This window comes from Tachypleus tridentatus, chromosome 4 (assembly GCF_004210375.1).
Source record: "Tachypleus tridentatus isolate NWPU-2018 chromosome 4, ASM421037v1, whole genome shotgun sequence".
Classification (NCBI taxonomy): domain Eukaryota; kingdom Metazoa; phylum Arthropoda; class Merostomata; order Xiphosura; family Limulidae; genus Tachypleus; species Tachypleus tridentatus.
This window is the reverse complement of record NC_134828.1, coordinates 57,805,280-57,877,368: the sequence shown is the minus strand read 5'-3', so window position 1 is coordinate 57,877,368 and position 72,089 is coordinate 57,805,280. Positions and strand designations below refer to the sequence as shown.

Sequence of the window (72,089 nt, the reverse complement as noted above, 5' to 3'; positions counted from 1 at the left end):
TTCCTGTATTACATTACCGTACGTCGAAGACCAAGACCAACAAACCCTCACATGATCTCATACCATGACATGAAGTATAGGTTCAAATCCTGTATCGAACTCTTTCCAAAAACATAAATTTATGTTACTATCGTAACTGAAGCAAGTTTTGAATAGATTGATCTCTGAAAACTAAAGAACTAAGGAAGAACATAATCCGTTTAGTTATACAATATCATTGTGACCTCTTTACTGACGTTTTTAATTGGCTAACAACACCACACATAACAACATATTCATCATCCACTAAAGATAAAAATAAAGATTCTGGTAATAAGGTGTGTTGGTTCTGTCGGACGTAAGCCTATTTTCCTTTAAAAATAAAAAGAACACGTAAAATTTCTAATAAAAACAGTGATAAATCCTAACACCTTCTTTTTAGTTAATGAATATACTGGTAATCCCAATTAAGAAATTAATTGTCTCAACCTATATAAGAACATGTTACTGTATGTACGGCGGAGGTGTAGAGGAGGTTCATGAGACTCTGTGTATAATCTCTAGACTGGGGAAGAACTGAAGTTCCTGAGAATCAACGAGGCACAGCATCTCTAATACCAAGGTCCTGTCAGAGTCACAGAGCAGAGACCCAAAGTCTAGGTTCGATCGAATAAGAGCACTATGTATCTTTAGCATAGAACATCTATCTGCTCCCCAAATGGTGGAAGGAGGATGCAGAGAATATTCAGTGCTCTTGTACATCTTACTCGTAGCTTCTTGATGTGTAGTATAAAAGTCAGCTTACGGTCAAAGAGGAGCCCCAAAAATTTTGTCTTAGAAACCACGGGAAGCACAACTTCACCAAGACTCTATCGATAGGTCTTGTGTATGTCTCTAGCATCTTGAAAATTCTCAGTATACGTTATAAATATAAATGCTGAGAATTAAATTGAACAGAGAAAGATGAGCATTGTGTAATACCTGTACTCTTCATTTCTGTGATAAAAACATTTACCTGCAAATCAAATTTTACTTTGCATGTAAGACTCTTGAGTAACAAAAGAAACTAACAATGATAAAAGTGCAAAAATATATTAAAGCTATAAATTTAGAAGCGTGTGTCTGGGACATCTGTGAACATCGATCAAGCTCCTTTCAACCATGAAATGTCAACCTTTGTCTAGAAAGCATAAACAACGCATTCCCGATGCCTAATCGCACAGTTAAGTGCCCCCAGTCAAAATTACATTTTGCCTCGGGGGCATTTCAGGATCAAAGTTCGGCATTTCTATTTGATATAGGTTAGGTAAAATTGGGGAGAAGACCCTCTCGTGATTTATGACGCTTCCATACATGGTACTGCACAAAACAGTTTTCCCTTGTTAATAGAGATAAATATTCATGTTTTATTTTCTCAATCATTAAATAACTTTTCGTGACTCTTTCTGTATTCAATTAATTCAACCACAAGGTCTTAAAAGAAGGTTAATAAAAGATTGACGTAAAACTACTTACAATGAAGACATCGAAAGGAATGTATCAATAGGTCTTGTGTATGTATCTGGCATTTTGAAAATTCTCAATATACGTTATAAGTATTAAAGCTGACAGTTAAATTGAACAAAGGAAGATGAGCATTGTGTAGTACCTGTTGTCTTCATTTCTGTGATAAAAAATGTACCTGGAAAGCAACTTTTAGTTTGCAATTTAACACTCTTGAGTAACAAAAAAACCTAACCATGAAAAGAGCAGAAATATATTAAAGCTATAGTTTTGGAAGCGTGTGTCTAGGACATTTGAAAACATCGATCAAGCTCCTTTCAACTATCAAATGTCAACCCTTGTCTACAAAGCATAAACAATGCATTCCCGATGCCTAATCGCACAGTTAAGTGCCCCAAGTCAAAATTACATTTTGCCTTTAGGGCATTTCAGGGTGTAAGTTCGGCCTTTCCTTTTGATATAGGTTAGCTAAAATTGGGAAAAAGACCTTCTCGTGGTTTATGACGCTTCCATATATGGTACTGCACAAAACAGTTTTCCCTTTTTTATAAAGTTAAATACTCATGTTTTATTTTCTCAATCATTAACTAACTTTTCGTGACTACTTCTGTATTTGATTAATTCAACCACTAGGTATTAAAAGAAGGTTCATTTAAGATTGACGTAAAATTACTTTCCATGAAGACATCGACAGAACTGTATCGATAGGTCTTGTGTATGTCTCTGGCAATTTGTAAACTCTCAGTATACGTTATAAGTGTTTGTGGTGACAGTTAAATTGAACAAAAAAAGATGAGCATTGTGTAGTACCCGTTGTCTTCATTTCTGTAATAAAAACTAATACCTGCAAAGCAACTTTTAGTTTGCATTTTACACTCTTGAGTAACAAAAGAAACTAACCATGAAAAGAGCAGAAATATATTTAAGTTAAAGTTTTGAAAGCGTGTGTCTAGGGCATATGAAAACATCGATCAAGCTCCTTTCAACTATAAAATGTCCACTGTTGTCTACAAAGCATAAACAATGCATTCCCGATGCCTAATCACATAGTAAAGTGCCCCAAGGCAAAATTACATTTTGCCGTGAGGGCAGTTCAGGGTGTAAGTTCGGCCTTTCCTTTTGATATAGGTCAGCAAAATTGAGAAGACAACCTTCTCGTGGTTTATGACGCTACCATATATGTCACTGCATAAAGATTTTGGCCAGCAGTGTAATGTTGAAGATGTAAATTTTTGGTAAATCCAATATCAAGAATTAATTTGGTGATATTTTCTGATCTTACTATTATTTTAAGGACATGGAGTGCATATCTGTATCTATGTGTCCGAAATAATAAATACATTGTGTCACTACCTATTTATTGGCACAAACAAAAATCTATAAAATATTCCCACTTTGGTGTTCTAAATTCAGACAATTATAAAAATAACTACGATACGTACGACAAACATTTGTTTATCAAAGAACAGAATTTTGAAGTACTGTCCTTGTTGCAAGAACTCGACTTTCACTGGTACTAAATCTGAACGTTTGATTATATCTTTATTGATGTAATTTATAACTATACTTTTGAGGAATGCAGTTAAAAAATCTATTGATGTTTAAATAAACGGTACCATACTTAATAGATCAAAAATAGTATTTGTGTTATCACAATCAGAACAGTTTTCCTCTCCATTAATTACCGTAAAAAAGAATATTTTTCTCTTAGAAAATAGTGCCTTTTCCTATTTTTTTTAGTACGACGCTTTTCAAAACAGTAAAGTGTTAGTTTACAGTAACTGTCTAGCCTCTCACAGGTTGCAGAGTAAAGTGAATATTTCTTACTAGTTGTCTGATTTTTTTGTTCTCATTTCAAGAACTTAATTCATTTTTATAAAATGACCTTATGTGAATATACAATTAAAATACTTAAACAAAACTTTATACCTACAAATTGGACTAGTCGAAATACCCGTGGAATGCAAGGTGAGTAATTATTTGCTGTCACATTTTGTTCTTTCTTCTCAAAGTTCGGCCGCTTAATTTAATGTTTCGTCTCTATAGTTACTATGTACAAATATTCAGTAATATTGTGGTTCCATTTTATTGTTGTCTTTCTTCACATTGGTTGGAAGTGTAACAATACTCTTGACTAAATTGTTGTAATGAAATAAGGCCCGGCATGGCCAAGCGTGTTAAGGCGTGCGACTCGTAATCTAAGGGTCGCGGGTTCGCATCCCCGTCGCGCCAAACATGCTCGCCCTTTCAGCCGTGGGGGCGTTATAATGTCAATCCCACTATTTGTTGGTAAAAGAGTAGCCCAAGAGTTGGTGGTGGGTGGTGATGACTAGCTGCCTTCCCTCTAGTCTTACACTGCTAAATTAGGGACGGCTAGCACAGATAGCCCTGAGTAGCTTTGTGCGAAATTCCAAAACAAACAAACAACGTAATGAAATGACGTAAGCAAACGAAAAGGAAAATAACAGAAAAATGAAACTGATAAGTGAGGGATAACAGCGGGAAAAGTCAGAAGATATTCTTAGTTGAGTTATGAAAACCAAAATTTATACTTTAAATCTAGTTAACAAGTTGTATATAGAATATAAATAAAGGTTTGTTTCTCGCGAGCACAGGAATGATGACTTGTTGGTGTAGATCTCAGAGCAACAAGTTTTTTGATGTGACAACGTTTATTTGTCGTCTGTAGATTTATTCTATACATACAACTTTAACCTTTTACATATAGACTGTCTTTGTTTTTGAGTTTCGCACAAAGCTACTCGAGGGCTATCTGTGCTAGCCGTCCCTAATTTAGCAGTGTAAGACTAGAGGGAAGGCAGCTAGTCATCACCACCCACCGCCAACTCTTGGGCTACTCTTTTACCAACGAATAGTGGGATTGACCGTCACATTATACACCCCCACGGCTGGGAGGGCGAGCATGTTTAGCACGACGCGGGCGCGAACTCGCGACCCTCGGATTGCGAGTCGCACGCCTTACGCGCTAGGCCATGCCGGGCCAACATATAGACTGTATGTATGTGTTATATTAAATATAAAAATAGAGAGAATTACAAATGCTTTATGATTCGATCAAAGTACACAAATACATGCTACTAAGAAACAAACATTTAAAGTTGAAAGGGATACACAGCTAACAGTGATAAAAACACATTATAAGATTGTGATGCTCCCCCATGCCCTTGGGATCCACCATAATCATCTGGGGATGCGCGAGGAAATTTTAGAATGTTGTTATTTTTCCATAAAACTATGACATTTTATCAGGTTACGCTGTACAAAAATTAAAATATATCTTAAATATAACAAGCGTATTGGGCCTTTTAGTATTTTATTCTGCCTAACGCCAGACGATTTTATTTAGCTCAGGGGGAAGTTCTTGCGGTGAAAGTGTTAATACAATCTCAATTAACATCAACAGTGGTGTCACTGGTTGCTTGTAGATATAACACCTTCTCAAGATCGTATAGATAGCCTAGTAATTTTCGTATGAACCATTGGTCAACCCTGGGTAGTGATGACAAGTGTCTTTTAAAAGCCAGATCTGGATAAGCGGCTAAATCTCGAAAAAAATGAAACAAAATGAAGCATGACGTCATAGCTGAAACTGTTCCAAATTTGAAACTTTGTGATGCAATTATATGCAGTATCACTTGTTTCAATTTCAATGTATGTTTATATGAAGTATAATTATATTCGTAACAATTGGTAATTGTTAGGTTAGGTTAGATTTGTTGTAGTTTAATAAGATAAGCTTGGTACCAATGAGCTATGTGACATCATACAAGTGTATGACGTCATGTTTTATTTCGTTCAAGAGTTAGACGCAAATATTATAATTGTGTTAACCGTAATGGGGGATACATTTTAAGTAGTTTAAATATTAATGAGGCAGTCTTTAAAATAAGTTGTTGTATTTGTAACTGTATACGTTATTTTTTATTTTTTTAGTCATCAGCTGTACGTCACTGGTTAGAATGTGCTTCCTTGAAGGCGTGGAAGTAGAAGATGGCACAGAAAATGTTTGGTATGCTTTTCAATAGGCAGTCAGAGCTGTAGGTCTCTATGTTACCCAAGGTGATATCATCTGGGAAGTGTACAAGGGAGTTTGATGATACCTTTCTTGGTACTCTACAAGTAAGTGTATACATTTTGTACACAAAAGATCTAGTATTATAAAGAGTTTATTACATCCATTATTGCTTGCTTAAATGCTATAAAGCTGTCCAGGATGGTAAGAAAAACAATATCACATTGGGTTAACATTGCTATAACTTCTTGCCAGTTGAGAGGTGTAATAATTAATTATGAATTCTACACACAATTTTGCAGAATATGTTGACTTCTGACAGTGTTAATTTCTGAGTTGTAAATATGTTCTTATAAACAGTTTTATGTTTGTATAATTACAGTTGTATCATTCTTTAGTTTCTTTCATATTTGAAATTATTCATTCTAATTTTTATTTTTAGGTAAGCTTTATAGTTATGCAATGAACCCACATGTGTGTATAGTCTTTATTTACATTAGAAAATGAAAAGTAATTTATTATGTAACATTAACAATTATTTAAACAAGTATTCAAACATCCCAATATCTCTATACCATAGTTGTATCTGTAGGGCTGTCAAATGATAACTTTTTGTGAACAGTATTGTCAGTGGATATTTATACTAACTATTAATTGTGATGTGATATGAATAATGAGTAAAATTTTTGTGAAAACTGTAATCAGGGGTTTTTAAATGATTAGGTTTTATTCCATTGTTACTATATAGATATGAAAGTAAGACAGTTTTATGTGCCTGTTAATCAAACACAGTGTAAAATACACTGAATACATCATAAAAATATATCAATAAATAACTTTATTAAATTCATTCAGCAATACATTTTAGATTTATCAATTCAACACACTTGTTACTTATTTTCAGCTAACATTGATTACATAGTTTAGTGTACAGGAAAAATTAAAAAAATAGATAGTACAAGTAATTACAGTAAAACTATAACATAATATTATCATAAATCATTCTAACTGTTCTGTGTTTTAAGAAAAGTATCTGAAACTTAAAGATTTATTTGTAAATAGTAATAATATATATACATGTGTAATGTATTAGAATTGAATGTGATTGTATTATACACAAAATACTGGTCCTCTAGAACACAAGAAAAATAGTTGCACTTATTAAAGGTCAGTTATATACTATTTTATATCAGCTGTAGTTGTACAATATGCACTGATTTGTGTATTAAAAATTATTGTACTGTAACATAGTCAACACTTTGGATGTTTAACTTGGTTGGAAACTTATAACCAGTTAAACTACTCAACACTTTGTGTTATATTACTTTCATTGTTTAATTTGCCTGTAACTACATTGCTGGTAACTTTAATAACAAAATGAATTAAATCTGCGACAGTATTCTTACGAGTAGATCATATGAGTTATGATCAAGTGATTTCAAAGACTGTCCTTATTACTAGTAAGGTGATTTATATAAAAAATAACAGTTAATGATAAACATTTAAAATTTTGTAATTAAAATTCCCTGTTATATATGTATACATATATATATCTTATCTGTGGTAATGGAGGGTAAAAGGGATCCTGGATAATACAAAACAAAGAAAACTTATATATCTGTGTATTTTTTAGCAAGATGAAAGTACTAGAAATGTAGTTTGACCTGATATTCAGCCTGACAGATTTCACGATATTCATTTAAATTCTCCTTTTGTTTTATTTGAGTTTTTGAATGGAAGAACACAGAATGTAAAAACTAGTTCTGAAGTTTTGTATAACAACTTGTGAGATTCTCAGGATTCTTTTAAAAGATACACTGGGTAATCTGTCCATGGATGACTGAGTTAACTATATCTTCTTGTAAAAAGATAATACTTAACCATATTGAAATCTCTCTTTCTATCTTGTTTGTCTGTAGGACACCCAGTTGAAAATCCCTTCCATTTCTTTACTCATGAACAAGTTATCTGAAACTGTCTGTGGTCTGTCATCTTGTGGATCAACTATATTCAAGCCTTAGAACAATGGAAACAACCTTATCGTAAGGTCAAAGGTCAGTGATATATATATATATAAAAGTTATAAGCTAATAACTTTTACATGAAAAAGTAGAATAAATGTTGTAAAATGCAACAAAAAATTAAAAAATGTGCCTTATATAATTTTCTATGGATAATAACATCATATGTTTTATATGTGTCAGAATACAGTGTATCTAGGAATGTTTTTTAATGTATTACTCCCCCCTGGAAATGCATCACTCATTTTGTCTTCATATTTGATAACTTAATGTTCTGGTAATCTTTACTTTTTTGTGGTTTACCTTTAATTGTATGACAGAGTTAAATGTTGCTTGTATTGATTAAAATAAACTGAGTTAGTTACTATAATGCTTAAAACTCAGTGATGTTGAGAAAACCCACTTGTAGAGAAATATATATGCAAAAACGGCTCGTTTGGGTTGAGAAAATATTATATGTAGAAGAGCGAACAACATTTCGACCTTCTACGCAAGATATTTTCGCCACCCAAACAAGCCGTTTTTTGCATATATGCCTGAAACTGTACACTTTATTTAAGAAAGACTCATGTATGCTAACAAATGATGTATCATATACAGTTTATAACACAAAATATACTAGAAAGTAATTGACCCTTTCAAGCTGGTTTCATCTAATAAGAAGAGTTCAGATAGCTGTGTCTCACTCTGGATTATTTATGGAGAAGGTTAGACCAGAATAATAGTAAGTGTACAAGGAATAAAAAGTTTTTATATACTGTACTTCCAATTATACTTTCCAGTTTGTTTGAGGTGATGTGATATCCTTTGGTATAAATATTGTTAGTTTTGTGAGATATACAGAAACTTTTTTGAACAAATAAATGACTGTAACATTGTCTGCTAGAATGAACAAGCACTAGAACATTGTTCAAAATGTATATAAACAAACATAATGTTACAAATTAATTTGAGAGTCTACTCTCACTTAATAATTTAAAAAAGCAATTAGTTAGTATACATATCACTTTTATATTATTTATAAAAAAAGCTGATTGCTACTTTTTATTGTTCATTCTTAGTTTGGCCTTGTTTTACTTAGACTGTATATCCTTGCAAATAATTAGGTAGTGAGGTTTGTCACATTGACATGTAATTTGTTTTGTAAACGTCAATGATTTATGTTATTTAAATATTGTTTGATAAAACAGTAGTTAAAATAGGAAGTTTAAAACAATAAAGTGTTGGAATAACATCTTTAGATCCCACATGTCTACTGACTGATATAGGTATCATGATAGTCATGTCAGTTGTTATAACTCAACAATAAAAATTTACTTATCACACAGTTTGTTATTAAGGCTCTTTTTAACTGCATTTGTATCAGGTCATCTCATAAGTACTGCCCGAAAATTTAATGCAGAAAGTGCATCATCATTTCTGTCTCTGTAGAATGCTTTAATGACTAAGATATGTAGTAGGACATGTATAAAAATCTTCAGACAAATAAAAGAAATTAATACAACTCTACTTTTTCAGAGCATTAATCAAATAAACCTTCAATGAAGATGGATGTGTCTGAGGAGCACATTAGGCACATTTATGAGTTTAAAAAATCAATGGTGCAGCAGAAACTACATGGAAACATTCAAGGTGTTTATGGTGTGGAGTCTCTCAATGAAAGAAAATGTCGAAGGTGGTTTCAGAAGTTCATATCAGGTGACTTAAGTGATGGTCCACATTCAAGTCATCCTGTTGAGTTTAATGGTGACTTGCTGCTGGCAGCAACTGATGCAGATTGTGCTGTAACAGTTGAAGAACAAGAATAGAAGCTTAATTCAAACCATTTGACAATTCACCGTCATCCGTAACAGCTTGGAACGGTGTCAAAACTTGGAAAATGGGTTCCCCATGATTTGACAGTAGCCAACCTTGGAGCAAGAGTGGACATTTGCACTTCTCTCCATGAACATACCTTGCTTTTTTTTTTGGACAGGTTAGTAACTGGAGATGAAAAATGGATATATTATAAAAATGTTAAGTGTCTCGGACAATGGTTCAGTGCAGGTAAACTGGCTAAAGCACAGCCCATAATGGACCTCGACCTTAGGAAAGCCTTGTCAAGCATTTGGTAGGATATCATTGGTGTGATCCACTTTGAGTTGCTGCCACTCAATGTAAAGATTACATCAATAGAAGTCTGATGTAATCTTTAGAAACGCTCAACAGTTAGAGCGTTTGAATGTTGCACTGAAAAGAAAGAGGCCTGCTTTGGTCAATCGTATATGTATTGTGTTACACCAGGATAATGCATGGCCCCATACAGCAAGGATCACATTTGTAAAGATTGAAGAGATAGACTGGGAGAAACTTCCACATCCTACTTATTTTCCAGTCCTTGCACCATCTGATTATCATCTGTTCTGGATTAGTATGAGCTGATAATTTGTCTCTAGTATATAAAATGGAACTTGTTGGTTTAAATAATAAGGAAGTTTCCATTGTTACTTAACACTGTGATGTGTGTGTTATTTTTGCTTATTTTAATCTTATATGGAAATACTGTTTGCCAGCAATCAGAACATAGAAACAAAACTGACAAGGAATAGTAGAGCCTTAGCAATATATGTAAACATCTGTAATGAATGTTTTGAACTACACATATTTCATCTTCAACAAAAATCAATAAAATTAATTCATTAAACAATCTTTAGTATAAATAGTAATATAATAATACAATAAACAGTGTTATAAATATTAATATAAACATACAGTGTTTAGGAAGTTATAAAACTTTCAATTTACAAAGAAACAAATGTATGTGGGAGTGGGTTTGAATATCTACTGAGTATTCAACTTTCATTTATAATATATATACTTTCTTTTATTATCAGTCTGTTATCATTACATCCATAAGTTATTACTAAAAATTTTTTTTTAAAGAAATGGGATATGATGATGACGTTTCATTGTAGAATATGTAGGAAAGTTAAATGTAGTTAGAATATTAACTACAGTTCTGTTAGAAACTTTCATGTGTTTCAAGGTATGTATTAATAAGTGATGGGAAGTTTTGACTAAGTAGGGAATCTTACAGTTACCATTTTAGCTGTTTATGATAAATAGGATTTCAGTGAATCAGGCAATAAAGTACATTGTTTGTATAACCTTATTGTTACTGACTAATACAAATCACAGGCAGTTGAGAACCGCGAGTGGTTTAGTAATTAATTTAATGTTACTGCAGAATATTTCAACTTGTATCATCTTTATGGGAACAGATACCCTGAAGTTCAAAACACGACAAAATAAACGTTTAGTGGAATTAAAATATTTATAAAAATATAAGGTTTTATATAGAAAGTTTAATAGCTTATACATTATGTTTTAAAAATGGCAGACATTTATAATAGTTTTGTAAAATGTTAACTTTTGTGAAACTAAAATAGTGTTTTCTGGGAACTGATATACAAATGTATAATAAACACGTACACACAAACACTTGCTAGCACGCTGTTTGGCAACCTTTATCTCTAGACATCAATGTTTATATAGTAGTGGACATAGTAACAATAGAACAAACTTTTATATGAAAAATAAAAATAGCAAGTTAAAAAATGAATTTTAAATTCTGGAAAACTTATTTCAGTTTAACAAAACTGGGAAGTCAGTTCATAGAATTTTTTATATCCTGAGACTGCTATTTCTAGATAGTATATTGACATTTAGATACTTTTCATGTTATGGTAATTATAGGAACGGATAATTGAAAGCAAAGGATAATATGTTATATGTTAGTCACATTACATATGTCATCTCAGGCGTTTAAGAGGCCTCTCGTCAAACATTAGCAATATAGTTAATACGTCAAAAGATTTCTGATGTACAAGGTCTGTTCAAAAATACGCGGACTGACGTCATAAAACAAAATGTACTTTATTTAGAAGTTACAGGTCTGGGACCCCTTCAAAGTACTCTCCTCCCCAACGCACACACTTATCCCAACGGTGTTTCCACTTGTTTAAACAGTCCTGGTACGCTTCTTTTGTAATGTCCTCCAGCTCCTTCGTCGCATTTGCCTTAATCTCGGGAATCGTCTCAAATTTTCTTCCTTTCAAGGGTCTTTTGAGTTTGGGGAACAAGAAAACATCGCAAGGAGCAAGGTCAGGTGAGTAGGGGGGGGAAGAACAGTGATCGAGTGTTTGGCCAAAAACTCACGAGTTCTGAGGCACACATTTCGCAGCAACGCGGTGCATCTTCAATTTTTCGGTCAAAACCTCGTAACAAGATCCAACTGGTATCCCACACTCTTCAGTAAGCTCACTGACAGTCAGACGTCGATTTGCCCGCACCAGGGTGTTGATTTTGTCGACGTGTGGGTCGTCAGTTGACGTGGAAGAACGTCCAGGACGCTCATCATCTTCAATGGACTGTCGACTATCCTTAAAACGTTCATGCCACTTGAAACATGCCGTACGCTTCATAGCAACATCACTGTAAGCCGTGTTAAACATAGCAAAAGTTTCAGTCGCAGATTTTTCAAGTTTAACACAAAATTTCACAGCAAGTCGTTGGTCCTTCAGGTCATTCATTCTGAAATCCGCCAAACGAAAACAAGAAAACTGGGACACCTTATGTTCGGATCTAAAACAAAAACAAGAAAACTGGGACACCTTTTGTTCCGATCTAAATCACAAAACTGATCCTAAACAATTCTGGACACACTTGAAAAGATTTACAAATACAGGAACAACAAACACAGTATATCCACCACTGGAACTGGATAGAGAAACAGCATACACTAACACAGAAAAAGCCGAGATATTTAAAAAACACCTAGAAAACACGTTCAAGACACATCATGAACCAGACATGAACAGATACTTTTATAATACAGTCACAAACTTTATTGATCAAAACAGAAGCATTTTTACACCTAAATTTCCAGTCAACACTATTACACACCAAGAAGAAACAAAAGACTGGAGCACTCATCAACTGATAAAACATATCACTGTAACAGAAGTCGTAACTGCTATTAACAACACAAAAAACAATGCCCCTGGAGAAGATGGTATTCAAGCTATCCTCCTAAAACAAGGCACTCAGAGATTATATGAACACCTAACAGCGTTATTTAATCTCTCACTATCAGCTGAATATATCCCCGTTTCTTGGAAGGAAGCAATAATATTAATGTTCCAGAAAGAAGGAAAGCCAGCGAATAAACCAAACAACTACCGCCCGATTAGCTTAACCAGTTGTATTGGCAAAGTATTAGAGAGGATAATTAGTAATCGTCTGTCAGTTTACTTAGAAGAAAATTCAAAATTACCAGAAATTCAAAACGGATTTCGAAAAAACCGCCAAACTACAGACCACCTGATTCGACTTACAGAATCAATTACCGACAGCTTCAACAAAAAAGAATGCACTGTAGCTTGCTTTCTCGACATTGAGAAAGCATTTGACACAGTGTGGCATAATGGCTTACGTCACAGATTACTTGAAATGGCATTACCCCAGGAAACTATTCGCTGGCTGTCCAACTTCCTGGATAACAGAATGTGTAAAGTAAATGTAAATGGGGCCCACTCAGGGTCCTTTTCACCCGAAGCAGGAGTCCCGCAGGGAGGGGTTGTCAGCCCTATATTATTTATCATGTACGTGAGTAATATGCCTCTGTCGGACCTAAATTTAGGTTATGCATCATAGGTCGCTGACGATGTAGCAGTCTGGAAAAGTGCCCCCACTCCGTCAATAGCAGCAACGAACCTACAACCAGTCCTAAATAACATCGAAGAATACTGCCAGAAATACAGAATCAAAATCAATATTTCAAAAACCCAAGTCATATTATTCAGCAGACTGAATAAGCTGAAAAAAGATCCACCAAAACTCTATATGAATGGATCACTTTTACTGACTGCTACATCTGCTAAATTTCTAGGTCTAACCTATGACTCAAAATTAACGTGGTTACCACATATTAAAAATGTACTGATACGAATCTGGAAAAGAGCAAACTATGCAAGAAGTCTTTCAGGTAAAATCCAAGGAACATCACCAGACAACATACTTAAAATCTACAAAACGTACATTAGACCAACAATAGAATATGCATCACCTGCTTGGATTAACATAGCACCCACACATGTACTGAAACTTCAACGTATACAAAATTCAGTACTAACTTCAGCATATAAAGCACCACGTAGGACCTCAACCACATTCATGCACAAGTATGCAAACATAGATACAATATCTGAAAGACTCTTGCATAATTCTCTAAAATATTTCAATAAGAATTGGCATAAAAATGACTTAATGTGTGATCTCGACAGATATCACGTACATGATGTAAATGGTCCTAAATACCTCTCCCCTTTTAACATATATTTAAGAAATGTAACACAAGCTGGCTACTATGCACTAGACACTTAGTCCTTGTTTCCTTTTATTATTATAATTATTATTTTCTTTTTTAATCATTAGTATTTTTATTTTTTTTTCTTTCTCTTTTTGAATTATTATTCAAGTATTGAATAATAATAATTATTATTACTTTCTTTTTGTGTGTGTGTGTGTTACTACAAGTAGTAGTAGCATTCTCTCAATCGAGAAAAAGGAGAAAAATACAAAAAAAAAATATATATATATATATATGAAAATACAAAAAAATATATAAAAAAATTAAATGAAGAAAAAAAAACAAAAAAAAACTTCTTGTTCGTCCATGCATGGACTGAGCCCTGAAATGGGCCTGAGTATGATGTTATACTTTTACTCAGGCCCAAAGCTTTAAAAAAAACAAAACCCTAAAGACAGACGCTATAATCGTTCGGGAGGGAGGAAGAGGTCAAATGTACCTGACCCTCCTGGGTATTTAACAACATCAATACCCAAATACCGACACAGTGAACAGCCCTCGTATTAACCAGTCAGTGAGACCCCAGCAGTACAGCGGTATGTCTACGGATTCACACCACTAAACGCAAACTATAACATCATACTTTAGACGAAACTTTGTATAAATCCAATCAAATATAAAAGAGAAACAAAAACGGGAGAGATAAATAAAACCAAATCACAAACTGCAGACGATATCCTGAGGAATTCCGATGTTTGTTTCATCGAGTTCTCTATATGTATTAACAACTTCCTCAGTTAGCGAATAAACAATTAAACTGTTTCGATATATTTCACTGTAATTGTTTGTTTTGAATTTCGTGCAGTTACATGTGGGCTATCTGCACTAGCCGCCCCTAATTTAGCAGTGTAATTTGATAATGTAGGTCCGTATACTTTTAGTTAAACCACCGAGGAACAAAGAGTGTAGTGTTTACTTATAGGAATAAAATAATCAGCCTTATCTTTCTTCACTTATGTGCTATACCTTTTATTTAGACAGTGTAATATTATTTTATATGTATCTGCAAAACTAGTTTAAAATTAACGAACTTTCATCTACAAGTACTAAATAAACTTTTATTTTACAATTGAAGAAAACATCATTTTTGGGGAAGTACAAGACCTCTAGCAATAGAAAAGATAGATTGGCCTAAAACAACGAATTAAATACCTACTAATGCATTTTATTTTAAACTGAAGTCCATGTTTAAGAGAGTTGTCGTTATTTCAAACTTTTAAATCTAATTTTTACAATTTTGCGAAAGGTAAAACTCATCAATATATTTTAATTTCATATGTTACGTGTAAATAAATCCTTTTTGCAAAACCTTAAAAAGCCATTTATTTTGCTTTAAATAACATTCAAATTCAATGAATAGCAAATAAATTATTTTAACTAAACTTCTGTCCTCACCTTTAAATGAAATATTGTAAAATGAAACATCTCTTCCAGTTTCCTCCACAAATCATTGTGACCTCTTTATTTTTATTTTTTTTTGTTTGTTCTTGACAGAAGGAAGTTTCTTTGTCCTATGTGGCATATGATTAGGTTTTACACAATATTTGTTAGATGGTTTTACAGAAATTTTTCGTATACAATTTGAAAGAATGCTAACTATGTTTTATTAAGATATTAAAACATTGTCAACGTTAACCAATTAGAATTTGGTTCTAAACAACCATAAATTGGAATATCGTCTATTACAGAAGAATGTTTCAGCTGTAACAGCACTTCCACATGAATGATAACAAGTTCCTAACAGAACACGATTCAGTTTTTATTACTTAACCAAACATAAGATTTTTTCTTTGAAACCACAATAAATTAGAATATGTCGCTCAGTGTTTCACATGTGTTTCTATAATTCAAATCTATATAAACCAATAATCTACAACAATATTGTACATTGAAAATATGTAAATTTCCCTCATGCAATCATGGGCTCGATTCCTTTCGGTGGGCTCAGCTGATAGCTCGATGTGGCTTTGCTATAAGAAAACACACACATACGCTCTCATGCAAAGAGCCTGAAGTTATTCTGTAGTTCCCAGTAGTGTGTGAAGCCAGTAAGGGAAAGTGAAATAAATTTTTTTCTGAAATAAAAATTATGTCAATTAGTTGTTGTTTTCGTTTAACGCTTTAAATGTTAAAACATTGTTGAAGTTGTTCTTTCGTTTCTTCATATCTGAATATGGAAAAATACAGTTGCAGGCATAGTGCGTGTTACAGTTAAATTGACGTGGTTTGGTTTGAATTTCGCGCAAAGCTACATGAGGGTTATCTGCGCTAGCTGTCCCTAATTTAGCAGTGTAAAACTAGAGGGAAGGCAGGTGGTCATCACCACCCACCGCCAACTATTGGGCTACTCTTTTACCAACAAATGGTGGGATTGACCATAACATTATAACGCTCCCACGGCTGAAAGGACAACCATATTTAGTTCGATGGAGACTCGAACCCGCAACCCTCAGATTACAAGTCGACCGCCCCAGCCACTTGGCCATGCTGGATATATTCACGTTTCAAAAGAACATTCTTGCATGGCATTTCTCTGATGTTTTGACTTCTTCCCATGGAGGAAACTGCATTTCCGTTGGGTTTTTTTCAGTGATTTGTGAAAGGATAATTGTCTTACGGTTGTTCACTTTCTAATGTCAGTCAAACAACGTCTTCTACTATGCCAGTCACAAGGTCAATATTCAAACTCTTTAATAGCGATTAACTTGAGTCAGTCTAGAAAAAAAACCTTTGTTTTTTCTGTCTTCCTCAAGTACTTACAATGATTATTTCCTCACTCAGAGTTGCTGGTTTTCTTTATAATTCACTTTGTCCATCTCAACCTTGATTTTTATCTATAACGTCAACATTATTATTGGAAATTAATATAATTAATTCTGACTGAAATGACCAAGAACGATGTAGTTCCGGTTTTCTTGGTTACATTTACAAAAAGTGTATATATACATATATTTATCTTTAAAATTAATATTTATCTTACAAAAGCTACTTTTTTAAGTAGAGTTTAATTTATATTTATTTACTGCTTTGCACAAGTCCCTTGTTGTCCCTAAACATTATATTGTGACTTTTCATCTTTATATTCCATGGTAAAGAGTTGTCCAAGAGTTCAAGGAGGATGATATTAACAAGCTGCCTCATTTGTAGTGTATTAACTTCAAAATTACGGACGGCTGAACAACCACAAATAAATAAAAATATACGTAGTGATAGTCATTCTGGACAAATTTTACATTATCAAGGAGACTGAGTAACGTGATATTTACTGTCTGGAACACAATGCTAACAAACTAAATCTGAAGAGTATCTCAATACAGCCAGTCTTACTGGTGATTTTCTCTCAAACATTCACAAGAACTTCAAACAGAACTTTCCAGTAAAAACTACTGTCTTTTGTGGCAAATAAACTATATTTTTTGCTGTACTTGTTAAGGCAAAATAAATATGAAAATGGGAATTTAAAAATATGCAAATATTGATTGTAAACAAAACAAGGAAACCGGATTGGAGATGCTGTAAACATTATTTACTGAAACTAGAAACCCTTATTTTGGTTCCATCTTTTACCTTTAATTATATTTAGTGTTTTCAAAATGAACTTTCTTTCCTAATCCTTTTATGGCGTCTTATTGCAGATTTTTAAATTCTCAGTTTTTACTTATCTTATTTTGTTTACTGGATTATGGGCAAAGGATTACTGGGTAAGGTAGCAAACTTTATACATTGTAATGATAATAAACATAACTAATACCTAGTTGACTTGATACGGTTCGTGATTATTTACTGCACTATTGACTATTTGATCGCATTTGTTTGAAATATAAAATGTTAAACTGCAGATGGAGATTTTTTTGAGAACATAGTGAGCATTAATAGCTGCCATGTAACGACATTATCTTTGTGTATGTAGAGTTAAGGAAAACTATATACAAGACTAAGACACAACCTCCACCATGCGAGTATAACATTTTACAAGTACAATAGCAGTCTTTCAAATAAAACATGCGAGACTAAAATGTCACTATAAATATTTCTTCTTGTCTTTTAAAGTAATTATTCTACGATGTGTGAAATAAAAATTGATTTATTTACTACTTCTCTTCATGTATAATATAGGGGCTGGCTTCTTAAAAACACCAACTACTTGTTTGTAATTAAGCACAAAATTGCATGGGCTCTATGGGTATCGAAACTCGGTTTCTAGCGTTATGAATTAGTAGATGCACTGCTGTGCCACTAGAGGTGACCAAGTGTATAATGTAGAAAGCATTTAATATCTACATGTTACGATCATATAAATATATTTATCTGTTATGAGCTGATAATACTTCTTTCACCTTATATTTAACATTTTTAAATGAGTCGTTTTGTACTGCTTTTCTTTTTTACAAAGTTTTATATAGGCATAGTCTTAGTAATAAACAACAAAGGGTTTAAAGTGTTTAAACTGAATTGAATATTAACTATTTAAGGTGTTTTTCGTAATCATATTCTATACGGTTTTGTTGTGATCCATTTTATGAAACTCTGAAAAAATTTATGAAAATTTGTTTATTATGATTTTGCTGGCTCTCTTTATTCATGCTGGTTTCTATTTCTCACTTAGTCCAATAATATAAAATTAAAAATCTCCCATTATTCACCATATCTTCATTGCCACTCAAATCAGAAATCAGTGCAATATAAAAATACAATATTAGAAACATTGCTTTACGTGTATCATTTCTGTAGCTGACCAACTGTAGTACAATTAGAGGTGATGTATTTCTGTCTTTTCTTTTCCTCCGTAGCTTCCTGGTTTATCAACACATACTTGATTATTCAATAATTCTCTGTGAAGAAGACACTATATGTATTATTTTTACACTGTTCTGTCTGAAGAAGTACAGAATTTTATTCAAGTTTCATTTTTCAAATGAATTTATGATTTTATATGTTTTAGTATGTGTGTTACTAAAATAAAGTTTTGTCCTCTAATTGGAATAAAGCTTCTTGGTGTGGTAATTTCATTTTCATGTGATATTATCTGTCGTACATTATGCAAGTGCTCTACAAACTTCACCCCTACATCACTTACTAGTGAGATTGGTATTGAACCCTGGATATTCCGTACAAAGGCCAAGTGGTTTACCTACTGAGCTAACGTACTGGATATTTGATAACTAAATACAAAATCATTGGACAGTTTCCTACTCAATGTTATGTATCTATGAATCGTATTTTAGTTGTCTTCTACTCGCTATAGTACGTCAATCTATATCCATACAGGATTTTAAAATATTTAGTATTTCCGCTTCTAATTTATCTTTCTTAATTGCTCAGTAGATAAATAGTTTAAAATACTAAAAACAAATATCTAGTCCAATCTATCGGTTAGTTCGTCAACTGTACTTGAGAAATATCAGTTTTGGAAGATTATTCCCCCCATCAGCTACCTTGAAAATACGTCAGCGGTATATCTTTAGAACCTTTGAAATCCCAACTGTACTTATATTCAACATCAATAGTTTCAAGCTCTTGATTAACAATAATTTCTCTTTATTAACCATTTTATGACAACTAATTTTGCTGTTCTATCGACGTGGTTTGGTTTGAATTTCACGCAAAGCTAAAGGTGGGCTATCTGCGTTACCCGTGCCTAATTTAGCAGTGTAAGATTAGAGGAGGGCAGTTAGTCTCGAGTTAGTATCTGTGTGCTCCACTCACCCACTACATCCTCACTTCAAAATAAATAAGTCGTGTAACAACACGTACTATCAGTCGAAGTTCCAACAGCTAAGCTAAACCAACCACTCGGCCTGCCTCCTCACCGTTACGTGATTGGTGAAGTCTTGAAGGATATTTTTGGAGTAAATAACAACAGGTTGGATAAAATAAAGAAAGAAGTTGAAGTAGAGAAATTAATTTAAGGTTCTATAAGTGGGGTAAGTAGAAAATAAAATTAAATAAGTAACTATGGCTACTGCTGGCATAGACACCACTATTATGAGAAGGGCTGATGATAATGTAGAAGCTGTGCCAGATACACCCACTCAAGTAGGTTCATGAGGCACTAGACACTACCACTACCAGAAGGGCTGATGATAATGTGGAAGCTGTGTCAGATCAACTCACTCAAGTAGGTTCGTGAGGCACTAGACACTACCACTACCAGAAGGGCTGATGATAATGTGGAAGCTGTGTCAGATCAACTCACTCAAGTAGGTTCGTGAGGCACTAGACACTACCACTACCAGAAGGGCTGATGATAATGTGGAAGCTGTGTCATATCCACTCACACAAGTAGGTTCGTGAGGCACTAGACACAACCACTACCAGAAGGGCTGATGATAATGTGGAAGCTGTGTCAGATCCACTCACTCAAGTAGGTTCCTGAGGCACTACACACTTAACGGGCACGATACCTTTTTTTCACTGTAAGCTCGACGAGGATGTCGAAAGTTTTATAGATGCATTAAATGAAGCTGTTAGAATATCTGGTTGGACTGACGCACAGAAATCAGACATTTTGAGACTAAGAACAGCAGGAAAAGCAAAACGTTTCATTGAGGCATTGCGTGAAACTGTAGATTTTCAGTTTGTAACACGTATGCTGACAGAGGAATATGGTAAACGAGAAAGGCCAAGCACAATCATGGCACAATTACGAAATATGAATCAAGAAAAAGGCGAGTCTGTTCGAGTGTTTGGACATAAGATACAAGAGCAAGGTAATAGATTACGTAGAACTTAGATTAGATGATGATCCAAGATACACTAAAGTCTGAGTATGAGCGAAGGTCGCTTAGTGATAGAGCTCGGAGTGATGTTAATGAATCTAATACCCCACGAGCAACCTTATTAGATTTAATCGAGGATACACGAGAGCAACAGATATACAGGCACTAGCAGTCTGTAATAAGTATGATAAGTAAGAGTACAAATGAAAAAGTAAACTGGCGAAGCGGACAAAATAAGTGCGAGGACTTGTAGTGTTTTAAATGGGGTGAGGTTGGACACATTGCAAAAAATTGTTTTATAAAACAAAATAAAAATGAGCCTGCAAGTTGTTTTGCGTGTTGTATTTTATGTTTGTGAGGATTTTACAGGAAGGATTAATTCAGAAGTATAAGATCTTAGTTAGAGGATATCTTGTTGAGATAGAAGATTTGTTATTAGGATTAAAGGATATTAAAGATAGCGTTTAGATTTCAGATCTGACTCAACAGAAACGTGGTTTAATACAGGCAGGTGGAAATGTCCTGAAAGTTTTGTTAGGAACTGCAACCACAGATGATTTACGTGAATTAAACAAGAAAGTACGACATCAAAGACAAGTATCCAGAGAAATGATTCATTTAATAGGTGAACAGATGACTATAATGAATTCATTAAACCAGACACTTGAATTACATGAACAGGAAATTAAAAGCGTATCTATATAGAGCATTAGTAAATATTATAGTTTGATACATACTAGAATAAGACAAACTGAGTTTCATAAGGCAGGAATTAAAATGTTAGTTTTCAATTCTAAAATTCATACTAATTTGCAACAATTATCATTTACAGTTGGAAATAGTGGAACTAAGTTAGCTAAGTCAGTACAAGCATTGTATGTAGCTGCAGACAGTAAGTTGAGTAAATACTTTATAGCTCCAAGTTAATTAGAAAAAGTATTAGACGATATTGAAAGTGTGTTACCTCCGTACTTACAATCTGTAATTCCTACACATAAAAAAGAAATTTACATGTATTATAGATAGGCTGATGTAAAAACAGCCGCAGTAAAGGATAGAGATACCTTTGAAAGCAAACGATAGAATGTTTAAATTATATAAAATCATACCCTAATCATTAGCATTAAGCCATTCATTATCTCTAACTATAGAAAATAACAACCAATATCTTGCAGTGTCAAGTGATCAACGTACTTATGTGGAAATAACATAATATATACTAAACTGTTTAGAAGGACCCATTAGAGTATGTGACCCAATTTCAGTAATTTAATCAGTACTCATCATGACTTGAAGTTATGCAATATTAACTAGACTTTCCAAGGGTGAAGGTCCATTTTGGGTTGTGCTTTAGCCAGTTTACCTGACCTGAGTCATTGTGTGCGGCTCTTAACATTTTTATAATATATCTATTTTTCATCTCCAGCCACTAACCTGTCCAAAAAAGGTGAGTTACGTTCACAAGAGTGCAGAGAAGTGCAAATGTTCATTCATGCTCTAAGGTTGACTTTCAAGTTGTTGCAGATGACAGTGAACTGTTGAATTAAGCTTCTGTGCTAGTTCTTCAAATGCAACAGCACAGTCTTCATCAAGTGTAGCCAGCAGCAAGTCATTATTAAACTTAAGTTGTAGCCACCTGATATAAACTTCTGAAACTACGTTCGACGTTTACTTTCATTGAGAGAATTCGCACCATAAACACCTTGAATGTTTTTTGTTGTTTCTGCTGCACTATTACCTTTTTTAAACTCATAAAGCATTATATGCCTAATGTGCTCTTCAGACACATTCATCTTCATAATGGTTTATTTGATAAATGATCTGAAAAAGTGGAGTTGTGATAGTTTATTTTATTTGTCTGAAGATTTTTATACACGTCCTACTACATATTTTAGTCATTAAAGCCTTCTACAAAGACAGAAATGATGATGCACTTTCTGTATTGAAATTTCGAACATCACTTATGGGATGACCTGAAAAATTATGAAAAAAATTATTTAGTTCGTAATAAATAACAAACAATATTTAAATCATGTAGGATTACTTTAAATCAAAAATTTAGCTGACTGCGTACAAGATAAAAAGTTTTTCCGGTAGATAAAAAAAAGAGTCTACTGGGAACAAAATCAAACAAATAAGTATTAAAACGATACAAAACACTGTTGTTTTGTATAGTGAAAAAATCATTAAGAAACTCTTACATTACTTGATGGAGGTTTAACATATATAAATATATGGACAAATAACTTGTTAGTTGATTTGTTATCTCGAGAAACTGATATTTATATGCATTTGGCATTCAGTTGAAACTTCAAAGTGTGATGTAGTGTGCGGTTCAGTTCTTTGTTTATTCAATAAAGTGTATTCCTGAAGTCGATATGTTTATCATTATACATACTTTAATACGAAATTTATGTTGTTGCTACAGATTTATCTATTAATGCACAGTTGGTACAATGTGTACAAGGAGGTTGACATCTCAAAAGAGACGCCCATTCGTCTACAGTTCCTGTCATTAAAACTTTCACAGCGCAGAACTGAAAAACAAAAACTGACCAATATGAGTACACATGTTGTCATAACATACAGATCAAAGTAACTTAATAACATAGTTAGATAGATCTATATAAATTTTATATGTACACTGCTGGCCAAAATCTTAAGGCCAATGAACAAAAAGAGAAAATATGTATTTTGCGTTGTTAGACTCAACCACTTATTTGGGTAGAGCTTCGAAAAATGTAAATAAGAAAATGGAAAATAAAAAAAAACTTTTATGGCATTTAATAGGAAAAATAAGAACACTACGAAATTAGCCTAAATACTAGCTGGTGAAAAGTTTAAGACCATACTAAAACGAAGCGTTAATCGGTAAACACGTAACGAAATTTAGTCATTTGTGTTCAAGCATTAGCATTGTCAACATCTTCAACTCACATCTCCTGTGTCACACATTGGGTAAAAACATGGCAAAGGTGAAAAAGTTGACAGAGTTTGAACGTGGCAGCATTGTCGAGCTGCAAAATTAAGGTATCTCTCAACATGCCATCGCTGGTGAGACTGGGCGCAGTAAAACTGCTGTTGCAAATTTCTTAAAAGATCCTGAGGGATACGGAACGAGAATTTTAAGTGGTCAGCCCAAGAACATTTCGCCGGCGTTGAGCAGGAGGATTAGATGGGTTGTCCGGCAAGACAATAGCCGATCGTCGAACAAGATTAAGGTCCTTACGGACAGAGAATGCAGCTCAAGAACAATAAGACGGCACCTACGAGAGAAAGGTTTTAAAAATCGTAAACGTCTTCAAAGGCTACGCCTCCTTCCACACCACGAAACGCTCGGTTAAACTTTGCTGAGAAGCACCAAACACGGGACTAGAAAAGTGGAAGAATGTTTTGTTTTTCGATGAGAACAAAGTTAACCTGGATGGTTCAGATGGCTTCCAACGTTACTGGCACGATAAGCATATCCCACCAGAGAAATTTTCTTCACGACACAGTGGAGGAGGTTCCATCATGATCTGAGGTGCTTTCTTCTTCCATGGAACAATAGAGCTTCAGGTTATACAGGGGCGTCAAACAGCAGCTGGCTACATTGGCATGTTGGTGAGAGCATTCTTATTGACTGAAGGCCCCCGCTTGCGTGGAAATAACTGGGTCTTTCAGCAGAACAACGCTGCAATCCACAATGCCCGTGATTCTTTGGAACCATCCAGCGTGTTCGCCCGAACTGAACCCAAATTGAAAATGTTTGGAGGTAGATGACAAGGAAAATCTATAGAAATAGACGTCAATTTCAAACAGTGCATGATATTCGTAAAGGCATCTTCACCACTTGGAACAATATACCAGCCAGCTTTCTGCGAAATCTCATATCGACCATGCCAAAGCGAATGTTTGCAGTTATTCGCAATGACGGCCATGCAACTCACTACTGAGACCTCTTGTTGGGCATTTCCTACCCTGTTTAGGACTTCTTTTTGATATGGTCTTAAACTTTTGACCAGCTAGTATTTCGGTTAATTTCATAGTGTTCACATTTTCCCTATTAAATGCTAAAAAGGTTTTTATTTTTATTTTCCCTTTTTTTATTTTCATCTTTTGAAGCTCTACTCAAATAACTGGTTGAGTCTAACAACGCAAAATGCATATTTTCTCCTTATGTTCATTTGCCTTAAGATTTCGGCCAGCAGTGTATATATATTTGGTGGATTAATGTTTTATATAATAAAGTTTCAAACATACGTGCTATTATTTAGTTTGATAACGTAATACTTCATCTTGCGTGAGAGAACGTTTTAAGTTATAAGTTTCTGTGTGTTACACACACACAAGGGAATAATGTATGGGAGTCATGGAGTAAAACAGTTCGTAGATTCTACCGTTAGCTCATGTTGCTACTCAGGTTGTCAGTGCAATTAATGACGATGATATCCTTTCATTTCATCAACTACAAGTTTTACAAATTTCACGTACTAGCCTTACGTTCATTGAGGAATTGGCAGAATTTCTAAATCCCAAAAAAACAGTCGTAACTTGCTAATTGTTTTCCCCATACCTATCGGTTCTCTCGTATATCTCTTGTTATTCGTTGAAATGTGTAATTGGGTAAAATGTAACGGACTTACTAAATAACACCCCCACGTTACTCACGTTTTATACTGCTGAAATTGTTTATTTCACTTCCAAGGAGATTCCATACGTTGAGCCACGCACAAGACGTTAAAACTCCCACCAAGCAAACGATAACAGAAACGTATAAATTTGAAACAAAAACGAAAGACAGTGTTTAGTCTCTGAATATTTCACAATGTTGACGTACATTAACACACATCAACACATTATATGCTCACCTGGCTATCAAATAACACACATCAACATATTATATGCTCACCTGGCTATCAAGTAACACACATCAACATATTATATGCTCACCTGGCTATCAAGTAACACACATCAACGTATTATATGTTCACCTGGCTATCAAATAAAACACATCAACATATTATCTGAATTAACAGAATGAGGAAGAACACAATTGACCATAAAGGGGGAGGTGGCAACTGTAGAACAATTTCTGGATAAACAAGGAAAGATAACCCTGAACCTGAAGAAAATACACCATGTTAGATTATATTTGAACAAAGACCGTGTTTGTACTCTGAAAATAACACAACAGGTCACTGTCTGATAATATTTAGTGTATATTAAGATGTTGACATACTGTAACTTACCCTTTGACGTTTCATTTTAAATGTTTTAGAACCAAGATTCAAGAAAATATTAATAAAGTTTGTTCTCAAATATTCTGTTATACGTTGATTTAGTACATAAACAGAGCTTTTTATGTTTATATAAACAACTAAAGCACAAGAAGACTGAATTATCTTACCGGACTTCACAACGTCAGCAACTTCGGTCCCGTCGCCTTTCAAGTAGACCACGTGACCGAGGACGGAAAATATCACAGTACCAGCAAATATGCTGGTAGCAGGGTGAACAATACATAGAATATATCCGTCTCTAGAAATAAAGATATAGAAACAATAATGAATGTGTGCAAAGTGTACAATAATATATATTGAAAGAATAACGAATACAGAGTACAGAGAATTATTACATTGAACATTTTTGTGCGAATCGTTGTTAAATAATCAAATCAAAAAATAAAAAAAAAATTCTTAAGAGTTTTTCTTGTTGTTGTTGTTACTGGAAGAAGTTGTGGCTAAACTTGTTGTAGCTTCCAAGAGTTACGACGGAACCGAAACCAATACCAAAGGTGAAAAACACTTGTGTTCCTGCTGTCACCCAGACCTAATAACATTACTATAATAAATTATTACTGATTACACAGAGCTCACTTCTGAGAAAATTTAAATTTAACACTAATTTAGTTTTGTTACGTTTTTATTAAAGAATTATTAACTATTATTAAAGCTTGATAGCAAATAAACGAAAAAAAAAAGTCGCTTGACAGTTACTGATTAACAATGACACTATTTTCACTAAAGACGTAAACTATAGCTACATTAGATGGGAAGTTTTATTTGTTGCCCAGCCTGGTTGTTAGTGTTTGTCTTCGGCGTCAGGGGCATTAAAATGTACGGTTAATCCCACTATTCGTTGGTAAAAGAATATGCAATGGGTTCTGTCCAACAACCTTTAACATCTAACATTAATATTTACTAGTGTTTATATCGTATATGAATGTAATAATAATAACATTAGTATATTAATATAATAACAATAACATTTAAATCTGAATATAATGACAATAACATTTATATATCAATGTAATAACAATAACATTTATATATCAATGTAATAATAAATACATTTATATACGAATGTAATAGCAATAACATTTGTATACGAATGTAATAACAATAACATTTATATATGAATATAATAACAATAACATTTATATATGAATCTAATAACAATAACATTAGTATATGAATCTAATAACAATAACATAAACGAACCTTGGGATCCAAAAATTTGTCGAATTTTGGAGTAATGTAAAAAAGTAGTCCGTCTCCAGCGCCCTCTAACATCACTCCACGAATAAGAAGAATGATTCGAATGACGTATGGAGTGACTGCTGACACCTTAATAATCTGTAAACAATGAACAAATAATAAAGTAAAACAGTCCAAAGATATGAAATAATTAATGCTAGAAACATTAAAGATTATTGGATTAAATAAAAGGTGATGTTTTCTTATGATTATTGTAATGGTGTTTTATGTCATCAGGTGATGTTTTCTTATGATTACTGTAATGGTGTTTTATGTCATCAGGTGATGTTTTCTTATGATTACTGTAATGGTGTCTTATGTCATTAGGTGATGTTTCCTTGCGATTACTGTAATGGTGTTTTATGTCATTAGGTGATGTTTCCTTATGATTACTGTAATGGTGTTTTATGTCATTAGGTGATGTTTTCTTATGATTACTGTCATGGTGTTTTATGTCATTGGGTGATCTTTCCTTGTGATTACTGTAACACTGTTTTATGTCATTAGGTGATCTTTCCTTGTGATTACTGTAATGTTTTTTGTCACTGTTCTTATAATTACTGTAATGGTATTTTATGTTATTAAGTGATGTTTCCTTATGATTACTGTAATGATGTTTCATGTCATAAGGTGATGTTTCCTTATGGTTACTGTAATGGTTTTTTTATGTCATTAGGTTATCTTTCCTTGTGTAACACTGTTTTTATGCAATCCTTCCTTTTTCTTTTGTTTCCAAGTTTTATTTTAGTTTAAATCTCACCTTGCCACTACTCTGTAGCCCTTTCAAGATGACCAAATAAACCAGAAACCAGGCAAGTAACAAACACAAACTCAGTTCCATGTTCACACCTCCCAAATCATGTATTCCTGAAGTAATTTGTAATGTTCGACACCTTCAAAAGAGTAATAAATATTGTATTATTGAAATGTACTATTGAACCAACTTCAGTTAGGGTTTCATAATTTTTAATTTTTGAGTATTAAATGATAAAACTGTCTACTATGGTATTATAAGTACCTTTCAAGCCAATAATAGCAACAAAGAAGGTTATTTAAAAACCAATTATACCTAGAAATATATGTCCTAAAATTTATCTTACTAGATTAACAATAACAAGGTTAACTGGGTAAAATTCTCACAAGGTACATGGTGCATCATAAACTGGCACATGAGGTGTCCATTATTATTACAGTCATTGTTAGTTAAGCCTATTCCGGGATGTAGCTACAGTAAGCATCATCTGTTTTGAACAGAATTCTACACACTGACACATATTGTACTGAAATCACTAAGCTCATATTGTGAAAAGGAAGAGAAACAAAGGCAATGGTAGTTTGTGAGAATAGTGACTCAGGTACTACATGCAAAATAATTTTGAAACACTATTTCTAAACTTCCCTAATTAAAACATGTGTACCTCTGGAGGAAGTGTGCTTCCCCTGGAACAATTACCTTTTTACGTATAATGACTTTGAATGATGTGCTCGTATTTTTAACCAACTTCCACAAAATATATGTATAACAAACATTATAACAGAATTAGAATTAAACAGTTATTTTGAATTATCAATCTTATTTCTCAACCATGAATCACAACAAATAACATAAGTGGTCATTACCTTATTTTATCAGATAAAATCCAGACATTGATGTCAGACTAGTCAGCAGGTATGTAAAATCATTTAAGGGTTAGAATTTGAGTGCTTACAATGGTAATATCTCAGCTCCTACTGCCTTTCATAGGGCTGCAGTCAATTGTAAGAAAGCAGTTATGCTTAATATTCAGATACAACCTCCACATGCAAAATAATCGTAGAAAAATAAAATCGTAGAAATAAAAGCATCCTAAAAATTCTAAAAGTTAAAATTTCCAACCTCCACTATTTTATTTAAAAAATGATATTAAACAAAATTTAATCAAATTTAAAATTAAACGTTTAATAGAAAGATGTTTGAATTCAAAATTTAACAATTATTTTACAAATATTTAAATTTTCTATCATTTACATAAAAAAACTTCTATTATTATTAATTTTAGCTGTTAACATATCTGTCAAAAGAAGTATCTTACATTCTCATACAAATTATCAAAAGTAATCAATTTTTTTATATTTTTACCTTTAACTTTGTCATTGTTAGTACCTATTAAGCACAAAGATACACATTGAGATATCTGTTTCTTGCATTATCAGTCTGCGAACATACCGTTATGCCACTAGGAAGCCACCTTTACCTCTTTTCTTTTTTTTTTTTTACTATTACAAGTATTTATTTCAATTGAAATTCTAATACAAATAATTTTATTTAAAGATTTAGCAGTTTTGTTTTGAAAATCATTGTATAATTCATAAGAATAAGGAGTTTTTTCCTTCAAAATATTTTCCTCTTTTTATAAGTAGATTTACATTGTATAATTTTCCAAGATAGTTATTTTGACATTAGTAAATGAATGTTTGTTAATGGGATATCTATTTCAATAGAATTGGGAAGATCTTTATAACTCTGAGATCTTCCTAGATTGAAACTTAAATGTAAAGGATTAGTTATTTGTTCTACACACTTACACCACATATATTATAAGTTAGTAAATAAATTATATTATCATTTTGCATAGTGGTATATCTTAAAATAAAATATATCTTAAAATCCATTGTGGCTGGACAAGTTAAACATCTTGGACTATCGACAATATATATTTCATAAATTAAAGTAGAAAATATAAATTACTGGTAAACAGTTAAGTGGACTAAAAACCAGTGTACAAATGTGGAAAATGAATAAATAATAAAATTATGTTGATAGAAAATAGTTATTTAATTGTACTCCAATTGTAATATATATGTGTGTATATATACATAGAAAACAATATTTTGAGAACACTAGATCCAAATACGACTCATATTTATTGATCGAAAATAATAAATTCATCTGAAAAATAAAAAATTAAACCTACTCCCAGAATTCGGTTACAGGTGATTTTGCTTCGGTGGCTGTAATATTGAGATTCGTAATGTTGGTCCCTCTTTCATACAGTATTTTGTGTTCCACCAATTACCACACGATTCCCAAGGCAGTTGTGGCGTCATTGAGAACACGAGGTAGAATCAAGTCCAAGCTATTATCACCACGTAGTAGATATCATAGAGACAAACGATGACCATTGGAGCAAAGCCAATTCCTAGTGAAAGTATAGATTACATAATGTAAGAACTGTTGACATATTTGAGACACAAGTATGAGTTATATATATCCGGAAAAGGTGAAAAATACTAAGGCACTAGAAGTAAACAACAATAGCTACCTTTAAAGATAGGAATCAAATTCCAGACCCCGATACCACCAACGCTGAAGTACTAACCAATGGCCACTTCCAGGAAGAATAGAGGAACAGCACACAAGACTAAACAGATGAGGTAGGGAAACAAAAATGCCCCTAAATAACAAACAACAACATATAATCTATCAGAACCATCGATTTAACATTTGGTAAGGTAAAGGTTTCATGTATATTATGTTGGATTAAACCACAAGACACTTACCTCCACAATTTTCATAACACAAGTATGGGAATCACCATATGTTGCCAAGACCGACAGCGTAGTTTATAAAACTTAAAACAAAGTCCAGTTTTCCTACCCATTCCCCATGTTCTGGTTCTTTCTCCTTATCTGGATTTGTTACCGACTGGTTCATTTCATCAGGTATTGTGATCATTTCCACTCCATTTTCTACACTGACGATTTCTTATTTTTCATTTTTGGGAGCCATTTCTTGAATAAAGTCACAAATTTTCTACATTTTAATAAAAATTGAAACTGTAAAAAAACAAGAGCATAATAATGTATTTACTAAAAAAATATTACATGAAGATAAACGTAATTATTATAAGAAATAATTAATTAATAGGTTTTATTTGTATTACAGTTATTACTTAAGAATGCTAACATAGTATTGGTGATATTAAATATGTATATATATATATCATCAGAGATATTACGTACAACTATACTGATGGAGGCATTACTTAATATCATAAGAGGTATTTATATTTTATCAGAAATATTACTTGCGTAGAATTATATATTATTATAGATATACGTAACTAATGCCAATAATAATGCAATAATTCACAGCCGTCGGCCAAGATACACCACTGATATACATTGTGTAATATTTATCAAAACATAAAAATATCCAAAAAATCACGAAAAATGTGTAACGTAACTAAAACTAACATTTAGCCAAATAGATAACACTAAATTAACACCCTTTGGAATTTACTACCCTACTTTGCACCGCAATTATAAGCGGTATACTTCCAAGATGTTTAACGTACGTTATTAGGTCGTACTGGCTTTGTCGCACCAATAAGTATTGACACAGTCACTGTGGTCAGCCATAGCTGTATCTTACGTAAATGACATCTTCTGTCACTGCATTTTTAAAATTGCAGTAATTATATATTTGTAATTGATGAGAATCAAACACTTGTAAACTGAATACAACACTATTTTTTATGATTCACTGAAGACTAGTTTATCTCTGGTAAATGCGCTACTGATGTATATACCTCTATATCAGCAGATATAGAGAAGTCGTTTTTTTAAATTGATAATAATCAAATTTTTATTTCCTTTCATAGTGAGGTGTCGAAGCAGAGGCATCGCTAGAAATAGGCACGTTCCCAGATTCTATTTGACCGTGCCCGTAATTCCTAGTTGGCGTCTTGAAAAATAAAAATTGAAAATCATGATCGACAAATTGAAACGTCAAAGATTTCTGAAGATACATATGGGTCCGTTCTAGGAATCTTCTAGACACCTAGTGATACTTGTCCAGTCTATCCATTAGTTAGTCTGATTAGTTAATATAAATGTCACAACCTAATTCATTATTGAGTCTGATCAGTTAATATAATAGTCCCATCCTATCTATTAGGGTCTGATCAGTTAATATAATAGTCCCATCCTATCTATTAGGGCCTGATTGATCAATATAATGACACAAACCTATCCAATAGTGAGTCTGATCAGTTAACATAATAGTCCTGATCTATTACTGAGTAATTAGTTACCATAACGGTCCTGATGTATTGCTAAGTATTTCTAATCAGTTAACATAATAGTTCTAATCTATCCCTAAATCAGCGGGAGCTTCACGCAATTGTACAGATTGCGTAATGTTGTCAAATATGCATATCATTTAGTAGATGGCGCGACCCGTGATACTAATCTTATTAGAATCGATGTGTTTTGTAACATTATGAAAATATGAAAGTTGTATGTTCATATTGTATGTTACGTCAGTTAAATGGCGCAGATAACCTGGTTATTTTTATGATGAAACAGAAGTCTTATAAATGTATGGAAAATAAACAAGTACTTCGTAGGAAAGACCAAACGTTGTGAGGTAAGAAAGAAACCTGCGAAGTACAAACTAACGATATCAAATCAGAGATCTAACTTGGAATGAATTAATAAAATACAAACGACTTCTGATTCGATAAAAACGTTTATACTCTCGTGATATTATACCTCAGTGTCACTGCTTTTGAGACACTGTCATATTCTTGTAATTAGTGGACAATGTTTGTATGTGAAGTGATTGGTAAAACCGCAAACGTATTTCTAATTTGAACAACTTTTTTATGCTGTGTTATGATTATGTTTAGAATTTTAAGAATAACTAGAGAGGTTGATACTTTATTTTAACAATAAATGGGTGGTAGTTAGTGTTTATAAGGGTGAATTCAATTCTTAATGTATTAGTTCAAGCGCCGATATTTGAAAGTGTAAGAGTTTTGTTTGTTTGTTTTGTTTTTGAGTTTCGCACAAAGCTACTCGAGGGCTATCTGTGCTAACCGTCCCTAATTTAGCAGTGTAAGACTAGAGGGAAGGCAGCTAGTCATCACCACCCACCGCTAACTCTTGGGCTACTCTTTTACCAACGCATAGTGGGACTGACCGTCACATTATAACGCCCCCACGGCTGAAAGGGCGAGCATGTTTGGCGCGACGGGGATGCGAACCCGCGACCCTTAGATTACGAGTCGCACGCCTTAACACGCTTGGCCTTGCCGGGCCGTATAAGAACAATGCTGGCTTCTAACATATCACTGGATACATGTGACTTACGTTTGATAACGGTAAAGGTAACTTATAAATGAAGAGCTACATTTAGGGTCGATAAAGATAAATCTGAATTTAAACGTAATGAAGAGGCTAGCGAATTTTTGTAGTTAATCTGATCCTTGATGAAGACTTGGAGAAAACTGATATATTGTGTTGATAGTGGTTAGATTGGTTTGTAACATACTAAGAGGTTGAGTTTGAAGGTTTATAAAGGAGGGAACTCATTTTTAATTTGTATAAGATGTCGCTTAACAATTTTACTAAGAGATAAGATGATTCTTTTGGTGCTGATGGTACAACAAGAAGCTTTAGAAACTGAGACACTTAAAACAAAAACGTACAGAATACTAGTAAAGAATTCAGGTTTCAAAGTGAAGATGTAAGACATCCTTTTTACTATTTTGAGCTACAGCACACGAACGATGTTCACGTCACAAAGGTTCTCATGCCACGTGTGGCATTGAACTTTTCTTTCACGTGGCATCAGTTTCATATGGAAACTGACTCAGCTAGTTTACAATTTACTGTTCACACATGTGAAATCAGATAGACCGACGGATAACGCTGAAGAAGGCCTAAGAAAGCGTTTTAAGCCTAATAGTTAACTTTTATGCTCGAGGTAAACCGTCTGACGGTGGAAACAATAAACAAAAACAAACAAGTACACGAGAAGAGTTCAAGATAGAACTAAACATCGACCAACTGCTCGAAGCAACATAAATAGTTTGAACTCAACAATGATACTGTGAGCGAAACTAACAGCGAATCTTTCAGATAACCGTTAGCGCCTTAAAGTCCGATTTTCTGTAAATATTTATCTTTGCACATTTCGAGAAGTTGCATTTATAATGGTTAGTTTATATAACTGCTTTAAGGTATTCACGTATTTCAACAGAGTACAGTGCGATAATAATTATAAAAACTATGACAGTCCGTCTATATCAATAAAATAATTTTTTTTTTTTACTTTGTTGTAAATTGGTATTTTACAATACAGGAGTGTGTATGTGTTTTCCTATAGCAAAGCTACATCGTGCTCTGTGCTGTGTCCACCGAGTGGAATCGAACCTCTTATTTTAGCGTTGTAAATATAGAGAGTTGCTGCTGTCCCAGAGGGGGGATTATACATACATTATTCAGATACAAATATAAGATAGATACAAAATAAAAATGTTTATTTTATATTAGAAAGAACCATCCTCACACTTAGAGTTGAAAGTCAAGAATGGACATAATTTTTATTAATATTTAACAATTCATTGCGTAAACAGTGTATTGTATGTTAAGTAATTGTGTGCAACATGCTGTAAGCCTTATTAGTATCAAATAATACATGGTGTTAAAAGTGTATTATGCGTCAATTATTCTTGTCAAAGTATAAACCTTATTCATATCTAATAATACACGGTGTTAACAATGTGCTGTGTTAAGTAATCTTGTAAAAAATACTATAAACCTAGTAATATTTAATAATACATCGTGTTAACAGTGTGTTACATGTTCACTATTCTTGTGAAATAGATGCTGCTAAAAATGTGCAATCTAACCTATAAACAGAAATATTAATTAAGTTATAAAAATACACGATTTAAATCTGTGATAGTTTATTAATTTGTAAGCAGTACTGTCAATGGCGAAAGTATAAATTTGACTACAGAAGCTATGAATAAAACCAAACATGGAAGTCGTCAAGGGCAATATAAAGTAGGCGTAAAAAAGTTTAATCCAGTTTATTTTAGTAGAGTCAGACTGTATAGTTATTTCTAGTCAAATGTCAAGGACTGCTGGCCAAGATTTTCTATCGATTTTTTCCCTTTGTACTCAGTGTCTTAAGGCCATTGATTACAGAGTTTAATAGTTTCTTGTCCATGACAAAAACTCGTTTAATTCGCAAGATTTTCATTACTAAGTGATTTTAAAGAGGTTTGAAAAAATGCTTTTTGATTAAAAATTATTAGAGAAAGATAGAAATATTATATCCTAACGATATTAAGTAAGGAATAATGTTATTAATATCATAATTATAGATCGTTATCCTTGACCCTTCTCTTTCTGGGGCGAAGGTATTACAATCGGGTCCGTGTGTGTTTATCTGTATTTCTCGAAAACTAATAGAAAGATAAAACAAGCTGACAAATCAGTTTGGGACAGTCTCTCTTAAATTTGATCACATAAAAATCCAGATCCAGATTCTGGATAACTTCGAAGTTGTTTTTTGTTTTTTTTAATAATTGGAAGATAGGGTATTTTTGCAATTTGGGGTTAATAACTTTGTGAAGTGTGATCAAATTTGTATCAAATTTCATCAGTACATTATGGCTGAGAATCATCATCACACTACAAGAAGTGATGCATGATTATGGATCTTAGAAGGATTTTCTGAGTTTTCAAAATCCCGGAAAGGGGTGAGGGGGTGTAATTTCTTTAATTGCTATTATTTTAATTTAGGCTCTACGCTAGTACAGCGGTATGTCTCCGGATTTACAACGCTAAAATCAGGGGTTCGATTGCCGTCGGTGGGCTCAGCAGATCGCCCGATGTGGTTTTGCTATAAAAAAACACACATTTTAATTTAGTTTACAAAAATACATTCTAATGTACCTTTAAATGTCTATTAATGCATTAGTTCTAACTGTTGTATTTCCCCAAGTGACTCTGCGGTATGTCTGGTAGCTTATAACGTAGAAAACCGAGGTTCGATATCCGCTTGGCCACTGTGTGGTTTTGTATGCTTAATAGCAAATAAACATAATTACTTGTAGATTTAGAATTCAGCTATCTGCAGGTCGTTACATGTATCTCACGTGCGTCATGACACAGTTACCTAATTCCCTGTGATGTCTGTCCACATTTTTATTCTTTATCAAAGAGCTATTGCATCTGCTAAAGTAGACTTACGTCTGGGTATAAACAATCTATCGGGCGAACTTAGTAATATCCCTGTTGGAAACTTTCTCTGTAGAGACGTAATAAAGAGGAGTAAGCTATCTTACAGGGGTTAAATCTTCAGAGCACAAGTACTTGAAAACCGAAAATTGGAATACGTGTGGAGCAACTTCCGAAATAATTTCTAAGAAAACCAATGTGATAAGTGGAATGGAAAAAAACAAATTTATTGTAGAATTAGAAGCACGTGATAATATTATACTTACAGCGATAATGATATTATCTGATATGCACGAGAACCTAGGCATCACACTCTATTGATACTAAAGAACTGTTCATTTGTTTGTTTGTTTTGAATTTTGCGCAAAGCTACTCGAGGGCTATCTGTGCTAGCCGTTTCTAATTTAGCAGTCTAAGGCTAGAGGGGAAGCAAGTAGTCATCACCACCCACCGTCATCTCTTGGGCTACTCTTTTAACAATGAATAGTGGGATTGACCGTCACATTATAACGTACCCGCAGCTGAAAGGGCGAGCATGTTTGGTGTCGACCGGGATTCGAACTCGCGACCCTCAGATTACGAGTCCAGTGCTTTAACCATCTGGCTATGTTGGGCCGACTAACGAATCAGAAGAGGTGTAAAACGTATCAATAAAAAAAAAACACGTATTATCAAACAAATCAAAATAATTATTTTTTATTCGAGGATGGTCGCGTAAAAAACAATATTTAAGAATATTTTCGTATGTTTCGGACTATAAACAATTTAAAATTGTAAGTCACAGTTCGAAATTGCATATACTGTGGCAGTTTCCTTTGGATATCTATTTCTTGCCCATAAGGCAAATAAATAAATATGAAAACAAAACTTGTTCACTGTGAAATAAACAACCATAAAGGGTGCTAATTATTAAATAGTTGTTCAGGATCTAATCTACGCTATAGATACTAGTGCGATCTAAAACATTTAAATAAATCAATAAAAGGTAAGCATTTGAAAGAGCAAGCTGAATAGACAGGGAAAATAAGGTATATCTTGTGGAAAGAATCACAATGTAACTCTAGCTATATTATCTCAGGTATAATACAAACTCCAGATATATGGTCTAACGTACAATTCCAACAGAACAACAAAAAAAACAAGTACATTCTAAACTATAACAAAGTAGCGTTCCAAAACTTCCAAAAATCAAAACTGATACAGAATTTACGTATTGAAATAGATCACAGTTACTATGTTTTACTTTATTTTTATTTCAGATTCAAAATAGTGTTGTGATGAGATATTATTTAAGCGTTTTTATTTTTAAAAAACCAGCCCCCTGGTTAAGTATTTAAAAATTATTACATCAAGAAACATTTTAAAATTAACTATGGTGCATGGATGTTTCAGTTATATTCTAATTTATCGATTTCAAGACACTTAAAATATTCTAAGGTGGAATAATGGTTATTAAACGTCTTGTTTTAAAGAAAAGAAATGTTAAATTATTAAGTACCAACGTTTTAATAATTAGATAAGAGAGAATCGTTTACTTATGATTTAAAATATAAAAACATGTTAAAACAAAATACTTAAAGTCACTCACCTGTTTAATGTTACTCTTCAAAAATAACTAAATTCCGAAGTCGATGATACTGCTAATAATGAAACAAATTGGTATAAACACTTAGTTCTTATACTGCTTATAATGAAACAAAGTGGAAAAAAAACACTTAGTTCTTTACTGCTAATAATGGAACAAACTGGTATAAACACTTCTTAGTTCTTATACAGCTAATAATGAAACAAACTGGTGTAAACACTTTTTAGTTCTTATACAATTAATAATGGAACAAACTGGTATCAACACTTCTTAGTTCTTATACAATTAATAATGGAACAAACTGGTATCAACACTTCTTAGTTCTTATACAATTAATAATGGAACAAACTGGTATCAACACTTCTTACTTCTTTTAAGAATAAACTCAAATATTTTGTTAAAGTGCTGAAAATCGAGTTCAGTATTATGACTTGTACAGGAGCGAAACGACTGATGCCCAGCGATCAATATAAAGCACGTGATAAAATTTTGAAAGACAGTTATATTTACTAAATCAAAGTAACTGTACACATAAAAATTAAAAAAGAAATGAGTGAAGTCTCTCCGATTTTGTCAACTGTTAAATATACAACGAGCAAAACAAAACGTGTCTTCAGAGTGTCTACTCATATAAACTTGGTAAGTCTTTCTCACCAGCGCGTTCTACAACTTCAAGGTTTTCATTTACTTTGTGTTTAACCATAGTTCCTATTTTGCTGTCTGGGATCGCTAGTGGAGTAACGACGGAGTTTCTCATTGGTTGCTACTAATAAGCATGGAAATTTCCATTGAGGATGTGAGTGAAGGTGCGAAAGATGTACATGTTACCACGTGGTAGTACGTGAGTTGTAATGTAAAGTAGCACAATCGTATGATTCAACGTCGAGCACTCGCAGAAATAAAAAAGCAAAACAAAATCAGAACTATATTTCACAAACAGAATGATCACGTTCTATCAGTAGCTTGATTAAATCAACATAACCACTAAATACACTTTTTCACAAACCTTAACTTCCGAGAAAAATAAACAGAATTCTTGGTAAGCTTACTATTCACAGACCTTAACATCAGGAGATGACAGTTTGTTATTACTTATATTAAGACACGACAATTTGTTATTACTAATATTAAGGCACAAAAATTTGGTATTACTAATATTAGAATTTGACTTTGTTATTACTAATATTAGAAGGTGACTTTGTTATTACTTAAATTAAAATGACCGTTTGTTGTTACTCAGGTATGACTCTTTGCTATTCAGTACTAGCTGTTGAGGAACGAAAACTGTTAATCGTATAAAAAGACAATGCAAGGTAACGTGCCTCTTTCATCTTTTGTTATTTAATCTGTAATCACTTCATTAGATGATAATTCAATATTACGCTTTGTAGAAGGTAATAACTGACCCATTTAACTTATTAAACGAAAAATTCATATGAACTTAAAAGTGTGTCCTGTTTCAGGGCTGTTGTATTTGATACAAACCATGTATACTGTCGGGCGAATTGCAGTTAACATACGCTGGGGGATGAATGTTAAAACACACACACATTCATCAGTGGCTAGTATATATATGTATCTGTGTTCTACCCTATACCACTAGAGGGTAATATGAATAAACTTCTGTATACCAGAAACTATTATGTGTGTGTGTTTATATATATATATGTTTATGGCTTAAACATTTATGGTTATAATATATATATATAATTGTTTATACAAAAGGCTGCGTACATATGTTTTTGTCTATACCACAAACTTTTTGGTCTTTAGTTTTTTGGTTTTTTTAGAATTTCGCTACTCGAGGGCTATCTACGATATCCGTCCATAATTTAGCAGTGTAAGGCTAGAGGGAAGGCAGCTAGTCATCACCACCCACCGCCAACTCTTGGGCTACTATTTTATCAACGAACAGTGGGATTGACCTTCACATTATAATGCCCCCACGGCTGAAAGAGCGAGTATATTTGGCGTAACGGTGAGGATACCAGAAGCTCTTTTTCTATTATTTCTATATGTGATATACAGATATTTTCCTATACCAGAGATATATTTTTGTTATGTAGACTCATTTGTCAGGGGCTTGCTTAATAATTTGGCACTGTGGAATTCATGACATTTTAGGAAGCTCTTATAACTTCCTTATTTGTTAGTGGAATATGATGACAAATGCACAACTTTTGTATGATAATATGACAGTTAATATGTACAAATTTCATCTAAATCAAACTATACTTTTTGAAATATTTGTAAAAACAAAACTTTCATAATAATTTTGCATGCTGTATATGTTATTGCTTGTACCAGAAGCTTTTATATATATATATATATTTACTTACATCTTAGGACGGGGATTCCCAAACGTTTAGACCTGCGGAGTTTCACATTAGAAAAAAAAAATATTTCGGAGCATTAATAAAAGAAATACACTAAAAATAGAAACAATCGGTCACTAGCTTTTAGAATATAAATTTATTAAAAATATCACTATTTAAAGAAAATATTTTACTTCTACTTACTTGTTCAAACATTTTTTGCTTGCAAATGTTATGTCAGTAAAAGTACAGTGTACTTATTTATTTATTAGTGGCTCCGACTGGCTCGATTTTGTTTGCAAAGTAGTTCAATATTTGGAGTTATGGTTGTTACCTGTAAGCGCAGATCATATTCAGTATTTAGCCTGTTTCTAAATTTGGTCTTTGTAGCTGTATACAGTGAAAATGTTTGCTCTCAAAGATATGTTGTTGAAAAATGAGTTAAAATTTTCAAAGCTCTGTTACTCATTTCAATGTTTCATATGGCCATTGTGTAATTTCTTTCTGCTGAAATTTTGAGTTTAGGGTGTAATGAGTTGAAATATCGTCTCCCGCTAGTACAGCGGTAAGTCTATGAATTTACAACGCTAAAATCAGGGGTTCGATTCCCCTCGGTGGGCTCAGCAGATAGCCCGATATGGCTTTGCTATAAGAAAAAACATACACACGCAGTTGAGATTTCTAAAATCTGTTTTTTTCTCTTTCAAACACAATCATTGGTATTTGCAGAGTCAACAAAGGGATTTTGAATTCACAATAATTTTTTTAAATTAGAGGGAAAGTACTCCTCAACAGTTGTACACAAATCAGATACTTCCTGCAAGACTGAAACTTTTGTATCTTCACTTAAGGAAATTTCATTCATAATTTAAAAAAAACAACAACTGAGATTTCCAAAGCAATCAAGTTCTTCCATAAGTATACATTCACCCCAAAGTTTACCTTACGTTGAAACACTTCCATTTTACTCTGAACTTTGAAGTACGTTACCCTGGTACCATGCATTGTAACATTCATTTCATTTAGACAGGCAAATACATCCTAAAGGTAAGCCACTTTCTGCACCCAGAATTTGTCTCTTAATGTGTATGCAAGTTCAAAATGGCATTCAGATAAAAAGAAATCTCCTCACGCAATTCGTAAAACAGAGCAAGCACTTTTCTCCGACAAAGCCATCGGACTTCAGTATGAAACAGCAAATTTTTATACAAACTTCTCATATACTTACAGACTAAACTGAAAATCCTCACATTGAGCGGTCTTCATTTTATAAATTTAACTATTTTTAGGACATCTCCAATACCTCTTTCAAGTCTTCTGGCATTCGTTTCGTTGCAAGTACATGACTATGAAGACAGCAGTGGATACTCTGGATGTCAGCGTTTTTCTCTTTTATGTGTACCACTGTGCATGAAAATTTTCCAATCATAGCTGCAGCCCAATTTTTGCAAATACTTGATCAAAGCTGCCATTGGATATCATGTTCTTTCATAAATAAATCGATCAGTTTAAATATTTCTTCGCCTGTTGTTTGAGTAGGCAAAGGTTTGCAAATTAGCATGTCTTTTTCAAAATTAGCTTCATGAATATAGCGAACAAACACAAGCAGCATCGCATAACCTGCGACATCTGTTGATTCATCCATCTCTAGCGAAAAAGTTGGTCTCGCTTTTACTCGCCTTATTAACTCCGTTAAGTAATTTGCTGACATATCTTTGATTTTTCGAGAAAACGAGTTGTCAGAAAGGGGCACAGAGTTAATATTTTTAAGAAATTTCTCATGAATCGTGCACTCTACCAAATCTTTTACACATTGTTTTATCGAATCTTCAGCAATTGTATGAGTTTCATTTGCTTTTTCAATACGGTAATTAACAAGATATGAAGCAATAAGAGAAACTCTGTTGTCCTGATGAACAAACGAACGAAATGTAGCTTTACTTGTATTTAATTGCAAACACTTTCTTTTTAAATACTAGGAAGTTGGATTTTTTAATTGGAAGTGTTTGGTTTCTAGATGCTGTTTTAACTTAGCTGAATGCAAACTACTGTTACTCAATACTGTTCCATATTCAACACACAACCCATTAGGTCCATCTTCATTACCTGTTCATGTGAAACCATATTGAACAAAACTTTCACCATACTTTCATTTCTTTCTTGTTTCAGTACTCCATGCATCATCCTGTATTGAAATGCTTGCACACGACTATAACGCTGATGTATTATTATTAAACTTAAACCTAGAAATATTTTTACTGGTATAAGATTTATTACTGATATTGAGCCACATATCCATTATAAGGGTGACAACTAATCATTAATTATATCGTATATCTTTTGCACTTCAAACAAAAGTATTTTCACAAACACAAAATAGCTTCTTAATGAAAACTCGTTCAAGCACTTATGTTTCATCATCATACAATGACATGCTGACCTTGGATCAGTGCTGCCAAAACGAAGTCAGAAATAAAGATTCGTGGAAAAAAGGCTAGGCCACTAGAATAATATATTTTTTGAAGGAAAAGGATAACCTATTATTTTTACAATTTTTAACAGACGTTTTAACAACAAGTAACAAATTACTAAGCCAGAACGAAATGAAACAAAACAAAACATGACGTCATGAAGCTTATTGGTACCAAGTTTGTCTAATTAAACAACAACGAATCTAACCTAACCTAATAAATACCAATTATAATTGTCATAAATATAATTATAGTTCATACAAATATACTTTGAAATTGCATCTAATTGTATCAAAATGTTTCAAATTTGGACAAGTTTCAGTTATGACGTCATGTTTCACTTTGTGAAATCTACACTTGACTACGAACAGTGTTTGATAACTACTATCAAAAGAAAAGCTGTACTGAGAGTTGAAGAAAGGAGATTAAAGAGGGATTTATCCTTAAACTACAAGATTATCTTCAATGACCAGTGTTTCCTCTTTGATTGTACGTGTTTGTTTATGTGTAATACTGCTTTAACTATTATCCCCCTCATGACAACCGAATAGGTTGTGTATTGTTGTGTTTATATGTGAAATATTCCTTCGACTATTACCCCACATGGTGACTCTACTGAATAGGTTCTGTATTGTTGTGTTTTATATGTGAAATATTCCTTCGACTATTACCCCACATGGTGACTCTACTGAATAGGTTCTGTTTTGTTGTGTTTATATGTGAAATATTCCTTCGACTATTACCCCACATGGTTACTCTACTGAATAGGTTCTGTATTGTTGTGTTTTATATGTGAAATATTCCTTCGACTATTACCCCGCTTGGTAACTATGTGAGATATACTTTCCAATGGTTTTTACCAAATTACCTAAACTGCTTCACAGACAATTAGAAACTGTGTTTTATGCCATCCAGTCTTTTTCTTTGTTAGTTTATTTGTTTCTGTGAGATAAATTCTGATGTATTATATATTTTATCCTTATGTTAAAAGCCATGAAGTCAAAGTCTACTCCATGTAAATATTGCGCGTGAAAAATACGTGAGAAGACGCTCTGAATTAGTACTTGATTGTTATCTGAAACAAAATAGCTACGTTAAGTTATAGTTTTGGTCTTACATTTTTTCTAGCAACAACAACAAAGCAAGGATCGCCAAAGCTACTAGAGTCTCTTAAGAGCAAGTGAGATGTGTATGCGGATATATATGTGGACAGGAGTTTTTGTGACAGATGACTGTGACTTGTTGGTCATAAATGTTTAATAATAAATATACAACGCACGGTCCATTTGTTTTAAAATAATAGTTATTACAATAGAACCTGTGGTTATTACATTTTAAAAGTCACCACTATACACACTTTCTGGCTGAACTCACCATCAATATCTATCTCTGTTTTTTACTAACTTCTTATCACATTTTGTACACATACTTATCAATAGGCCAAATGAGGCCTAGAACCTTTTACACTCAACGAGATAATATATGGTTCATCAATAATCGATTACATTAATGGGAATAATTCAGAATAATATTTGAGTAACCTGATCTTAGTTCACAACAATTGAACTACACGACAAATGACTAATAAACCATTACTTAATCAAACTTGCCATAACTATTGCTTACTTTAACGTTCACACAATGTAAATTAAATAACATTTTCAAATTAAACTTAAAACGACACAGTGGTATATATATAACAAACTGGTACTCTTATAACGTGATCACAACTGAAAATAAGGAGCGTATTGTTTGGTCGAGCTATAAGTGTAATCTTGCACCTACTAATACGCAGCCCAACACATTAACTGCGCGATCTGAAATAACTAGTGCAACAGAAAGACGGAATGTAAATCTTATTTCACTCAAATTATCCATGGATAATATTGCTGAAAAATGATTATAGATACAGACACACGTTATCCAAATGCGATACTGTTTAATTTAATTTGTATGTGTGTGTGGTCGTCAGAATTTAAAGAATGTCACAACTAATGCCCTTTTAACAGGGTCGTTTAGTAGCTATGCTATTGATGTAAATCAAAAGAGGAAAAGACCCACCGCCGAGCTTGTGACATTAACCCAGTTTGACTGAATTAATTTATTACACCTCTGATTTCTACCATCTAACCAGTTTTCTACGTAGTGATACAATATATTTCCTCCAACACACACAGAAATAATTTGTACAAGAAAGACTTTCATGTGGCACCATGTGAAAGGTTTTTTAAAAATCTTAAAATCTAAATTCACCAAATCCACACCCGTTTCCTCTTTCACATAAGCATTAACCTCTTCAAAGAGTGTCGTAAGATTTGTAAAGCAATATTTTTACCTAGTGGAACAATACTAACTATCGAATAACATTTTACACTTCGTAAATCATTTCCCATCAGACTTTCCTAAACGTTTCCCACAACTGACGTTAAGATTAATGAATGGGTTTATAATTACAGTGACAATGTTTATTCTTTCCCTAGAAAAGAGGAGTCCATTAGGTGACTTCCAATCCTCTGGTTCCTGCCCACTATTCAAGGACTTTGAAAAAATAGAAGCCAAGAAGCAATATAAATGCATTTACTTATTAACTTTCGAGTTCGTTTGATGACTTGTATAGTCTTTTCCATCCTTTGAATCTCGATATTTACCCTTACAAATTTTTATCACAGTAAGTAAACTACTAATTGACGTTAAGGTTACTATTTCTAACTATAGTTTTGTATTTACTGTGGGAATTTCTTGAAAATTGAAAGAAAGTAGAGTGAAACAGAAATGCAAACAGAAACAAGCCAATGCTATAACCTCGTGATGGGCAGAGCTCTTTGTGTAACTTTGTGGTTAACTACAAACAACATATTATCAGGCCAATGAGAGATGTAGTAGTAGTCTGGATGCTTTTTTTTTTTTATCATTGCATTTCAAGAACAACGACTGCTATCATGAGAATAAGATTAAGTGAGTAAATTGTAATTATTATCGATTTTATTTACGTCACTACCGAACCTGTGAGTCTGTGACCAATATTTATAGGTTCACTATAACACACATTTAATACGTGAAATACTACTTTACTATTTTTCAGTCTAATGATAATTTCCGCTATCAAACATGGTGTATAAGAAGTGTCCCATCGAACTGATATAGTTCTTTTTTCTATGCTGTCAATTAGTGCCTTTCTTCCATACTGGGGGCTGGAATACTAACCTCAGACAGAACTAGCTTGCTTTAAATACGATTGTAATACAGGTTTGAAAATATAAATCAACTTTGAAGCTCAGAACTTTACAAAAGATTATTATTACATGAACAAAACAATTATCCGAAATATACTGATAAAAACAACTCACTCACCCATTACTCATACAGTAGACTTCACTCAGCAACTCACACATTACTCATACAGTAAACTTCACTCAGAAATCACATATTACTCATACAGTAGACTTCACTCAGAAATCACATATTACTCATACAGTAAACTTCACTCAGCAACTCACATATTACTCATACAGTAAACTTCACTCAGTAACTCACATATTACTCATACAGTAGACTTCACTCAGCAACTCACACATTACTCATACAGTAAACTTCACTCAGCAACTCACACATTACTCATACAGTAAACTTCACTCAGTAACTCACATATTACTCATACAGTAGACTTCACTCAGCAACTCACACATTACTCATACAGTAAACTTCACTCAGAAATCACATATTACTCATACAGTAGACTTCACTCAGAAATCACATATTACTCATACAGTAGATTTCACTCAGCAACTCACATATTACTCATACAGTTAAAAGATTTTTATAATCTAATACAAAGCTACATAATATGTCATTTCTACTTTGCTTAACGCAGGTATCGAAACTTAGGTTTTTACATTATTAGCCCGCAGACTTATCGTCGTGCCTCTTAGGGTGCGTTAAATAAAGAGCAGATACATTCGAAAATACGTTTTTAAGGTTCCAAGGTTAGAAACTAGTATCATCACGTTATAATTTTTATTCTCTTGCCCCTGGTAATAATAAAACACTACTTACTTAACGCTGTATAATTAAGAATAATAAACTGAAATATCTTTCAAATAGTTTTTTACATCTTATAAAATTAGTTTACAGCCCAAATTCTGAAAAACTTTCAATCATACGTTTATCGAAAATCAAGAAACTGTTTTTATGTAAACTCATACTTGGATACAGTTTGTAAGAATTTATTTACATTATAATTTCTTTGTTGGTTGATGTAAGGTGAAGAAATGAAATAAATTAAAACATGTCCTAGTCTCTGTTTGTAAGCTTAGATTTCCTCGTTAGGATGCAAAAATTGGACTGGCCTTTTGATTGTATAATATGATTGTAGTTATGAGTAATGAATATTAAGTTAAACCTCAAAAATATGGCCCCAATAAATGATTAGTAGACGAAAACTGAGTAGTTAACCCTTACAAATATCCAATTTTAGAGGAAGGGTGATTGATTAACCCTCACAGATATGGCCGCGGTATTTAATTTTAGACAAAGGCTGATTGGTTGATTGTCACAGATATGGCCGCGGTATTCAATTTTAGACAAAGGCTGATTGGTTGATCGTCACAGAAATGGACGTGACTTTTGGTTCTGATGAAGTTAATCTTGACAACTTGATCATTTGTTGAAATAGACTGCAAAACATCAGTTTTATCACGGAGACAGAGTGGAGTGCGTTTCATTATACAGTGAAAACAATAAAAATGTAAATTTCGTAAACAAAATATTCCGTTTTATTCTTTAAAAAGAAACTATTATGTTAAGGTTTCTGTAAGGTGTGTAAAATTAGGGGGAAGAACTGGAAAAGAAATCATCCAATTTAAAGAAATAAGCTATACGAAGCTTTTAACAGTGTAAAATAATGTGTAACAGTGAAAAAACAAAACAAGTTGTAACAGTGTAAAATAATTTTGGGCATCTCGGATATGTGCAGTCATGTGAAAAGTTAGAACATCCTACCCCCTAATAACTAGTGTTACCCCCTTTGGCTGAAATAACTGCAGTGAGACGCTTCTTGTAGCCATCTACCAGTCTTTGACATCGGTCTGAAGAAAGTTTGCCTCACTTCTCAATGCAGAATTTTTTCAGCTATGAGATGTTTGAGGGGTTTCTTGCATGTACAGCCCGTTTCAAGTCACCCCACAGCATCTCAATGGGATTAAGATCTGGAGTTTGACTCGGCTATTCCAGGACTCTCCATTTCTTAGTTTTCAGCCAGTCCTTGGTGGACTTACTGGTATGTTTTGGGTCATTGTCGTGTTGCAGGGTCCAGTTCCGCTTCAGCTTTAATTTTCGTACAGATGGTCTCATAATAACAAAGCAGCCCCAAAACATGACACTTCCACCTCCATGCTATACAGTTGGTATGAGGTACTTTTCCTGGAATGCTGTATTTAGTTTACGCCAAACATGTCCTCTGTTCTGATGTCCAAATAATTCAATTTTGAACTCATCTGTCCAAAGAACATTATTCCAGAAGTCCTGGTCTTTGTCTACATCCTCCCTGGCAAACTTCAGTCCGGCCTTGATGTTTCTCTTAGAGAGCAAAGGTTTCCTCCTTGCACACCTCCCATGCAAGTTAAACTTGTGCAGTCTCTTTCTGATTGTAGAGGCATGCACTTTCACATCAACAGTAGCCAGAGCCTGCTGTAGAGCCCGTGATGACATGCTAGGGTGTTTGGGGACCTCTTTTAGCATTTTGCGGTCTGCTCTCGGGGTGAACTTGCTTGGACGACCAGACCTGGGCATGTTGGCAGTTATTTTGAAAGCCTTCCACTTGTTGACTATTTTCCGGACAGTGGAATGGCTGATTTCAAAATCTGTTGGGATTTTTTAAAATTTATTACCAGACTCATAAGCTTCTACAATTTTCTTTCCGATGGCCTCAGACAGCTCTTTTGCTCTCAGCAATGTGCTCACTCTCACTTCAACAGTCAGGAGCACACCAAACTAAATGAGGCAAGCCTCATTCAAAATGATGAGTAACGATCTTCTAATCATGTGCACCTGGTGTAATACACCTGTATGTGAGTTGAGCCATTTTAAGTGGAAATAAATGTGGGGGTGTCCTAACTTTTTCCTCAGTTAGAATATGCATTTTTGTAGAATTACATGTACAGAAGATCTTGAAAAGTCTTTTCTTCAGTTTTAATTATTTAGTTATATTCCTATAAATTCTTAGTGTTGTTAAAATTGAGATTAAATATCTATATATTGAAAAATGTTGCAAAAATACACAGGCTTTCATAGGGTGTCCTAACTTTTTCACATGACTGTATATACATACTGGTACTTTTTTGTTTTAAATTTCGCCCAAAGCTAGGCGAGAGCCACCTGCGCTAGCTTTCCCTAATTTAGCAAAGTAAATCTAGAGGAAAGGCAGTTTAGTCATCACCATCTACCGCCAACTGTTGGGTCACTCTTTTACCAATGAATAGTGGGATTGATCGTCACATTATAACGCCCCCGCGGCTGAATGGGGCAAGCATGTTTGATGTGACGAGGATTCGAGCCCACGACCCACAGATTGCAAGTCGAGTGCCTTAACTACCTGGATATGCCGGGCCTCATGAGTAGAAAGTAGATAACTTTAAACATATTGGATATATATATGTGTATATATACATGCAGGAGTAGAGTACATGACTGAACATCTTGGATGTGTATTTTTCTACAGTTTTTATAAACTTTTATTTACTTTTCTCTATCAGTTTATGTTTTATTAGTAATTACAGGAAAATATTTGGATACAACCTTCGTAAAAATTCTTTCCAATAAACTCTGATCAAGCAAGATTCATAATTGTGTCAAAACTACAAGACATAATTAACGTAAGGATATCCACGAAAGAGGTTTGTTTGTCATTCGTCCCAAGTATAATTAAAACAACTAACAACATAAAGGGATTTTTACGTAATTAGTGGAGTATATCCAACTAGGTAGTTTTTGTGTTGTTTTCGTTTTATATATAATTTTTCACAAACGCTAGAAATGTCAAGTTGAAGAGGACACACTTAGGAAAACTTGGTAGTTTTTTAAGTTAGCTATTTGAACGTTCAATATTTACACATCTTTATACAATGCGGCATTGTTTGTGTAATTAATATTTACGAAGCCATGAATTGTACACGGTTTTACATGTTTTAAACCTGCTGGTCCTTTTTGTTGGCTATTTTTTACATGTAATCTGTTTTGGTCGGATCACGGCAATATATTTGAAAGTTTAATTTTTCACAACACGAAGCTTGATTTTAGCTATAATTATTATTTCAAATATCTAATATTTACTTGAACAATTTATATATTTATCAGATGAATGATTTAGAATCTTTTGTTAAATTTAGCTTCGTAAGATTTAAGTTAAAATAATTTTTAATTTGTATATTTTAATTCTATCGAAGAAATTTGAAAAACTGTTACCAAAAAGTATTACTTATTCATATGTGCTGTCATCTGTTGGAAACTTTGCAACTAATTTTAACCTATTTACAAGATGTAGAAGATAAAACAAATTTTAATAATAACAATAATAATAATAATAACGACAATATATATTTATAAAATTATTTCTTAATATGTAGGGTTGAATGCTATAAGTTGAAACAATTTGAATATCCAAATTAGCAAGAACTGTGATAGCCACAGGCGATACAAAGTCGTGGTGGAATGGGTTGTATTAGAACTACATTTTGACATTTTTAGTGTATCGTAGGCAGTGAAATATCGCAGAAAACGGACCGCTTTTAGAAGGTGTATGTAATAGCTTTACCGACATAAATATCACACATTTAGATTGTAAAGATGTATTCAGTTCGTGGATTTAGAATTTCCAAGACGGAGATATCCTTTGTACTTAATTACATTGGATAACAAACGAATATGGATCAAAATTAACCCCAGGACCATCCATAAAGAGACCTGTAACAAGTCGTATCACAACCATAATGAGCAAAGTGCAGCATTTTGTTAGAGGTGAGTGTTCACAAATTCAAAAACTTTAGTAGTAAAAGCCATCCACGTGCCTCAGGCGACTACAAGAAATGTGATAAAGAAATATCTTTATCTGGAAGTTAGGCCATTTGGGTAAACGTTCACCAATATAAGGCTTACAGTCATATTTAACATTTAACCATCTCATACCTCTTGTGAGTGGAGAATGAAACGGGTATCGCTCTATTGCGTATGTAAACATACTGAACAAGTTGCACATACTGATTTCTGTTCCTAGAAACTGGCGTTACAAAATCGTTGTCCTCGTAAACCAGATGGAATATGTAAACCTTATAGTGAGAATAAGTGTGGTTTGGACACGACAGTATTACGACTGAGCCTTCCGCAATGGAAACTACATTACATAACTTTTAATATTGTCGAGATTCCCGGTCGTCATGGATCTGACAACATGGATTGTAACGACATGATATGCCTCCAAAATCGTTTTATAAGGCACTAAACATTCAATAGTATACTTTCCTTTATCTGCTATAAGTTTTGTTTTCTGAACAAAAACAATATTTTCACCTCTGTTTGAATGGTTATTTCTCTTGATTTATAACAGATATTAAATTGTTATTTTTCTGTACGTGACGTTGGAGTAATTAATGTAGCTTTAAGTATCTAGAACAGCAGTGTCAGAACCTGCGGTTTGATCAAACGTTAAATTCTGTGTGCATAATTACGATAGTGTTTCTAACTTGGATGTAGTTACTTTATATATATATATATATATATTATTGTTATTATTTTTAATCAGTGTTTTTTAAATGATTGTTATGCATTAATTACGTTATTTGCTCAGATCCTTGTGAGATGGATTTCCTGCTGTTGTTTTAGCGCAAATTTACTCAATGAGCTACCTTCTCTCTGTCCACAGCGAAGAATCGAACCGCGGATTTTAGGATTGAAGACCGTAAAATTATCGCTATTCAGTTGGGGAAATATATATTGATTTGTTTACAGCACAAAACTACACGATTAGTTATCTGCACATTTTTTTCTACTGCGGGAACTAAACCCGGAATTTAACGTTGTAACACAGTAAATTTCAATGTCCCTAACTTTCAAGTTTCAGTTAAGAAAAACAAACAAATTCAAGAAAACATAACAGGGAAATTATAGTATACCAGTAATACTAATAAGAGATTCTTAAAACTCAATACCAGGAGAAAAACTGTCTGGGAGAAATTCAGGGAAGTGTAGGTTTGAGTTTTATGGTTTTTAACTAGGTCCTCAAGTCACACGTAAGTTCTTTCTTTAGAACTGACATTCTTCCTCTATAATCTCAGTTTAAGCCTCGATGATTATCTGAGTCTATTAGAATAACAAGAAGAACTATTAATATTGTGACAAGGCTCGACTTTTACATGGAAATTTCGTTGTCAAAAGACACGTGTTGGTGACTTTAATTTGCTAGTGGATTCAATAACGCATTACGATGTAAAGATTTCAGTATTAAGTAAGTCCTGGTGATTGCTCGACGCGAGGAGAAAGCTCTTCTTGTGAAAATCTTTTTAAATAATGAATAATGAGATCTTTATATAACGTTCAGGAGTCTCGTAAGCTGAAAGGATCCTCATTAACTCTCCGTTTTACATCACGCGTAGAAAACCTGACGATGACCGAAGAAGGTCGAAACGTTGTTCGCTCTTCTATGTAAAATATTTTCTCAACCCAAACGAGCCGTTTTTGCATATATATTTCTCGACATCACGTAGAATACAAGAAGAATGTTAAATAATCTTCGAACCAGCTCTCCCAGACTCATCTAATCCTTCTCATTCGGAAGAGAGGTCACAATAAGGCTATCATGACAGCTGTTTTCATGACAAAAAAGGGTCAGAAACAAAATGAATGACAAGAGTACGTTCAAATACTAATAATAAATCATAATATTAAATAACTTAAAATTGTGTTCGATGTTATAAATATAATTTTTATTACTTAACAATAGTATAAACAATACTCTAAATACCAAGAAAAGTTCACAAGCCGTCCACTAGTTACTAGATGGAAGGAAGCTAGTCATCACCGCCTACCGCCAATTCTTGGGTTACTCTTTTATCAACAAATGGCGGGATTGAACGTAACATTGTACCACCTCCACAGTTGAAAGGGTGAGCATGTTTGATGTGAGAGGGATTCTAACCCACGACTCTCAGATTGCGAGTTGATTGTCGTAATCACCTGACCATGCCGGGATAACCTAAAAAAAGGCAGAGACTCTCTCCTAGAACAAGCGTCTATAGCGTATAGTCATTAGTTTCGTATAAACAAGTAACACGTTTTGTTTAGACTTGGAATGTCAATTCGGTAATAAACTGTATGTACTCTCAATTAGAAACAGCCACGTTTAAGGCTGAATTGAGAAATAAACAAGTTATTAATTAACGACAAAAAATAGCCAATTTTTATTTCCATGCTGTTGGTTATACCTAACTGTTTGTAAAACACATTTAAATCTAAAGTCCTAAACACTGTTAGCATTACTGTGCATGAACATTTTCACTGAAATTTCGAGAATGTTTCTTCGAACGTTTGAATCTGGAACTATCCGGTACAGAGAAGTATCTGGAGCCACATGAAACGAAGGAGAACCTAGAACGGACCGTTAAGTATAGAAGAGCTTCTGGAACGTTTTTGTACAGGTTTGGATAGCGTGGAACAGAGCAGTATCAAGAACAATGAAGTAAAGAAGGAAAGCTCTGGCCGCACAGGTAAGAGGGGGAATGGAGTGTGTGTTTTCCTTATAGCAAAGCCACATCGGGCTATCTGCTCAGCCCACCGAGGGGAATCGAACCCCTGATTTTAGCGTTGTAAATCCGGAGACTTACCGCTGTACTAGCGGGGAGCAAGGGGGGAATTGAACTGTTCTGTCTGGCAGAAGATGAACTTACCAATGAAGTAAAATGTTTTCCCAACAAATTGCTGCTACAGCATAATGACCTCTGAATCAAGTGATTAGTACTGTTATTCTCTGTAGGGTAATAACACCCTGATACCTAGTGGTGTAACTCAGTACAGGACAATACCTTAATACCTAATGGTGCCACTCAGTATAGAGTAATTCATACCTGGTGGTGGTGATACTCAGTTTAGGATAACACATCCTAATACCTAATGGTGCCACTCAATATATAGTAATCAATACGTAGTGGTGCCACTTAGTACAGAGTAATACCCCAATCTGTATCATTTGTTAACCAATAAAAATACTTGCTGAGGTTGCACAAAGGGGCATCATAGTGGGATTGTTTTGTGTGTTATAATGGAATTGCTTTTGTGTTATAATGGGGTTGTTTTGGTATGACTTGATATAAACAGATGTAAAGATACTTGTACAGGTGCAACTAATTTAAACAGATGTAAAGATACTCGTACAGGTGTAAAGGTACTTGTTTAGTCCCTAATAAGAATTATACAAGAAAGAAGTAGTGAGACTTAAGAAAACGCCAGTAGGACCTAACCTCGTGTAACGATACTTGTACAGGGCTTATATGGGATATTGGCAAAGTTTTTGGAAGTCTCCTTATATGTAGAATGTTGCAGCAATGATTTTAGAAGTACTAATGAAACTCGTAGAGGTGCCTTTTGTGTTTTATAAAATATGTCGATATTCATGAACGAAACAAAATACTTCAAAATATGAAGTGAATACAACAGCTATGCATGTTGTATTATATGATTTAAAGTTTCTCTATGTCTTCCATTTGTTTTTATAAAGTGCAACTCTAGAATAAACGAGCTGTTATAAATAAATAAAAAAAATTAAATTGACCTAAAATTTACAATATATATGTGTATTATTTTATAATTATGTAAACAAAGATTATAATAAATTTATTCTGTTATCTGTCTGTACCTCCGTCTGTTTAATTGTCTATTTATCAGTTCATCCGCCTGTTTAATTGTTTATCTATCAGTACATCTGTCTAGTTAATTGTCTGTTTATACATCCATCTGTTTAATTTTCTATCTGCGCATTGCTCTTTCATTTTGTAGCTGTACATAATCTGTTTAATTGTCTATTTGTTTCTACATCCGTTTATTTAATTGTTTATCTATCTATATGTCCGTGTAGTTCATCGCCTGTCTGTAATTCCGTCTGTTTAATTGTCTAACTAGCTGTCTGTTTGTCTATCTATCTGTCTATCTACGCGTATGTTAAAGGGTTGACATATAGTTGGCGTATAATGTGACGGTCAATCCCACTATTCGTTGGTACAAAAGTAGCCCAAGAGTTGGCGGTGGGTGGTGATGACTAGCTGCCTTCCCTCTAGTCTTACACTGCTAAATTAGGGACGGCTAGCACAGATAGTCCTCGAGTAGCTTTGTGCGAAATTCCAAAAAACCAAAACAAACAATGACATATAGTTATCATTACAGTCTGGCTATAAAAAACAAGAAACACCCAACTTGACGAATTTTTCTAGATTAAATTGAAACTTGTCTCATTATAAAATACTACATGATGTTTTTGTAAGGTTTATTGAAACACTGATAATGATGAAAGTTTCCCACTTCAGAACCAACAAGAATAATTGTTCTACTTTAATGATGAAACTGTTTTTCTTTTGGGGAAATTCAAAACCATCGAGGGGAACCTTTCTCTCTTTATATATGCATATGATGAGATGTGTGTATTTGTATTCATATATCTTTGTCTAAAATTATTTAAGAAAAAACTTATCACAGATGCATGAAAATGAGTCTAGCCTAGTTTGACCTTTTTTTAAAATGGGACCTCATCCTACGTAACTAATATTTTATTTGGAGATAAGAAGTATAACTGTTTCACAATCAAACTCCTGACTACACTTAAGTTTTATTTAAAAAATAATCTGTAAAAGTGTTGGATGTTTGTACGGTTGGTATGGGTATTAAAACTTTAATTCCCATACACTGCGAGGTGTGGGCATGAAAACAATGTTGCTATGACGTATCCTTGCAGAGATTTATCATTTCTTTTAAACCGAATTAATAGCAAAATAATAACAATAGCAAAGGTTATCTGCTGCCATCTACCGGCAAATATGCATTATAAAAAGGCCTAAGTATGAGAGATTTATGTATATATATATAAAATTTGTTATAAACAAAAACAAGCCCAAACAAAAATAAGAAAACATTCCACAATCCAAAGAAAAAAATCTGAAATACAAAAATTAGCTAGTCTTGTACTTAAATTCGATGAAACTTTAAACCAGAACTATGAGATTCTCACACCAGTTGATAAATATAATTACGACCTTGATTAATTCTGCTGCGCATTTCTTCCCTGGCGCTGCATGACCAAGTGATTAGGGCGTTCGACTCTTATTCTGCAGGTCGTGAATTCAAATTCCTGTCCCACCAAACATGCTCGCTCTTTCAGCTGTGAGGGCGTTAGAAAATAATGGTGAATTTCAATATTCGTTAGTAAAAGAGTAGTCCAAGAGTTTTGAGCAGGTAGTGGTGACTAGCTGTCTTTCCGCTAATCATACACTGTTAAATTAAGGACTGCTAGCGCAGATAGCCCTCGTATAACTTTGTGTGAAATTAAAAACAAACTAACAGTCTTCTTCAGACGCACACGAAAACCTAAAAGTTGTTCAGCTCGAAGCAATAAAAATATAAATAATATATAGTTTATACAAAGTAAGTGGATAGATTCTTGAACGTTCTCAAAAGCCTCATGGGTGTTAATTAAACAAAAGTATAACCAACGGTTTATTCACAACGAGACCCTTTGTTACAGAGGGTTGAGGTCAGAGAGACATGAATTGTGTGTTGTATTTGGTAGATTTATTATACTTGAAGTTCTGTCGACGGTTAATTATTTGGTAAGCATTTTATGGCGCACAGCAGCTACGCTATCTGCGCAAAATAACTGGTAAAAATGCCGCAAGTAAAATGCAATAAAAAGAATGCAAGTAAGAAACGAACCAATGGAAAAAAATTATGTATAAAACTAACTAGAACTAAAAAGGCAAATGACCTCCAGAAAAGCTAAAAACACAGTTAAGTTGGACAGTGCAGCCATCATCAATGCTAAACGCTAAACTTCCATCTAGTGTCATAAGATCAAAGAAGAGTCAAACAAGAATCTGTCTCTTGAAGAAGGCTTCCATGATCGAAGTTTAGGGATAAATCATGTTCTCCACGGTGGAGCGCTGTTGACGAGAACCACAACGAGTGGTCGAGAGGGAGCTGTTTGATTAAATGACCCAAACAAGACGATCATTAGCCACCCTCTGCAAGATCTCACAGAGACAGCTGTGCGATAATTAGAAGATAAATTGGGATCATTCCCAGGCTTTGTAAAGGGATAAAGTAGCCAAAATATCCTACTGTCAGATCAGGGTAAAAACAATCAGAAGAAGGGCAAGAAAGGCAGGAGATAGATGGCGCAGCATCTCATAGGAATGTCATCAGGTTTGACTTATGTACTGCTGATGAAGTTCAAACTTAAGTTCTTCCAGTATAAATGGGCGATTGTAGTCTTAGAGACCATCAAATCGAAAGGAAAGTAGCGATCTCCCCGCCCGAGACTTGATTGAGAAGAAACAGAGTGTTGGATAGATAAGAAAGAGTGTCGGCGATGTTCTGTGCATCAACAATTTCCTGACCATGGGAGAGGAAGAAAGAAATGGTTTGTGAAACATACTTCCCACTGACCTTCTCCATCTGGTCCTAGATGACCGAAAACTGGTGGTAGAAAAGATAGTGGTATTGAACTTAATCCAAGATTCGTTTTGGCTTTAACCAGCCGGACATGGGCACGAGCTTGATGAAAAATAATGCAGTTGGAAAGAGTGGGATACCTAGGAAAGATAATCCAGGTCTCTTTCTAAGCTCTCTGCGCATGCTGGCAGGTAAGAGTCCACCATGAATGAGAATATTGCAGAAAACGTGTCGAGGTTTTGTGGACAAGCATGTTTTGTTTTTAACTCTTCTCACCAGACTGTCTTGCTTTTTGGAACCATATTTCAGAAGTATTTTCTTGATTACTAATGTCATATCTTCTCCAGCCTTGACAACAGGTTATATACGAAACAAAGACAATAACAAAATATACCTTATAATTTTATATTTAAATGTGTGATATAGCTTTTATTTTTTATTTAAATATATAATATAGCTCGTAATATACCTAAGTATATCGGAATCCTGTGTTTTTTCTAAGTTTATAGTTTAAGTATATCGGAGTCCTGTGTTTTTTAAGTTTATAATTTAAGTATACCAGAGTCCTGTGGGCTTTATTTGACACATATTACATTAGAAATACGAGCCCCAAACCACAAGCATCAAATCTTAATCTCCAACCGTCTTTCTCGAGACAAGTGTCTAGTGACGTAATATAACCCCATTTCCTAAATCTCTGTAGCTTAGCTTACTTCTCGGATTAGATTAGCTTGGAGATGAGAGAGAAAGCCACGCGGTGTTGTTCGCGATTTTTATTCTAAGCACGCAACATGACTACTTTGGAAAATAGATTTTACGTTGCGGGAAAAGCGCCTTTTACGAAATAATGAACCACTTTATATAGCACACGTTCATGAAGTTTAAAAAAATAATAAAAACGTACATTTAGAAAGAGAACTGTGTACAGTTTGAGTGAGGTAAATATAACGATTAACTGTGGATACAGAAATGAAAAAACAGCCCATGGAACGATTAAGTAAATATAACTTAGCAAAACATGATTGAAAACACAAAGAACAAATATAGAGTGAGATTAATGATACCAGATTTAATTTGCACGTAAAACAAAGAGAAAGACAATTAAATAGTTGATAGAAAAAGTACAACTGAAGTTTAAGAGTTTCAGAAAAATGGAATTTTTTGGACATGCGTTAAAACTGATATTGAATAAACATGAAACTAAAAGTAAAATCAACAATTTTGAAAAAAAAGAGTAATGTCAGTATTGAACAAAAATGGAGTGTAATGTTAAAAGATGGATCCTAATACAATGGAGTAACGTGTGTCACAAGAAAAGTGTTAATAAAATGTGGATCCAGATATAGTGGAGTAATGTGTGTCACAGAAAAAGTGTTAATAAAAGATAGATCCTGATATTGTGGAGTAACGTGTGTCACAAGAAAAGTGTTAAAAATAACCAAATATGTAAATAAAAGAAAATCCTTTCATAAAACTCTGGGGGGTTGTTTGGTTTATTTTCTAATGTATAAATATTGTTTATTTAGATTGTCAAGCTAAATGGTTCAAATTTTCAAATTTGTGGCCCTTAAATCGATTCCAATTCATCTTCTTCTTGTACTTCGTTCAAGGTTCGATTCAATTCATGATGTATTAAAAAAAAAATCATTGAAGAATGTTTATCTGTGCAATAATTTATCTGGTATACGTAATTTCTGGCCTATTGGTTAAGGCACTCGACTCGTTATATGAGGGTCGAGAGTTCGAATTCCCGTCGCACCAAACATGCTTGTTATTTCAGTTATAATGTGACTATTCAATCCCACTATTCGTTGGTAAAAGAGTAGCCCAAGAGTTGGCGGTGGGTGGTGATGACTAGCTGCCTTCCCTCTAGTCTTACACTGCTAAATTAGGGTCTGCTAGCACAGATAGCCCTCGTGAAGCTTTACGCGAAGTTCAAAAATAAACGAACAATGCTTAATTCCGAAACGCTAAGTACGGTGGGGTACGACAAAGGTTAAACGTTTTTTCACTATATTCAACAACATGCAGGTCCATCAGACGGAAAATCGTTAGCAATAGAAAAAACAAAATAAAACTGAAGCGCTTCGAAAAAATGGACATGGTGACTTTGATGAAGGAGAGTTCACTTTCATAAAACTCTGGGGGGTTGTTTGGTTTATTTTCTAATGTATAAATATTGTTTATTTAGATTGTCAAGCTAAATGGTTCAAATTTTCAAATTTGTGGCCCTTAAATCGATTCCAAATAAAAACACAAGATGATCGTCTTTTCTAACCAATAAGAAACACGAGTACAGAATGTTACGTAATTACTCAAATGAAATATCTGTCATATATTGGGGGAAAAACCCGGGAAGAAAGTGCAAAAGGAAAAGTAAGAAAACAAACACAATAAACTAAACAAAATCATGATAATCTTGAATAGAAAAAAAAAAAACCAAAACAAGTGGGAAGAGGGATGGGAAACATCAAATAAGTGTGATAATGAATAACGAAACATTTATTTAAAAATAACAGAAAACATTTTATGAAAAGAAGCCCCCCAGTAGCACAGCGGTATATCTGTGGACTCACACCGCTAGGTCTCCCGCTGAAACAGTGGAAGGTCTTCCGATATATAATGCTAAAATCAGGGGTTCGATTCCCTTCGGGGGATACAGCAGATAGCCTGATGTGGCTTTGCTATAAGAAAGCACATAAACAAACCGCTTGAAACAGGGTTTGATACTCACCATTGGCAGAGCACAGATAATCAATTGTGCAGCTTTGTGCTTAATTTTAAAATCAAATCAAATTTAGGAAGAGAGTGAACACTTGGTAGGACTAAGGAATAGAAAGGTTAGGATAAGTTAACATAAAACAAGAAGAAAAGAAACCACAATATGGCTCAATGTAAATATCAGCAGTTTTATTATGGAATGAACTATATGGATTAAGCTCTAACGTGGAAGGCTCTATTTAATTTGTTTTTATCTTTTAACTCAGGGATCGAGCCCTGATGTTTTAGTTTTATTGAAGATTGTCTTTTTGGTTATTGCATACAAGAATATCAAACGAAATGAACTGTTTTGCTGGGTTTGGTGGTCTCTGACTTATTAACATATTCGTCTCATATGAAGATAATATGTGAGAATAACTCATGTAACCTTTGTCATAACATAGTTTTTAAAAATAGAGAAATGGGTGAAATTCGATATTAGTATTCGTTCACTGAAATTTGTTTACGTGTCTAAAATTAGTTAGAACAAAGGGAGAGAAAATATAAATATTTAACTGAATGGTAAGGAAGATATGATACTAATATGTAACTATGTTGAGAGTAAGGGTAGATATAATGTTAATGTATAATTATGCTGGGAGTAAGGGGAGATATTATGTTAATGTATAATTATGCTGGGAGTAAGAGGAGATATAATGTTAATGTATAACTATGCTGGGAGTAAGGGGAGATGTAATGTTAATGTATAATTATCCTGGGAGTAAGGAGAGATATAATGTTAATGTATAACTATTCTGGGAGTAAGGGGAGATATAATGTTAATGTATAATTATGCTGGGAGTAAGGGGAGATATAATGTTAATGTATAACTATTCTGGGAGTAAGGGGAGATATGATGTTAATGTATAATTATGCTGGGAGTAAGAGGAGATATAATGTTAATGTATAACTATGCTGGGAGTAAGGGGAGATGTAATGTTAATGTATAATTATCCTGGGAGTAAGGAGAGATATAATGTTAATGTATAACTATGTTGGGAGTACGGGGAGATATAATGTTAATATATAACTATGCTAAGAGTAAAGAGAGATATAATGCTAATGTGTAACTATGTTGGGGTAACGGGAAATAAAATATTAGTGTGTAACTGTATGCTGGGAGTAAGCTGAAATATAATGATATTGATGTGTAACTATGCTGGGAGTAATGGGAGATAAAATTTTAGTGTGTAACTGTTTCTCCCGAATATTTTATTAATTACTGTATATCTACAGTAGATATACTTTATATCTAGGAGTAACTAATTGAATGTTTTCTTTTCGAAATTTCGGTAACTTACGGCATAGAGAAATGCAAGTATTGACATTGAAGTGAGATCATGTTTTTTACTGCTTAGAATACAACTTACTGGAAGATAATTAATCAATGTTCATGAACAAAGGGATACTTCTCAACCGGAGATATAAACTTGACGTTGCTGTTCGTGAGCGTGTGTTGGCGCTCGGAAACTGCATATTTCCACGCATATGCGCGATGTTCAGATTATTTACGACAAAATTGTAAGGCTTCTTTCTGAAATAAAAACACACTGTTCTGGGTAGAACGTCTTTTTTCCATTGTATAAGATTATTAATCACGGAACTCCGGTCGTTTCCGACAAAACATGTCTTCTTTCACCGACGAATTTATGACAAATATAATGTTTTATGTTCTTGTATTATCATGCATGGTACATTTTCAAAACTTAATCGATGCTTCTCTCTCTACACGTGGTTATCTTAAAACGAAATGAAAAGAAACGAAACAGTAAAGACTTGTTGGATTAAATAGTCTGGAATTTTATTCCATCTCTCCAGTTTTTCATTAAACTAAGTTGCAAGATGTTTTCTACTGTAAAACATGAGAGCAGTAGAACAATGTGTATGTTATTGTTTTTATAAACCATGAGGGCTCCAGAACAATGTGTGTTACTCTTTTTATAAAACATAAGAGCACTAGAAGTATGTGTATGTTACTGTTTTTATAAAACGTGAGGGCACTAGAACAATGTTTATGTTACTGTTTTTATAAAACGTGAGGGCACTAGAACAATGTGTATGTTGCAGTTTTTTATAAAACATGAGAGCACTGGAACAATGTTTATGTTACTGTATTTATAAAACATGAGGGCACTAGAACAATGTTTATGTTACTTTTTTATAAAACATGAGGGCACTAGAACAATATTTATGTTACTTTTTTTATAAAACATGAGGAAACTAGAACAATGTGTATGTTACTGTTCTTACTGTAGAACATGATGGCACTAGAACAATGTTTATGTTTCTATTTTTCTTCTTTTGAAGTTGTTATTAAAAGTTGCAGAGTAATTTTCAGGTACAAAATTTACATCAGACAGGTGGCAACACTGATTACGTAGGGATGGCTCGGATTGTTCATCGAAATGGTATTTTAATCATCTCTTCAATAGATCATCAGAGCCTTACAATACTGTACGGTGTTTTATTTTATAACTATATCTATGCATTGACTGAGTCACATTTTTTGGTAATGTCTCTAAATATGATAATAAAAAGTGTGAATTTCTTGTTCCTTTCTCTTCTGTTTCTTTTTTATCACATGATAACTTGAAAACCAAATAAATGGTGTCAATCATTGCCACTTGGACAAGTAACATTAACTATTATTCATAAAAAAATCATAATTCCAGAGTAAGCTTCTTATTCCCTAGAAGTCAGCTTTCTTTCGCTAGTTTGATTTCCTTCAGAATGCTTAATTACAGGGTGAAACAGGAATTACTAGCCTGTAACGGTGTAAAGTGATTTGGCGCCACAACCAGAATTGAACAAAACAAAATTATTATACAACTACTGAAATCCAAAGTGTGACTGTCAGAGGATTGTAATACAAAGTTGATAACTTACCAAAACACAATAAAGAGATATGTGTCTGGCCAAGACTTGAAACTAACGGTAATGAAAAGTAAAATATATGAATCCAGGTTAACAAATATTTCAGTAAATAAATAAAGGAATCAGGACAAAACGGACTACACAAATAGAAAAACAAAACAAAACAATACATTTAAACTACAATAACACTAACAACATCCGGTAATAATATTTGTATAAAATTCTTGCAAGTTCTACAACATTCTAGAAAGTTCTTGAAAATTCTTGCAAGTTCCTGAAAATTGTAGTTTAAAAAGTGTTATACAAATATTATTACAACACTATTTGAACTACAATATCACCAACAACATCCAGTAATAATACTTCTGTACATATACATTATACACACATGCTCAGAAGATGGTTTCTTGCAGAGGATTCATCACGAACAGCATGTCCTTCAAGACCTCTGAAATCTCTACCCAGTTCATTCCAACAATGTAAAATTAATCACATATCTTTATGAACCTTACTCCAATAAATTGGTTAATAAAATATCTCTCAGAAATACACCAAGGTTAATATGACAAGGGGAGATTAATTACTTTAAGTTTTACTACAGAATAAGTAGTAAAAACAAAGTTCATTTCTTGGCGCCATTGACAAGTGTAATATATCTTATTATCGCAGCTGTTCTCTATGAAACCCTAATAATAGACGGTTATACTGAAGTTTTACTTCTTCCAATAAAAGTACTTAAAGAAAAACTAAAACACTATAAGATAGTATAGTTTCACTTTATATAAAGGGGCAAGAGGAAGAAGGCATAGTTTTACTTTATAATAAACGAGTATGAGGAAGAAAGTATATTTTTACTTCATAATAAACTAGTATGATGAAGAAAGTATATTTTTACTCTGTAATAAACAAGTATGAAGAAGAAAGTATATTTTTACTTCATAATAAACTAGTATGATGAAGAAGGTATATTTTTACTTTATAATAAACGTATTTAAGGAATAAGGTATATGTTTATTTTACAATAAACGAGTAGGAGGAAGAAGGTATATTTTTACTTCATAATAAACTAGTATGAGAAAGAAGGTATAGTTTTACCTTAAACTAGGCAGTTTATACTGAATAAATGAACCACCTCAGAGAAGATGCAATGTTTTACTGGTGTAAAAACTACCTAATGTTAAATACAGTTTTTATCTTCGAATGGGATATAAGTTCACTAAAAACAAATTACAATTCTCCAAGGAAGGTAGATTGAAAGAAAATGTCGACTGAAGTTTTTATGTTATACTTGACAGAAACTTACTTAAAGAAAGATACAGTTTTTGTTATGATATATAAAGAAACGGGAATATTTTGGCTAAATATAAAAGATACAATTTCCAACAATTGTGTTTCTATCAATTACATAAACGTTATAATGTTTTAAGTAATAATGTATTATATAATATTGTTTTAGTAGTAACGTGTTACATAGTTTTATTGTAGCAATAGCATGTCATATAATATTGTTGAAAAATAGTGCGTTATGTAATATTGATTCAAATAATAATTGTTACACAATATTGTTTGAAGTAGTAACTGTATCGTAATATTCTTTTAAAAAGATGGTTTTAAGTAACAATATATTAACTATTAACAGTTTGTGTTGTCATTTAATGTTTGTAAATCACATTTAATAAACGACAAATGTTATTTTCCTTTTTTGTAATATGCAAATATTAAAAATGAACCTATACAAATTCAAATAAGTTATTCTTAAACTATTGTTAGATGTGGGGCTTGTCACACGTTATCTGTTCTTTATGTACCATGTCATATCTTATCTATTCTTATTACACACGTGTCTTGTTCAAAACAGGAATGATTCTTAAACCGTGTTCAAGATACGTGCCTTATTACATATTTTATAGCTGCAGGATGTTGTTGTTTTTCAAAATGTTTGTAGTATTTAAATTTTAAAAGGAATGTTTAGACCATAGAATCTTATTATGAAAAAAAAAAACCATTTGTATTGTGCAAAGTAATAGAAATACGATATGTTAATATATTTTACAACCATTAACACCGTACAAACTAATAGACATACGATGCAATGATGATATATTTTACAACTATTAGTACCGTACAAAGTAATAAAAATAAAGTGGTGTCGTAATATACTCTTCAAAAAAAGAAACGCAAAAGGCAAATTTTGAGACGTATTGTTAACAAGTTTATTCCGGGTAGTTCTATATGACATGTGTAAAACTTTGCACATTCATTGCTGAACATCCAAAGTCTGCAAAGGCGAAGTCCACGCTCACTAGTTAAGTTTAACGTCACTCAACGTCAATAACGAGTATGCCCTCCGTGAGCATCAATAACTGCTTGGCATCTCCTGCCCATGGAAGTGATGAGATGACGAATAACATCCTGTGGAATGGCTCTCCACTCAGCCTGCAAAGCTGCTGCAAGCTGAGGTAGAGTCTGCTGTTGAGGTTGTCGCCGTCGCAGACGTCGGTCCAACTCGTCCCAAAGATGTTCGATGGGGTTTAAATCTGGTGATCTGGAGGGCCAGGGAAGAACGTTGATGTTGTGGTGTCTCAAGAAGACAGTGGTGAGTCGGGCTGTGTGAGGACGGGCGTTGTCATGTTGAAAAACGTCGTTGACGCTCACCATGATGGTTTGCACATGGGGCCTAAGAATCTCGTCGACGGTTGCGTACGGTCTGATCGGAAATCCTATGTAGCCCTGGTATGGTTGAGGCAGTAGACGTTGCAGTGGTGGTCCTATCCCGAAGGTGACGTAACCGGATATAGCGATCTTGTGCGAGCGTGGTCACACGAGGTCTGCCAGATCGTGGACGGTCACGAATTGATCCATGTTGTTGGTGACAATTCCATAGCCTTGTGATGGTGCTTGTGTGGACATTCACAGCTCTGGCAACATCTGATCGAGATTCGCCTGCTTCCAAGCGACCAATGGCGTTGTTGCGTTGTGCTTCAGTCAGTCTTGGCGTAACTGTATTGCGTATCGGTGGCTTAACACTGAGCTATGGAAACCGAGAACCCGTCACTTTTATAGGGATTTTGCACATGTCACACTTGCAGAACATGCAGACCTCTCAAAATTTATTGAACACGAATGCATTTGGGCGAAAACTCCGATGATTTTCTCCGTTTTCAAAGTGCACAACTTTTATTGTCATTTTGGTCTGACAATCAGTGCCTTAACACGTGTAACATCACATACTCTGAGCTTGTAACGTTATTACATATATTTCTCTTTAAAATAACAAAAATATCCCTTTTGCGTTTCTTTTTTGAAGAGTATATATCTCCAGTTAAAGTTGATATCCTTCATATGCAGGAATTCTCTGATGAATCAGTGTCGGTGTTGGAATATGCAGAGCTCAGTTCTCCTTAGTAAACAGAGTGCAGACAGCCCACTATGTAGTGTTGCACTGAGGAAAACTAGACCATATTCTTGTATTGTTAAAACAATATTGGTGAAACTTATGATTTTGCTCTTGGAAATAAAATTTAAAAAGCACAATAATTTTTTTATTTATATAGATATTACTAGTTTTTAACCAAAACCAAATATTTTGGAAATTTAAAAATGACACGTTTAAGGTTTGTTTGTTGCAAAGCGCATAGCTAAATAATGGATTTTTTGTGATGTACACAGCGTGGGTATTAAAACCCGATATTTTAAATTCGTAAGGCCTCAGACTTACCGCTGTGCCACAAGGGGCACATAAAAACTTAAAATAAGTTTTAAGTTAATGAACTTTGAGGCTGCTTTAAAAATAACTAATTCGTTATGGTTTGCTTTGAATTTCGCGGAAAGCTACACTAGGGCTATCTGCGCTAGCCGTTCCTAATTTAGCAGTGTAAGACTAGAAAGAAGGCAGCTGGTCATCACAACCCACCGCCAGCTCTTCGGCTACTCTTTTACCAACGAATAGTGGGATTGACCGTAACATTATAACGCCCCCACGGGTGAAAGGGCAAGCATACTTGGTGTGACGGGAATTCGAACCCGCACCCCTCGGATTATGGGTCAAGTACCTTAACCACCTGGCCATGTTGGGCTTAATTCATTAAGTAACATAAAACAGTGTCATCAGCTGGTAACTTGTAATTGTCATTGGTCGAAACTTTCATAAAAGAACCAATAAACACAGATTGCGCAAAAACATAATTAATTCCTTAACAAAAAACGAAAATATTTGCGAGATTTTGTCTCAGCTTTCTTCATCATGAAAATACATATTTGTGAGAGATTTTTATTATTACTGTTAAATCTGTAATATTATTTTGTGTTTTTCTTATAGCAAAGCCACATCGAGCTATCTGCTGAGCCCACCGAGGGGAATCGAACCCCTGAATTTTGCGTTGTAAATCCGGAGACATACCGATCACTAATTTTATCAAACTTATTTCCCGACTAATTTGTTGACATGTTTCAATAACCAAATTACTAGGATTATTAATTTAAAGAAGAATTTTTTTGGTATTACACATTGTTGAATGATTTTTATTTGAAATTCGGATACCTACTGACATGTTAGAATTAAAAATAATTACTGTATGTTTACTATGAGAGAAAGTAATTTTTCAAACATGGTTAATTGAGCCACTGATCCTGTGAAATGCATGCTTGTGTAAAATAAATTAGTTGTAACAAAACATATGTTTCCAAAACTTAAATTTCTATTGTAAACGCTGTCATTGGTAGAGTGGTCTTGTACCATCATTACTTAAAATCATTATGAAGTTATACATAAGATTAAGTAAATTATTTTGTAGTAATAGCTTTTAATACTTTGTAGAATTTGCGTGACATAGTTGGTAGCATGTTCGGTCCGTCAGTATCAAGGTTCTCAGTTCGTGGCTCGTTGTCACAAAACTACGCTCTGCACAGTGAAGCTGTGGGTGTATTATAAAGCTGACTGTTAAATCCCAGTATTCTATAGGGCAGAATTAGTCCAGGGATTTGCAATGTTAATGCTGGTTTTTCAGTTCAAAATAACGGACAATTATGGACGAATAATTACGAAATAAGCAATCAAATATGTAAGCCTACACAACATTTCAGCCGGTGCTGGGGAATCTGAAATGTCGAACTTTAGATGAATTTTCTAAAATTAAATTTAGACGTTAATCGGAACTTACTCTTAAGGAAACTGTTACCCTGTCAACCTATTTAGAAGATGCTTCTTTAACTTAAAACTTATGGAGTGCATATTCGTTGTTAAGTAATTATACAATGTCAATATTACATGCTGTCTTCACAAAAATGATAGAAACCCAATAAACTTATGGCTTTTATATTCCTTGATAGGTTTCAGTGAGACTTTTTACTCAAAACCAAGATAATGGTTTAAAATTTGTGGTTATTGTAGATATTCAGAAAAATTAAACACTCAGGATCTCAGTGAAGCTCCACCCTGAGATTAGATAAAAAAAATATACGTATATATAAATATACACGATACCTTCTTTCAAAGCAAGTGATGCTTAACAGAATCAGCTCATGTAGGTTCTGTGATACGGTGGTCTAGTCCAACTCAGAATTCCTGCCAATGTCTTTTGCCTGTTTTTTACTGCTTTTATGTTACGTAAATTGTGGTTTAGATACGTTAGTTAGCATTATGAAGAAGAAACTACGATTTTATCTATTCTTATTATTTCTTAAGATTAATAAAATTACTCTGTTTTAAGAATATACTCCTGAAAGTTTTATTAAAAGCTGATTTCTCGCTTAACAGGCCTAACTGTATTAGATCACCTCACAGCATCAACTTTCTTTGAGTTAGATATTGCTTAAATCAACGGTTTCCTTTACCTTTCGTGAAAGAAATGAGTTCAAATGTTTTTCTATCGACTTAATTTTATTCGTAAATATAAAAAAAACGCACACGTAGTTCATTTAAATATTATTGTTTCCTTATTCTTACCACTGGTAGGCGAACCACAGATTATTTTACAAACAATAATAATTTTCTTTAAAGAAAGAAGAATATATTGCTAAAAGAATCTACTTAGGAAAACACGTAGTCCCTGAATAGCATTCGATTAAAAATTACTTTCAGAGACCTAGTAGCACTACAGAGTCATCATGTTTTTCTCATTCTATGAAAGAAAGAGAACTTGAAAGTGTGAATCTAATAAAATTAGATATAAAACACAACAGAAAAGAGTCGTGATGAATCTATTTCATAACTGTCATAACAACGAGAACTCTGCTAATCCTAAAATATATTAAATTCAAACTTTCTTCAAGAAATTCACATATATATATATATATATATAAAGGTGGGACGATATAGCATTGATAGGACTAACTTATTAATTTGAAATTTCAGTGTTTACTGCATCACAGAAAACACAATAATATTGCTGATTGTGATTTAACGTTTTCTTATTGGAAGAACATTTTGTTCAATAAATTCCAAATTTGTTTGTTTGTTTGTTTAAAATTAAGAGAATTATGCACAAAGCCACACAATGGGCTATCTGTGATTTGCCCACAACAGGTATCGAAACTCAGCTTTAAGCAGTGTGAGTCCGCAGACATACCGTTGTGCCACTGGGGAGCAGATTCTAAGAACCCAGCTAGATGTCAGCTACTATATGCCCCTCACTGGCACAGCGGTATGTCTGCGGTCTCACACTTCTAAAATCTGAGTTTCAATACCTGTTGTAGGCAGATCACAGATAGTCCATTGTGTAATTTTGTGCTTAATTTCAAACAAACAAAACAACTAAAGCTATTATATTTTAACTTTAACTTCTTATTTTACCAAGTGAGCACTCATAGTTTGTCCTGGTTGTTGTTACTGAAACCTAATTTTAAGCGTCTTAAGCCTTCATACTTACCGAGCCATTGGAAGATGTGGGTAAAAGCCCATATAAATTTTATTACTGATGTCTCTTATAAATGTGATATTATTTTCATAACTGAGATTCAAAACTAACTATTCAAATATTATAAACTATAATTATTTGTATTTGTTTTTTTATTTTGTTCACAGAAAGTCCTCGTTTTACGTACTTTCCGTAACCAGTCACAAGTCTCAATAAGTACAACACAAAATACTTGAATATAAACAGCGGTTCATGACAAATAATCAACCCAAACGAGCCGTTTTTTGCATATATATGGTTCATGACAAAATAGTGATTTCTTAGTGTTTTACTGACAGTAAAATGAACGAAAACAATACAGTCATACATAGTTTATTAAAAAAACAAATGTCACGGAGGTTTTAAGAACACAAAGTTTAAATAGGTTGAAGTCTCTTGTTTATTAAACATTAAAAATTTTAAACGCACTAAAACCTAGCCCTAACCAGATGCCTGAACGTCACATCCTTAACTTTAATAAACTACTTCTTCCTTTGCGATAGTTAAAAAATAAATAATTGGAAACCTTAAATTTTTAATAATATTTTCGCTTAGAGATAAAACTTCTGTTGGTTTATTGTCTCTTACCTATATGATTCTCATAAGTAATAAGCTTTAAAGATGTACACTGAGCGGATCGTATATCTAAACCATGAATACAAAGATGTCGAAAACTTCACATTTTAAAATGTCCTCCTGCTATATCAGATTATTTAGAAAAGTGACTGCTTTAATCACTATGCGTTAGGTAAATGTTTTGGTTCTTGCGGACGGAACGTTTAACAACGGGAGTTGTCAGAAAGTTCGGAATGTGAACAGCTTCCCTCATCATAAATCTTCAAGTAATCTCTTGTTTTATTACACCCCAGGTACCAAACACACATTTCGTTTCCTTCTTAGTACCATGCCGAACACGTCAAAGCTGGTACGAGAAGTGTAAAACATTAATTACATTCTATCACAAATTTTCGGTTACTGTTTTTTTTTTTTTTTTGTCCATCAGACCCATGTGTCACATGGATAGTTCAAATAAAGTTTGTGACGCACGTACCCAGTAAACTTATCACAGTAAGTGGTCCCCTTAGATACGTTGACTTTCAAATCCAAGTCCTTAGATTCGTGAAACCTATGATTAAAGGCGTGGCTGCTGAGACAAGTTCGTAGTTTTAATTGTATATTTTTGTTTCCATTATCTTTAATTTCAAATATAGAGTCAATAACCTGTGGACTTGGTGTTATCGGACAAGAAGCATTCTTATGACTTGTTTTTATCAGATTTAGTTTCAGGAGACAATCTCATGCAATGGATTAAAATTCTTATTCAAAGTGAGATGTAATGGACAACATATATTTGCACAAGAGAGTTTCACTTATTCTATCTATTATTCTATCTACTTTGTCACAGCCATTTGTGTTTTTATATTTGAAAAATCAAATTACTTTTTATTATTGGATCACCATGTTTGTTTGTTTGTATTTCGTGCAAACCTACATGAGAGTTACCTGCGCTAGCCGTCCCCAATTTAGCAATGTAAGACTAGAAGGAAGGCAGCTAGTCATCACCACTCACTGCCAACACTTGAGCTACTCTTTTATCAACGAATAGTGGGATTGATCGTCACGTTATAACGCCCCCATGGCTGAAAGGGCGAGCATTTTTGGTGCGACGGGGATTCGAACCCGTGACTCTCAGATTACGAGTCGAACGCCTTAACCCACCTGGCCATGTCTAAAAGCATAAAAGGAAATCCCTGGAAGGAATTTTGTTCTCAGAAATGAAAAGCCATCCTTAAATAAAATACTTTACATAGCCTTTAACCTGCTAATCCTGAACTTATCTGGAAATTAACCTTCTAACTATTAGCTTTTATTCACTTCTTTCAGAATCCGTTCGAAATTTATATTTATTCATTTTTTCAAATCTCATGATATTACCTCTTCTAATAATTTTAAAACAAATTATTTTAGCATAATTAAGAAGCAACTCTTACAATTTTATTAAAAATTAATGTGACACTGTATAACTTCAGTACTGTTTTAAAATTGAAAGCATCTTCGGTCTTTAAATACGTAACTTCATATGGCTGTTAACATTTTCTCTCCATTTATATTTGCATAAACTGGGTTGTAATATTTACTCGACCTGGCATAGCCAGGTGGGTTAAGGAGTTCGGCTCGTAACCGAGGGTCGCGGGTTCGAATCCCGGTCGCACAAAATATGCTTGCCCTTTCAGGCGTGGAAGCGTTATAATGTGATGGTCAATCCTACTATTCGTTGCTAAAATAGTAGCCAA

At 33.6% G+C, this 72,089-nt stretch overlaps 1 protein-coding gene and 2 long non-coding RNA genes across 6 annotated transcripts; 2 read left to right on the top strand and 1 right to left on the bottom strand.

Moving 5' to 3' along the window:
- The first annotated feature begins 5,102 nt into the window (after positions 1 to 5,102).
- Positions 5,103 to 7,573, top strand: LOC143248346 (uncharacterized). Its single transcript, XR_013026928.1, has 2 exons — positions 5,103 to 5,622; positions 7,435 to 7,573. It is a non-coding gene; the product is annotated as an uncharacterized LOC143248346 (long non-coding RNA).
- A 606-nt stretch (positions 7,574 to 8,179) lies between these two features.
- Positions 8,180 to 10,027, top strand: LOC143248345 (uncharacterized). Its single transcript, XR_013026927.1, has 2 exons — positions 8,180 to 8,260; positions 9,055 to 10,027. It is a non-coding gene; the product is annotated as an uncharacterized LOC143248345 (long non-coding RNA).
- Positions 10,028 to 22,499: 12,472 nt separating this feature from the next.
- LOC143249197 (sodium-dependent neutral amino acid transporter SLC6A17-like) lies at positions 22,500 to 38,456 on the bottom strand. 4 transcript variants are annotated; one of them, XR_013027623.1, is made up of 9 exons: positions 38,154 to 38,456; positions 37,789 to 37,840; positions 30,723 to 30,953; positions 30,485 to 30,642; positions 30,137 to 30,361; positions 27,943 to 28,075; positions 27,147 to 27,281; positions 26,054 to 26,475; positions 22,500 to 22,637 (listed from the first exon to the last, which is right to left on the bottom strand). XR_013027623.1 is itself a non-coding variant. In XM_076498667.1 (9 exons), the coding sequence occupies exons 6-8, from the start codon at positions 28,021 to 28,023 to the stop codon at positions 26,068 to 26,070; spliced, it is 333 nt and encodes a 110-aa protein (XP_076354782.1). In that variant the 5' UTR covers positions 28,024 to 28,075; positions 30,137 to 30,361; positions 30,485 to 30,642; positions 30,723 to 30,975; positions 37,789 to 37,840; positions 38,154 to 38,456; the 3' UTR covers positions 22,500 to 22,637; positions 26,054 to 26,067. The 4 variants fall into 4 exon arrangements, 3 of the variants coding, with proteins under 3 accessions (XP_076354782.1, XP_076354779.1, XP_076354781.1); XM_076498667.1 differs by having other exon boundaries at positions 26,054 to 26,184; positions 30,723 to 30,975; XM_076498664.1 differs by having other exon boundaries at positions 26,054 to 26,184.
- Positions 38,457 to 72,089: the final 33,633 nt, after the last annotated feature.

Coding starts and splice junctions, on each gene's coding strand:
- LOC143249197 (XM_076498667.1), bottom strand. CDS start 28,023: ATGGAACTGAGTTTGTGTTTGTTACTTGCCTGGTTTCTGGTTTATTTG. Junction 27,282..27,942: donor GGCTACAGAGTAGTGGCAAG/GTGAGATTTAAA, acceptor CATTGTTTACAG/ATTATTAAGGTGTCAGCAGT. Junction 26,185..27,146: donor ACAAATTTTTGGATCCCAAG/GTTCGTTTATGT, acceptor CTTTATTTCTAG/AGACGGATATATTCTATGTA.